Raw genomic sequence first — 72089 nt, 5'->3', positions numbered from 1 at the left:
TTTATTCTACTATGTTGGGGCTGATGGAGGTTTGCGGTACAAGGGTTGGTTAGTGGTACCTTCTACTGATGATTTGAGGAAAGATGTGATGACTGAGACTCATCACTCCGAGTTTTCTGTTCATCCAGGAGGCAACAAGATGTATCAAGATATGAAGCGGTAGTTTTGGTGGGCAGGTATGAAAAGGGACATTGCTCTTTTTGTCTCACGATGTAGTACTTGTCAGATGGTTAAAATTGATCATCAAAGGCCGCCAGGAGCTCTACAGCCACTACCGATACCAGAGTGAAAATGAGAGAGCATTTCTATGGATTTTGTGGAAAGGTTGCCAAATTCTTTCAAGGGGCATAATTCCATATGGGTTATTATGGATAGGTTGACCAAGTCAGCTTATTTCTTGCCTATTTGCACTGACTACACTTCGGAGCAGTTGGCGAGGCTTTATATTTCAGAGATTGTGAAGCTGCATGGCATTCCATTGTCTATTATATCAGACAGGGATTCAAGCTTTGTATCTGGATTTTGGAAGAGCTTTCAGCAGGCTTTGGGTACGGAGTTACATCTTAGTACTACTTATCATCCTCAGACTGACGGACAGACTAAGAGGGTAAATCAGATTATGGAAGATATGCTTCTGTCATGTGTTCTTGATTTCAAGGGCCATTGGGAGGATTACTTGCCACTTGTGGAGTTTACATATAACAGTAGTTTTCAGAAGACTATTGGTATGGCACCATTTGAGGCATTGTATGGTCGACCATGTCGATCACCTATTTGTTGGATAGAGGTTGGAGAGAATCGATTCTTGGGTCCTGAGTTCATCAAGGATACCTCTGAAAAGATTGCTCTTATTAAGGATCGCATACGTACTACTCAAAGTAGGCAGAAGAGTTATGCTGTTCGGCGTACTCGTGCTTTGGAGTTTATAGTTGGAGATCAGGTTCTCCTCAAAGTGTCACCTATGAAAGGTGTTATGCGCTTTGGGAAGAAAGGGAAGTTGGCACCTCGGTTTGTCGGTCCATTCATGATTACGGATCGTGTTGGAGCTGTTGCTTATTGGTTGGCACTTCCAGATACTTTGGATCGCGTCCACAACGTGTTTCATGTTTTCATGTTGCGGAAATTTCTGCGCGATGAGGATCGGTATCAGCATATCGATGTTGGGGAGATTGAGTTACAGCCGGATGCAACTTATTTGGAGCCGCCGTGTCGTATTGTAGACCGACGGGATCAGATTCTTCGTACCAAGGTTATTCCTTTGGTACGTGTTCAGTGGAGTCATCACAATGAGGCTGAGTCCACTTGGGAACGAGAGGATGTCATTCGCTCGCAATTTCCTGAATTATGGGAAGAAGGTAAAAGCGAATTCCGAGGACGGAATTCCTTTTGTTAGGGGGGGAGAATGTAATACCCCTAATTTTAAAAAGGATAGTCCTGGCATTTATTTTAATGATGTATGTGTGTTTTTACTAAATTTATTGTTTAAATTGTATTTTGTTTGTTTAAATAAATTGTTTGCTGGATTAATTGCATTACTTGAATTAAATTGTTTTAAATATTTGGTTAATAAATTATTTGCTTGATTATTTGCATTTCGTGAATTAATTGTTTAAATAAAACAGTTTTAGGTTAATTGGTTATTTAATTATGTTTCTTAAGTTTTCTTAATTACGTGCTTTTGTAAAATTAACTGTTTTATAATTTAGGGTTTAGTTTATTTAGTCGACACAGGTTTTAATTATGTTCTATGGGCCGGTTAAGATTTAGTTAGGGCTTAAATTAATTTAGGGTTTGGTATAACTCTATAAATATATGGGTATACGTCTGCCTAGGGTTTTTGATAAACTCTACTCACCACCTTCAATAATAGAGTCACGTAACAGAGTCATACAGAGAGTTGTAAGGGCAGAGAAACAGAGAGGGAGCTTGTGTGGTTTACCGAGAGAAACTTTAGGAGATTAAGGGAGGGATTCAAGGAGGAGTTCTGGTCCTAACTAGGAGTGGCAGAGGTTGATAACAATAAGTTGACGTTGCCGGAATTTATAGAGACGGTGGATTATAGTTTCAAATCTGAAACTGCAAGCAAGTCTCTGTTCTTCTCTCTCCCGTTAATTCATGTTCTGTGCATGCCTAGTTAGACTCCAAGAATTAATCAAACATTAAAACAGATTAAACGAATGTTATAATTCATCTTGTATGCATGTTGAATCAGTATTTTGTTTCTATTGAGTTAATCAGTTTGATGTTGTTTAAAAGTTTTAACAGAAATCTTGTTGCCGATTAATTTAGCACTTGTGTTAAATTCCTGTTGTGATTGGATATCTATGTTTTAGTATTAGTTTGAGATGTTTAAATGAACCCTAGAATAAGTTCTTAAAACAGTAATGAAGATCACCAAATAAATCTGTTGTGGGTTGCTTAAAGTTTCAGACTAAGGTTTTGTAATTGTTGCTTATAAACCTATGTTTTATGCATGCTATCATTGAATATCAGTGGTTTAATATGTACCTAGGACTGAGATTGAACCTAGAATGAGAATTAAAACATGTTACAGAGGCTCTGGTAATCACCGGAATTGGAGAAGACGAAGCTGGAACGGACAACGGCGGCTAGGGGAAAAGAAAGCAGGCTCTCAAATACCTTAGAGCCGGCTCGAAACTTATTTGGAGGTGGCTCCAAGTGTCTTTGAGCCGGCTCTAAGTGGTTTAGAGCTGGCTCCAAGAGAAAAATTGAGCAAGCTCCAAATTTTAGAGCCTGCTCCATTTTGAAACGCACAGAATCGAATTTTTAAGGACTTTTTGGCTGAAATTGGATTTTCTAAAATTATTTAAAGGCTACTGGATGTTGTAATTTAATGTTTAAGACTTGTAAAAATGTTGGGAAGCATGATTACAAGTAGGAACTAAGAATGGGATTAATTTAAGATTAAATAGTGAACCCGTGGGTGGATGATTTGAAATTTAATTTCTATTGTCTACTATTTTTGGAATTTTATTTCTCTGCATGACTTGGATTTATAAATCATGTTTTGCAGCTGTGTTATAAGCATACTATTGTATAGTTATATGTATGCTTAGTTGGGATCAACTGGTGTTAAAATCTGTTTTGCATTGCATCAGTTATGGTACTGTTTGGAGAGGTAGATTGTGTAATTCTACTTAATAAATTTAACGGACTGTAATTGGGATTCTAGATCTTATATCGAATGCATAAGTTGGTTATATACATGTTAAACTATATTTATGATAATTCTGGAGTATGGTTGATAAATACTTATTCCTGTTTTTGTCAACTTCGTTAATTGGAGGATTGTATGTACCGGTATGGGACAGTGACATACTAGGTATGGATTAGTTCAAGCACTAAATCCTACCTAATTTGGAATGAGTTGGACTAACCATAAAAAGGTTAAGTCCTACTTATATGGATATATATATATGAACCGGTATGGGACGGTGTCATATTAGGGATGGCTTGGTTCAAAACACTAAGACCTACCTATATTGGGAATGGATTAGTTTAAAACACTAAGTCCTATCAAATTTAGATTAAGGTATGGATTAACAATAAAGGTTAAGTCCATCACCTACTTGTGTCATGTCAAACAAATAAATTGAATGACCTATTGTGGTTTCAGGATGGATTGGTTATACATATATCAGACCACTATACAGATGGATGATATTTTGTATTAGGAGTACGGACTTTATATATTTATTTTATGTGACATGGTAGAAGCTTGAGTCTCAGGACCATGGTTAGGGCGCGTATATCGCCTAGGATGGATAACTGGACATAGGTGTTATTCCCTGGTAGGTCTAGGTACTCATGCTCACATTCGGGTGCGTATTCGCATGTTGCCTTTTATTCAAGCTGAGACAGACCTATTGGACTAGCAAGCGTCCTATAATGTGTACTATATACATATATGGACGACTCTAGATATTGTTGAGTCTTCTTAGGATGTATCTGGGTATCGGATTACTGTTTGGATTGTAGTAGATCAGGACTTACATGTGGGCCTGACCCACTTCTTTATTTTTTCAGGTGTTCGTCAGTTCCAGGGTTAGAGTTTGGACGTGCAGAGCAGATACAGCTATTCATTCCTCCGATTATGTAGGAATCTTCTCTATGATAGCTTTGGATTTTATTTTTATTATTTCAGTATCTTTTGGAGACTTTTAATAAGGGGTCCAACGGATGGATTCCCGAGTTGTAAACTTATGGAGTTTTGGATTATCAGGTTTTAAGTATTTAATTATAAAGGATTTTATTTCTAAATTCTTTCAGCTTATTATTTTTATTTCTTATGTTATCTTGTATTCTGTGTTCGGTTACATATTAATTCTTTGATATCCCTCGGGTTTGGGCCTGGGCCTGATCAACCCGTGTCTCGGATCTGAGGGGTATCACATTCACCACAGTAGTCTTCGCTTGTGGCACCGGGAGGACTGGTGAAGGTTGCTACTCCATCAACGCCTTCTCGCTTACCAAAGAAGCTTGTTCTGTCTCATGTGTCTCTAAAGGCGAGGCTTGGGGGTCTCGCTTAGAGGCCTCGCCCCTTTCGGAAGAGACGTACTCTCCCATCTGTTCATCTCTCGGTTGTGGGGGTTCTCGCATCTCCATGGGCGAACTCGAAATTGTATCTGTATCACCTCGCAGGGCCACCTCTACATTTTCGCCCCTAGGTGACCCAGCTGCAGCATCGCCTGAACGACTTATCACCTTAGGGTTTAGAGATTCTGACCCATTCTCAACCCTCACTTAGGCATCGTCTCAAGACATATCCTCCCCTCTTGGGGAAGTACTGTGTCCTCGGCAATGGCAGCGCTCGCTTGAGGTGGCACTGTAGCACTTACATACCCTCGCATCATTTCTGCCACCTCAGCGGCATGCGTGCGCACAGGTACGTCTCGAATGGTGATGAGAGGTGAGACATCCAGCACGAGCTTTTCCATTTTTTCCTCTTTCATCCTCGTTGAAGAGTCCTCCTAACCATAACAATACAGGGCACTCTCACCTAAGGCTTTCATAAAATCAAAAGTAGGTAAATTTGGAAATTCACTGTTAGAAGCTAGTACCTCGCCAAAGCTTATATCATGGACAGTGGCGTCAATTCCACCATCTCGCACCCGGTGAAGCCTGCGCGACCCCCCTTGCCCTGGCCCAAAGGCTGCAGCCATCGAACCATGCTCTCTAACAAGAGGCTGTTCGCCATCATCTTCAAAAGTAGTCGTATCCTCATTCTCAGTTGGTTCGTAGGATTCTGCTTACGGAGGCCATGGGTTGAGATGTACTTGGCGCTGGAGGCCTTACCCTCTCCTCCCTCACGCTAGCAATTGCTGGCTCTGCAGCACTTACAGTCGCGCGTTTGCTGGGGGGGGCAAGGTTTGCGCGTGAAATTGCCCTCGTCTTGCCCCTACGGACAGGCACTGGGGCTGCCTCAACGGCAGGATTAGTGGTTGCCGCGACGGGTTGAGAGGATTCCCCTTGTTACGTTGCAGTGGGTGCAAGGTCAAGCGCGAAGCTGCAGAGGTCCCCCCTGTCAAATTCTATTGGAGGCCTTAGTGAATGGTCCCCAAAATAGATCACTAATGCCTTTGCACAATGGGCAGGACTCTAACAGAAATCTTTCCAGCTCGCTAACTCTATTGCCCATAGTGAACGAGCCGTCTTTGTACATCTCGAGACCCTGCCTCTTCCTGGCAGGAAGACACCACCAATTCCTTCGCGGAGTAGCCCAATGTGAGCCGCTACAAATCTCGCAAAGCTACTTTCGTAAGAGTCCTCGCCCTCCACAAAGATGTATTATGAGGGCACCCCCCTATCGTAGCCAAATTGCAGAGGGACTCTGTGAGGGTTATATGTGATACCCCTCGATTCTAGAGCCACGGGTGATCAAGTCCGAGCATAGATACGAGGGATATCAGACAATTAATATGTAACCAAGCAAGAATAAAACTGAACTAAGAATAAAATAATAATGCACTGAAAGAAACTAAAATGAAAATCCTCGAACCTTAAATAATAAATTAATAACATTTAAATCCGTCAAATCTGTACAACTCGGGAATCCATCTAGTGGACCCCTAATAATTCCAACTGGTAAAACATTTACAGAATTAAAATCCAAAACCAAAATAAGAAAGAATATCCTATGTAGTCGGAAGAGTGAGTGACTGTATCTGCATCACCACGATCAAACCCTAAGCCTGGTACTCATGAACACCTGAAAAATAGGACTGGGTCAGGCCCACATGCAAGTTCCAATCTACTACAATCCGTACATAAACCCGATACGCAGATACATCCTAGATAGCTCGACAATATCTACAATAGTCCATATATATATACACACTATAGGATGTTCACTAGCCTATAACATGGTTCAGCCTGAGTAGAAGGTGACCTATAAAACACGCTTTTCAGCGGCCAAGTACCTAGACCTACCAGGGAACATTAGTTATATCCAGCTACTCAACCTTTGCGATATACGCGCCCTAACCGTGATCAGGAGACTCAAGCTCGTATCACGGTACTATAAATATATATATTCCTTCCTAGTGCAGAAAGATAAAACAAATATTCATTATGTCGTTCAACTATTTTAGTTGACAGGACATGCATCCATATAGGATTTAACTGTTTTAGTTAATCCATTCCTTATGTATGAAGGGGTAGGACTTAGCTTTTTGATCTAATCTATCCCTAATATGTCACCGTCCCATACCGGTACATATAATGCAAATGATCCTTGAATGATGTAACATTTTAAGCAGTTCATCAAATCATATCCACGTAATCCAAATAGTTGATATACATAATTTAAACAATTCATCAACTAGCAATCCAGAATCCATCCACGTAACTAATCAAGACAAGGTTTAATAGTTCACCAAGTTAAAATCCAGCACCCATTTATGTAATTGACAGAAAATATATATATCTAGTTATTTCTTCGATTAATTCCAGGCCAACATCCAATTAAATTAACAGAATCCAAATATTAGTTCAGAAATTTAAGTCCAAACTATAACCCAAGTAATTGTAGAATAGTGCTTAATATCACAACAATTACTATCCAAGCTTAAATCCATATATCGCAGAAAAAGAATTTGTATTTCATTAATTAATATCCAAGGTATGCATAGATCAACCATGATATATAAATGATCCTAGCATGCTACCATAATAAAATTTATAAAGATAAAAACATTAATTTATCAAGTGTGGCTCCAATATAGCCCAATATCATGTTTAAAGTCCATGCTACCATCCGTTAAATTTTTAAAACAAGACTTAGCAACTTAGTCCTTCCGATCCGTTAGCAGCGTACAAAGTCGCTTATTTTTACACTGTTTATTCCATTTACCCTATGAACCAAATCATACACTTAGATGGTTTAACATCCCTTGAAATTACTTTTAGAATTTTCATTCCAGTCCCTGAAACCATTTAAAATCCCAAACATGGCCCAAAAGTGCCCAGACAAATTCCAGAATGCACCCAAACAAGACCCAACCAAAGGAGCCTACTCTAAAAATCAAGAGTGGGCTCTTTTTACCTTAGAGCCGGCTCCCTAACCCCTTGGAGCCGGCTCTATGAAGGGGGGGAGCCGGCTCCCACCTTCTGGAGCCGTCTCTCTCCTCCTTTGAGCCTTCTCCTCTGCTCCAGCTTCTTTTCTGCTTCGTCCGGTTACCTTCTGTGTTTCCGGCGACGTCCAATATCCTATTCCAGACTTCTTAAGATTATTAGAGGTCAATTAAAGTTCTTAAACCCCTAGAGACTCCTCTTATTCCAGTGTGAACCGATTGACAAAAAACTTAAACTACACACAACAGTTTATGCAAGAAAAACCAAATTCAGTTTAACTAAGCATACGAACAGTTTAAAGTCTGAAACATATATCAACAATTCGTTTTAAAGTTTTCAGTGTTAAATTGTAGTCCAAACCATCCTAGAAACTCCTTACGAATAAATTTACAGAAGTTTAAAACCATACTCAACACAGTTTTATGCAAAAACCAAATTTCAGTGATCTAAACCATAAACAGATTACAGTCTGATACATTATGCGTCAATCATGAATTTTTAAAAGTTTAATTAGTCCCTGGAGACTATAAAGAATGCACAGAACACAAGTTTACAGGAAGGAGAGAATGAAACTTGCCTCTAGGTTTCAGTTTGAAACCTTCAACCTTCATCTGCAAATTCCGGCAAACCTAATACATTCCCTTCCTCCTTTGGTCACTGCCCCTTTTTCCTCTGCTTTGCCTTCTCAAAACTAATACGTGCATAGGGTTTTCTAACCCTAACAGACTTATTTTGTTCAATATATATAGGCCTTCATTCTATATTTAACCTACTTTTAATTTCGACTAATTTAAAAGTCGGCTAAATACTCCCCATAAAAGAAAACCCTAACCCTAATCTATATCCACGACCATTTAAAAAAATTAAATAAACAATTGACAAATAAATTATATAAACTAACCAACAATACACGTCAATTAAATCATACAAATAAAATAATTAAATTAAATCACACACAAACAATTCAACTATTAAATTAAATACACATAAATAGTAATTAAGCAATTAAGCAATTACACATAAAATAAATTCCCCAAATAAAACAATCAATTCAAACAACTAAGTCATATAATCAAATAAAAATGAAATAAAAACCAAAATGCAAAATTAAATTCCCATTTTGTCCTTTTGAAAACTAGGGGTATTACATTATATGTCTTTGCTTTTTGGCCCCCTTCCCATATTGCGGGCAAGTAGCCAGGGGTGCTCATCAACAAGAACACCAACACTTCGCTCGTATTCAAACGATGAGCACCCGCTGGAATGTGCTCATTATCATCAAAATACATAGGCAGAGTTTTAGCCGCAGGCAGGTCCACCACATAAGGACGACTAATGAATTGGAAGCTTTGGTCCAAGGCATATCCTAGCCGTCCTCGTGGCGACCGACCATGCCATCTCATGCCTCGCACCACCTCCTCGTCCACAGCCAAGTCTACTGGGATGGGAGCATAAGATTGGAACCTCTCGTACAGGAACATTTGTAGAAATATGGTAGACGCGTACGAGCAATGAACATAGCGCCCCACAGACTGTCACATGTCTTCCCACACCATATCGAGTCGGTGGTATAATGTTCCCAAAAAGAGAGGTGCGAGGGCCACTTTCACCTCTAGATCCACAAGTCGTGGCTGCGGAGCATCCTCCGGAGTCCCCTCGAACAGGTATCTCGATAGTTAACATAGTAAGTAGGCCGCGAGACTGGAAACATGATCAGCCCAGGGACCTGGAATCCCTTTTCTTCCCTCCTCTGAGAGATTCTTTTTTGTCATGGGGAAGTCCTTAAAATAGTATCACACTAACGCCCTAAGAGTGGCTTTGCGTGTACCCTTGCCTCGCTTAGCATGGCGAACACCCTGTGCGCCCCACAACGACCTAAAATTTTTGGTTTTCTCCAATGCCGTCTTGAGATCATGAGCCAAAGTCTCTTCAGCTTGCACGAACTCCCAAGAGCCAGGATTTTCTACCCCTTGAAAAGGTAGGCCTAACAACTGGCTCACATCCTCAATCGTGGGAGTGAACTCTCCCCACGCAGTAATGAAAGTGTGTGAGCTTAAGCTCTATCGCGAGGTTAATTCCCATAAACCTACAATGTCATGAGGAATGTGTATTTGGCGAAACAGCTTAATACACGGTGTTAAACTCGCTGCGTCCAAGATTGCCTCGTACTCTGGGTTTGCAAGGATCGCGTCCGTCCATTTTTCCCAACTATGGGTTGGACTTATATGATTATTGAAGTTCACATAGGACCATGGATATTGCCCTTGCTCGACCCCAAATCGCAGGATCGTATCCGCAGGGATGCGAGGAGCTAGGTTCATTTCAACTTCCTCCTCCATCAATTCAACCACTTTAAGTGGTTCGCCGGCGACCACAACCTTACTCGCCCAGTACCAAAACAGGTCACTTTTTCCAAAAAATGGTGCCCGTCACCATTCTGACCACAGCCTTGCTCGCCCGTCACCTTTGGCGGAGGGCAATCCTTCTTGCATAACTCTTGTTTCTTGCTAACCATGGTAGCAGTCCCTTCCACTAATCAAACAATGAACCAAAGAACTTTAAACTTTCGTGAGATCTCTTCTCCGACGACGATGGAAGTTCAGGTAATCTCCGTACTTTCTAAGTCCTTTACAAGTAACCCTTTATTCCGTCACTGTTTCGTTTTAATAGCCCTCTTACCTCGGGAACCCCCAAAAATCAAATCGGCAACAGACGGCGCATTAATAACTGGAGGCGACCTTTCATGCTCGCGTCTCTTTAGCCTCTTCGAAACAATAAATGACCTAGAAACCTAATCTTGCATGCGCAATAATTCATTTTGAATCGTCGCACGTGCAGGGGGCAAAATGTGGGTGTCAATTATCAGACGCTGATGTGGCACGTTGACAAGTCAATACAACCCTAGCTAAATCCTCCGTGGCAAGTTAAAAAATCAAAAGTCTCGAAAGATCAAATCTTGAGCACTCTAAGCCCTGGCATCGCTCCAGGCCCTCAAGCTTTGAAAGATCAAATCTCGAGCACTTTAAACCCTGGCATCGCTCCAGGCCCTCGAGCCTCGAAATATCAAATCTCGAGCACTTTAAGCCCTGGCATCGCCCTAGACCCTCAAGCCTCGAAAGATCAAATCTCAAGCACTCTGAGTCCTGGCATCGATCCAGGCCCTCAAGCCTCGAAAGATCAAATCTCGAACACTCTAAGCCCTAGCATTAATCTAGGCCCTTAAGCCTCGAAAGATCAAATCTCGAGCACTTTAAGCCTTAGCATCGCTCTAGGCCCTCGAGCCACGAAATATCAAATCTCGAGCACTTTAAGCCCTGGCATCGCCCCAGGCCCTCAAGCCTCGAAAGATCAAATCTCGAGCACTCTAAGCCCTGGCATTGATACAGGCCCTCAAGCCTCGAAAGATCAAATCTCGAGCACTCTAAACCGTGGCATCGATCCAGACCCTTAAGCCTCGAAAGATCAAATCTCGAGCATTTTAAGCCCTGGCATCGCTCCAAGCCCTCAAGCCTCGAAAGATCAAATCTCGAGCACTTTAAGCCCTGGCATCGCTCCAGGCCCTCAAGCCTCGAAGATCAAATCTCGAGCACAACCTTGGCATTGCTCCAGGCCCATCAAGCCTCGAAAGATCAAATCCCGAGCAGTTTAAGCCCTGGCATCGCCCCAGGCCCAATAAGCCTCGAAAAGCTGATCTTCAAGCATTCCAAGTCTTGGCGCCACACCAGGCCCATCAAGTCTCAAGAGACCGACTCTCGAATATCCCGAATCCTGGTGTTACGCCAAACGATGTTGTCTTGAAAGATCGGAGCTCCTTAGCACGAGATGAAGGTAGGATCTTCGTGTTATAGGAATCCATGTTTGGGAAACTTAGAAGGATCTTGGATTGGTGGATGAGAAGTCAAGAGGTGTCTTCGCTCTCGGCAAGGCCCAATTAACAAGATGATGGGATTATACACGTCGTGACAGCAAACCTTAAAATCACAATTAATGTTGTGTCAGGCTTGACCAACCGATGACCAAGCAACATTTAATGCCCTTGATTAGAGGAGAAGTGACATAGCAACATGGGACAAGGCTCGAGGAAAGGATTAAACCCTTCAGACCCCTAAATCTTTGGGATTACTTACGTAATCCGGATTTGGGGTGATGCATGCGAGGAACCATGCATAAGAGGGACCATTGGATAATGACCAGTGGAATCTAGATCTATAAATGGCACTGTCCTATGAAGAAAGAACCAACCTCCCGAACTGAAGAAAAGTTGTCATGAAATACTGTATACTCGCCCTACCACCATCTTGATCTTGATAGTTGGTCTTCTTCTCCTCCTCCTACACTGAGAATCTCCTCTATTTTCCTTCATATTTGTATTCCTGATATCTCTATTTTATTGTTATTTTATTACCTAGTAAAAAAGAACCCCTACATAATGTATGGTCAATTTTATAACAGATCAAAAAAAATATGTACAATACAAGGCTACCTACTAATTAGTAATTACTATGCCCCAGTATGCTTTTGTTTGGCTCAAAGTGTGCCCTAAGATATATTTGTAATTTTATGATTTACACGGTGTCAGGAACGTTTGGTCTAAATTTGTGGCTTAGCTCACTATGGTTAAGCTAACGAGAACCGAACAAATATTCTTGATCAACAAGTGAATTATTTATCCAACTTTGCTATTGTGGAAATTAGAAATGACCATTTCACTACTTCATCCTTTTAATCCTAACTAAAAGATTATTTTACTATTACTATTTTTTTTTTTTATAAGTCTAACTTAAAAGATTATGTTAAGTAAGTTTGTAAAAATTATGTGGGGTCCAGGCATGACATTGAACAATCGTTAGAGCTAAAACTAAATAATTCAATCTATTATGACACATTAGATTTACACAAAAAAAAAATATATACAAAATGGTTGGAGATGCTCTCGCGACACTTAATAGTACTATTGTTTATTGTAATTAATGAAAATTTGAAATTATTCAACTATTTGATGCTTAAGTACTATATCTCAAGTGTTATAAGGGGTATTTGTCTCACATAAGATCCGAACGGAAAGATAAATGGGTGGATATGCAACGCTACCCAATAACTTTAAGTTTTTTGGTGAATGGACAATCGTTCAGCCGTTATATTTGGTATCAGAGCCAAACTTAGTTCTTGATCCAGAGTGCCACACCAAGCACCCGAACCGAAAGGAGTCCGGGTGAGCCACCCGGGTAGACAGGGTGGCTCGACCGTAACGAATGTGTTGCGAGTTCGGATGGAGGAGAATGTTATAAGGGGTATTTATCCCACATCAAATCCGGATAAAAAATAAAAGGAATATAAATGGGTGAATATGTAACACTACTCAATAATTTAAGCTTTTAAATAAATGAACAAGCGCTCGGCTACATTTTAGTGACGACTCGTTTTATGCCGCCACCTAAAACCTATTTTTAATGTATTCCCTTGTTAAAATGTGCTCCAGTGACTTCCTTATTATTTTTTTTCAACCAACCCTTTATTTTCTATCCCTTTGTCAAATGTGTTCATCCCTCTCTCTCATCCCACCGTCACTAGCTGACACCATTTCACTTCGTCTCTTTCTCTCTCTATCTATGGATCCTTCCTTCTGTGAGTTAGGGTTTCATAAAGCATCTTCTGTATTTCATCTTTCACCCACACACTTTTTTTCATATTAATCTTCGAACCCACCTAATCCATATGTACATTAAGTTGGGGCTTATCTCTGTGTTGTTGGATTGAGTTTGTGAAGATCTTATAATTGATCGGTTTGGTTTTGGAGCTGAGAGAGACAAAGGAGTGATTGTGAAAATTTTATTTTCTCTCTCTATTTTTTTGTTTGGCTGTCCAGAAATTTTAGAAAATGTGTTGAAAGTATCTTCCATGTTTCTCTGTCATATGAGTTAGGGCTCATGCTCATTCTTTCGATTTTAAAGGTCGAGATTGCTTTGAACCAGGGCGTGCATAGATTCATTTGCTCAAGTTGAGAAGCAAAATTCAGTGTACATCTTCCTAAAATTTAAATGACATCTTAAAATCGCATACAAATGGTAAATAGAGATCCATATATATATATGTGATATTTATGTAGAGTTTGTACAAAAAAATGTATAATTGTCCTACATATTAACAAATTTATTTACATTAGACCACATTTGGACTGTTATTGACGGATGGTGGATAATCTCTCTGCAAAGAGATCAAAAGTATTATCCTCATCCACCATGCTAATTCTTACGTGCTTCGTACTAACCCCAAACTTCTCCCCTCCTCTAGTTAGTATCTTGTGGCTCCGAAGGAAGCTTTCGCAATCCTCTATTTGTCCCTCACATTTCAACCATGCAAATGCTGCAAAAGAAGAAAAGACTATGATTACGTAACAAGAAAAAAAAAACATCATTTCACGAAATTATCTCGAGCAAGGGCAAAAAATATTCCAAATATTATAATACTACGTGCATCTGATATTACCTGGTTGTGGTTCAAAAGTGCGACCGCTAAAACTGCACAACCCTGGAGAATAGTTAGGTAAACTAAAAATAGGGTTCTGTTTCACTACTGTCCTCAATTTCTTCCACCTTTCTGCCATAAGGTTAAAACCGAACTCAAATAAGGTTTCACCTTCTTCAGGGATGCTAGTATGGTCGTAACTATCAATCACAGCTTGCAGAATCTTTGTGGCTCGAAGCTGTGAATCTTTTGACACGCCTATACTATTGAGCTCGATGTATTTCACCATTTTTTTGGCAACTTCTTCATCCTTAACAAGAGCCCAACTGCAAAATATAAAAACACCAATACTTAAAAAATACTATATCGACCAAAATATTCCTAATTTTGATAATTTTTGAATTTATAACGTATATTATATAATTCTCACCCTATGCGCATCCCGGCATGGCCTGTGGCTTTGGAGACAGTGAACATCACGAGTTCATGGTCTACCGGAGAAGAAATTGGAGTATATTGTGGCCAGTAGTAAGCAAGGTCATGAACCACTCTTCCATTTTCATGATTTACCACTGGTTTCCTTATAAAACCATCTGGGTTGTTTGGGGATGTCACAACTTCAATATATGGCTTGGTCTTATTGAATTTGTGTGCATCACCATCCCATTTATGAAGCCCAGACTTTAATAAATCAGTCATTGATGGGTAAGACTGCAAGCAATAAACACATATAATGGTAAAGCACTACAAATGAATTAAATGTTCAACAAATTAAATGCTTGTAGTGAAATAAAATCCAGTGGAGTAACAATAGGTTAGTGAACATTTTTGCTGTTTTTTTATGAAAATTTTAAGCTTATCGAAAGAAAAGAACTATCAATTACAATTTGGTAGTAATATTATTGTCACGTTCAATGTCAATCGCCGATTTTAGACATTGTTGATGGAAATATATGCTGTTCAAAATAAATTTAAAATGTATAAATAGACATGTTAACAACGTGCAATGCCCCTCGTAAATTTTTTTTACTGGACGCCACCAAAAAATGTATTGATGGTAGCAAACATAAATTCGATTTTAGTATTTAACTTTGACATTTCACCAGCATTAAAAGAAATATATATATATAAGTATAAATAATCATTAAATAAATTTCAAAAAGTATCTATGATTTTTTAAAGGTAAAAAATTAAGTATCTATGGGAAATTCATTTTTTCTATTGGGAAATTAATTAATGTGTATATTATTGATTTCAATAATAAAAATATTAAAAAAGAGTAATGATACTCATGAGCCGACCCAATTAATCTGCCCGAATGAATGATAGTCCGAATCAAACATGGCATAGCCACGTCAGACCAGGGTTACCCAACTCTTTCTCTCTCTTCAATTCTCTCTCATCCTCTACGATCTATCACATAATTATCTCATTCAATTCTAGGAAATTTATCTCTATCCATCTATTATCTTCCCCACGTTGAGCTACAGAAACCTCTTTTTCTGAAAAACCCTATTTGGAATAATCAGAGAGATAATAAAGTCAGTTATTGGGAAATTAATAAATGTGTATATTATTGATTACAATAACAAAAATATCAAAGAGGACGCATTACATGATCAAACTCATCAAATAAAATTTCCATAAAAAAAAAAAAAATTAAATAAATAAAGACAACTCACCGAGTAGTATGGTGCAGCTGCAACCACGCTCATCGGCTCTGAAGCATCGAGCGAAGAGAGAGCATACAGTGCAGCATGATAGAGCTGCGAGGAACCGGTTCCCACCACAATGTGGCGATCGTCGACGACCGCATTCCCCACTAATTGGTGCAATCTGGTGATTGCACTCTCAAGCTTAGGTTCCAAAAACCAGCAAAGGTTTTTCACGTTGGATATGTAACTCAAGTGCTGGTCTCCGGATAAAACGACTGTAGTCTTGTTCCCCATTTCCCGCCAGAATCTTGTATACATTGTGGGGTCGCCACTGCATTGAATTACATATAAAATTAAAACTTAGTATTAGTAAATTTAGCTATAACAAATATTATACAGTACCATAATGCTAAATTCTGACAAAAATACTAAATTAATTCCACATGTTTTTAAAACAAAAGGCGATGAGCTTAAAGTTTCATATTTCAGTTCTCTGCCCTAGTGTATGTCAGTGTGTGTGTCTATATATATATATATATAGAGAGAGAGAGAGAGAGAGAGAGAGATTACACTTGAAGACTGATAAACTCTTGAGGTTGGACTTCATCAACTGAAATTAACCCCGTTGTAAATGAAGAAGACCTTATTACATTGGTCTTTCTTCGAACGTTTGCGTCCGATCCATTTCCTTCGTTGGTAAACCTCCATAGAAGCCCAACATTGATGGCCAAAGAGACGAGGAGAACATGTCTCAGGGACACAAACTTGTACATCTTCACACAGTGTTCACGCAGTGGGACTTTGTTTCAGGGGAGTACGCGAGTGATAGATACACACAGTGATATATACACACAGTGGGACTCTGTTTCAGGGTAGAAGAAGAATCAGAAGATGCAAAAAATATATAGCTCCGATCACAGAGAAATCCACGACAACTGGAGGAAGGAGCGAAATATGCGGGGGGACAGGTGTGGACTGCAAACGGAAATGCGCGCCAACACGGATGCATGCATGCATGCATGGAGGGAGGGATTTCAGGTAGAGATGCAAGAAGAATTAATGCATACAACCACCCTCCTCAGTTTCGACAAATCACTCTAACTGAGTTTTTTGTTTCAATACTAGACAATATATATATATATATATATGCAAAATCATTTTGAATGATACTGCAGTAACTACAACTTAGAGAAAAAATAAATAAATAAATAAAAGAAAAAAAATTAAAGGCTCGAATTGCTTATAACATTGTGGAATTATTGATTTTTTTTAAAGAAAAAATCACCCATGGGTTAACCTTAAAACATTAGCGCGCAAGCACAAGAAAATCGACTTTTAAAATTGAGTGGAGCACGTTATAAATTTTAATAATTACGATGTACAAAGTATAAGAAAAATCATCCATGAGTCAACCTTAAAACACCACCAGTTTAAAAATATTCTTGTAGCGCACATTAGGGCTACAACTTGAGTAGGTTGGACGGATTTGAGGTATAATTTGAATCCAACTCACTGTATAAATGTTAAACCCAAGTCCAACCCTAATCCTTACCCTTTCCTCAACCCGAGTCCAACCCATCCTTCTAATTTTACATTCCAGCTTAGATTCCGAATTTAAATATAGTATATAATGTACTTAAAAGTAAATATATATATATAAATAATATTAGAATTCGGGTTCGGTTGACTCAGATTGCCAATACTTCAACGCAAGCCCAACCTTAATTAAATTTGAGTTAAAGATTTTTCAACCTAAATCCAATCTTAATTGTAAAAATGATTGCCCAAATTCATAAAAAATTAAGTTAGACTCAAGTTAGATTCGAATTAACCCAACTTAAGTTACACTCCTACCACAAATGGTGCAAGCAATAAATATCTAACCCTAAAAAATTAACTTATCTACCTTTAGACATGTCGGGGACTCAACTTTATCACTCAAAACGAGAGCATTGCTTTATTTTTATTATTATTTTTTTTTAATTTTTGTACCTTAATAAAGTGCAAGGATAACTCTAACAAGAGATGGCGAGCTTGGCCTATACTCAAAATTATTTTAAATAGAATTTAATGCATTGATCTTATGTTTTGAGCTGCAAATAGCAACCCTATGTTAATAAGTCCTAAAGCAACCTGAATCTTAAAAATATTTTGAATCAAAATAAGCTTAAACTTTAGATCATTAACTACAGTATTAACTATCTCAAAACAGAGAGGGAAAAAATAAATAAATAAAAGAAAGAAAAAAAAGGAAAAAATAAAATAAAAAAGAAAAAAGAACAAGAAGAAGAGGCCAACATGCATGCAGCGAGGGATTTCCGGAAAAAAAAAAAGTATACTTTATTGTGGTGTTTGACTATAACACCCTTCCTTCTCTACGGTTTGCCACAGGTTCCCTTGTAAAACCATCAGGGTTGTTTGGGGATGCCACAACTTCAATGTATGTGCATCACCATCCCATTTGTGAAGCCCAGACTTTAGGAAACCAGTCATTCCTAGATAAGACTGCAAGCAATGAACACAAATAAATGGTAAAGCACTAAAAATTAATTAAATGTCCAACAAAATATACTTGTGGTGAAATAAAATCCAGTGGAGTAACAATAGGTTGCGAACATTTTTTATATTATTTTATGACATTTTTATGCTTATCATGTTGTCCTGATCAACTACTTTAGGACCAAAAAAAAAAAAAAAAAACACCATAATCAAGACCAGCATTTATACCATCTACTTTAAATTCAATATTAACTAGTTCTTGAGATTAGTCTTAAGTATCTACTTCATTAGAGAATGCTGATCAATAACTCGTGTGTGTGTGTGTGTGTGTGTGTGTGTGTGTGTGTGAGAGAGAGAGAGAGAGAGAAAGAAGAAGAATCAAGGGACAAAAACTTAATTAGTTGCCAAAGGCCATATAAAGAAAATAAAAAAACAAAACATAAATATATACAACATTAAAAGTAATTAGAAAGCTAACTACTAGTTAGTGTACTAAATGTCTTCTTTCTAATAAGATAAAAATTTTATAGATCAAAATTGTACGAAATGACTTACAGATAAAGAAAAATGATTTTGCAATCTTTAAGATCAGCTGACATTGCATAAATGTTCCGTTATCTACTTCTTTATTACTTTTTCTTCCCTTTTTCGGTTGGGAAATAAATGTGTATATTATTAATTTCAATAAATAGAGATATCAAAGAGGACAAAACCAAAAATAAGCATGGCTGCTACATTACATGATCCAACCGACAAAGTAACGATTTCACTTTATTTAATTATCGAGGAGTAAGTGGATCAGCAAGTTCAAGAATGACAGCTCCTTAAAGAGATAATAAGATTTCTATAAGAATATATTGAACTCATAAAAATAAAACTCACTGAGTAGTATGGGGCAGCTGCAATCGCGCTCATTGCCTCAAAAGCATCGAACGGAGAGAAAGCCAGTAGTGTAGTTTGATAGAGTTGCGAGGAACCGGTTCCCACCATAATGTGTCAATTTTCGACTTTTCCTACTATTTGATGAAATCTAGTGATTGCACTTGCAAGTTTACGTTCCAAAAACCAGCAAAGGTTATTGATGTTAGAAAAATATCTTTAAGTGCTGGTCTCCAGATATAAGAATTGTAGTTTTGTTCCCCATTTGCTGCCAGAATCTTTTATACTTTGTGGGTCGCCACTGCACTGAATTACATATCAAATTATAACTTAGAATTAGTAACTTTAGCTACAACAAATACAATACCATAACGCTAGATTCAGATAAAATATTAAACTAATTGCACACACATATATATATATTGAGAAAAGGAAAGAAGCAATAAAAAATATCAAAAATCTCATAAGTCTCATATTTTTCTAAGTATGATGTGACTATTGGTTTTGAGATCAAACAGAGCAATCAATCAACTTCTCTAATAATTTAAAAGTCCTATTTTAGAGATTAAAATACGATAGTACAAAATTACTTAAATAGCCTTGTGAGGAATTGGACGGAATTTATCCTTGGTTGATAGGTACAACTGAAATTTACTTGCACATTGAATACATACCCTATTCCTGTCTTAAGGCTCACACTAAAAACACCAATCTTCCATGAACTTTAATATCAAAATTGAACAAGCCCCCTATATGTGTGTGTTTGTATGTGTGTGACTATATATACATGCATATGTGTGTGTGTGTGTGTGTGTGTGTGTGTGTGTGTCCTTCAACATTCAAAAAGGATTTCTGGAGTGCAAAATAATCAAAAACATAAAAATCCACCTATTCTCCTCCCTTTTCCCCTCCCTCCTCAGTAATCCTACTAAATATATCACCATTAAATTAAATGGGTCATTTTAACTAGAAAAAATGAGAATCCTGACTAAATTGAAACAATAAAAGAAGTTAAAACTACATGAACATAAGGGCAATATTATATCGAGAATGAGAGCTTACAAATCAAGATTGCTAATTACTTACCCTAAATCTTGAGGTTTCACTTCATCAACTGAAATCAGGCTCGTTGACGGTGACGACTTTATCACATTGGTCCTCCTTTGAACGTTTGCCTGCAGCTTTGGGAACCATAATCTTTGGAATTTGTAAACCTCTGTAGTAGTAACCCCACGTTGATGGCGAAAGAGACTATCAAAACATGCCTGGTTCACAGAAACTTCAACATCCTTCTCTCTTAAGCAAGAAATCAACACATAAAATGAAAGTGTGTGTGTGTGTGTGTGTGTGTGTGTGTGTGTGTGTGAGTGAGTGAGTGAGAGAGAGAGAGAGAGAGAGAGAGAGAGAGCACGATGTTGACACAAAAGGGAAGATGTTTACAGCATTTATATATAGCAAAGCAGAAGAGTTTGCAAGCCTAATCTTTTCGACACAAAAAGAAAGACTCTTGACAACTGGATATGAGATGCCAACACGTAGCAGAATTTTTAGCTTTACCGGTTCAGAATTTGTATAATGAAGACACGAGTAAATGCATGTAGCATAGTTTTGACAGGTCACTAACACTAGTTTTTTTGTTTCCCGGCACTATATATTGATACAAAATATTTTTGAAAGATGGCGACGGCAACTTAGAAAAAGACAATTAAAGGATCATTAGTTGCAATCAAACAGTACTAATGTAGCTTTAAACCGACCCCTTAAGAGCACTATTATTAAAGCAGAATTCTTCTTGGGGAACTGGTTAAGCTAGATTTAATAGTATTTGATTGGGTGGTCATACCAATGACCTGGTAAGCCCGGCTCACCCAATATCTTCTCATAAAACTGTGGGATTATTGATTTTTTTTTTTTTTAAAAAAAAAGTGAAATATTGAGAAAAAGTGAGAAAGAAAAGAAAGGAAAAGCAAAAGGAACAAGAAGAAGCAAGAAAGAAAAGAACCCATGTACATTTGTTAGATGATGTGATTTTTCCTGTTAGAGGCAATATTGTGGGTGTGCGCGCGCCTGCGCTTTTGCTTGAACTTTTGAAAATATATATATCTCTGCCGCAAAGAAAAATATACCCAAGTTTCTTTTTCGAAATCTAAGAGATGCCAACGTGTATGCAGCAAGGGATTTCAGGAAAAAGTGTTCGGAAAGTTTTCACTCTTTATAATTTTTGTGGTTTTTAGTGTTAATGTGGGGGTTGACCGTAATACTTCTTTCAGATTTTGTAAAAACATTCTGTAAACACATCTTCAGAACTTATAGAATGAAGGATACAAAAGAGTACATGCACGAAACACCCTGCTTAGTTTTGACAAGTCACTAACCAGAGTTTTGTATCTCAAGAGCAAACAATAATCCTAAGGCAATATGTAAGGTGAAAATTTGTAAAAGTATATAGCTTACAAACTAACCCCTTAAGAACATTCATTATTAAGGCAGAATGCTTTTTTTGGGAATTGGTTAAGCTAGATTTAATAGTTTTTATTGGGTGGAAATCCCAATGGCGTGGTATGCCCGGCTCACCCAGTATCTTCTCATAAGACTGGAATTATTGATTTCTTTTAATGAAGTGCAATTAGAATACTCAAAATTATTTAAAATTGAATTTAATTCATCAATGTAATGTTATTAGTTGCCAATAGCAACCCTGTATTAATTCTGAAATCCTAAACCTTCGAATGATATTAAACCTAAATATCTTAAACTTCAGATCCATAGCTACAGTATTTTCTATCTCAAACAGGAGGGGGGAAACAAGAGAGTGAGAACCAACGGGCATTAGTTAGATGGTATGATCTTTCTTGCTAAGGTCAATATTGTGGGTATGTTCGCATTTGCTTAAACCTTCAGGGTCAGGGGGGGGGGAGGGTTATATTATCTGCCGCAAAGAAAAATAAAACCCTAAAAAAGAAAATTAAAGTCATAAACTTATGCCCGCAAAGAAAAATAAAACCCTAAAAAAGAAAATTAAAATCATAAACTTATGCCCGCAAACACAAAACCTTATATTTTTATTTATTTTGTTTAAATTTTGCAAACCCCGAAAACTTTGATTGGAGAAGTGCAAACTCTTAAGTCTTTGGAAAAAATTTAATAAAATAAAATGGCAAAGTAATAAGTTCGACATCTAGGATATTTAAAAGTCATTAATAATGGGAAAAATGCGATTAAAACACAATTCTTACTCAATTGTACAATAGAGTATGGTTGTGCTAAAAAATAATTTTTTATATTATCTGCCGCAAAGAAAAATAAAACCCTAAAAAAGAAAATTAAAGTCATAAACTTATGCCCGCAAAGAAAAATAAAACCCTAAAAAAGAAAATTAAAATCATAAACTTATGCCCGCAAACACAAAACCTTATATTTTTATTTATTTTGTTTAAATTTTGCAAACCCCGAAAACTTTGATTGGAGAAGTGCAAACTCTTAAGTCTTTGGAAAAAATTTAATAAAATAAAATGGCAAAGTAATAAGTTCGACATCTAGGATATTTAAAAGTCATTAATAATGGGAAAAATGCGATTAAAACACAATTCTTACTCAATTGTACAATAGAGTATGGTTGTGCTAAAAAATAATTTTTTACAATGTTCCATGCCCCACATTGAGTAAATATCATGTCGTAAATACTAATTTTGTGGCAGTAATCATGATGTTGTTCTTGAAAATTACTTAATCACATTGTCAAATATCAATTAAACAGCCAAATAAGTGAGCATGACACTCTAGATTTACAACACAGAACAATGCTCTAGAAGGTCATTAATATTCACTAACCAGTTGATTCTTTATTTAAAACTCAAGCCCATTGCAATTAGATAAAAATATTTTTTTATTTTTTATTATTATTATTTTGGTGGTGTGTCGGGAAGGGGGGGGGGGGGGGGGGGTGTGGGGTAATATTAGTGTGAAGACACGTGGGAAGTGTGATGAGACTTGAATAGTTCCTCTGATCAACAGAGAGATGGTTTTACCTAAAAAAAGAAAAGAAAAATACAGAGAGATAAGTTCTTTTTCCACAAATTTGGAAGCTTAGATGTTAAGATTGTGATTTCCTTGCAATGAACAATCTGATGGTTTTCAAGCCATATTATAGCCTTTTGTTCACATTGGGGGTAATTTATACAATGAGAGAGGAAAGAGAAAAACGGAGAAGAGATAGAACTTGGTGAAAAATTTGCCATGATTGCTTACCACCCAAAATAGAATTTTGTGGGCACTGGACAACCACATAGGTTCAGCTAAAAGAAATTGGTTAGAATTATTGGTGTAAGTATCATTTTTCCTCACATAAATACTATTCACTTTCGGAAACTTCACATTTGAGGTGGAACTCCAACTCTGTACTAAATGTAACAAAAATGTTTAAACTTCACGTTTAATAACAATATACTATCCTTATCCTTATCCATACCTATATCTATATCTATATTCTTTACTACTTAAAAAAGTCTAACCACTTTTGATTATTTCTTTACATTTTTCAGTATTTTTTTTAAACAAAATATAGAATCTGAAGAGGCCACACTAAGTTATGTTACCAATTTAATATTTCAGTTTTTAATCAAATAATATTTTAAACAACAATACACACTTGCACCTTTTGAAACCCTAGCAGTTACAAACTTGCTGCTTTTGGAATTTCAACACATTTTAATATGTCATGTTCTTAAGAATGTTCACACCAAGTGATCTTTTCAATTTTATATTTCATTGTTTTTTTGGATAAGTAAAAGGGGTTTTAAGAAATATTTCAGTTTTTAATCAAATTATATTTTTAAATAACTATTACAACACATTTTAATATTCACGTCCTTAAGAATCTTACCATTTGTCTGAAGAGTTAGCCAAAATATTTAACCGTTCTTCTTCATTCTTCTCTCAGCTAAGGCGCCTTTGTTTCTGCTGTTTTTGTTTTTGGGCTGCTACAATGTCGATTTTAGCAACAAAAGCATGTTTCAACACATTTTAATATGTCATGTTCTTAAGAATGTTCACACCAAGTGATCTTTTCAATTTTATATTTCATTTTTTTTTTTGGATAAGTAAAAGGGGTTTTAAGAAATATTTCAGTTTTTAATCAAATTATATTTTTAAATAACTATTACAACACATTTTAATATTCACGTCCTTAAGAATCTTACCATTTGTCTGAAGAGTTGGCCAAAATATTTAACCGTTCTTCTTCATTCTTCTCTCAGCTAAGGCGCCTTTGTTTCTGCTGTTTTTGTTTTTGGGCTGCTACAATGTCGATTTTAGCAACAAAAGCATGTTTCAACACATTTTAATATGTCATGTTCTTAAGAATGTTCACACCAAGTGATCTTTTCAATTTTATATTTCATTTTTTTTTTTGGATAAGTAAAAGGGGTTTTAAGAAATATTTCAGTTTTTAATCAAATTATATTTTTAAATAACTATTACAACACATTTTAATATTCACGTCCTTAAGAATCTTACCATTTGTCTGAAGAGTTAGCCAAAATATTTAACCGTTCTTCTTCATTCTTCTCTCAGCTAAGGCGCCTTTGTTTCTGCTGTTTTTGTTTTTGGGCTGCTACAATGTCGATTTTAGCAACAAAAGCATGTTTCAACACATTTTAATATGTCATGTTCTTAAGAATGTTCACACCAAGTGATCTTTTCAATTTTATATTTCATTTTTTTTTTTGGATAAGTAAAAGGGGTTTTAAGAAATATTTCAGTTTTTAATCAAATTATATTTTTAAATAACTATTACAACACATTTTAATATTCACGTCCTTAAGAATCTTACCATTTGTCTGAAGAGTTAGCCAAAATATTTAACCGTTCTTCTTCATTCTTCTCTCAGCTAAGGCCCCTTTGTTTCTGCTGTTTTTGTTTTTGGGCTGCTACAATGTCGATTTTAGCAACAAAAGCATGTTTGGTGCGGCCTTGTTTTATTTTACACATTGCTAAAACACTTTGTGAATAGTGGCCCAAAACTAAAACACCAAAAAGTTGTTTTTTCTTGTTTTGACAACAGTTCATGACCAAAACCATAACAGTAGCGCAACACAGGCCAAAAACAAAACACCTAAAACATCGTTCCCAAACGTGCTTCCGATTTTTTTCCAAAACACTCCTACAGCAAAAACATTATTTCAATTTTAGCTAAAAACAAAACGCCTAAAACTAAAGTGAATGCCAAATGGGCCCTAAAATTTAGTCTGTCTTTGTCTCTCTCTCACGAACGAGATCACAATGACTTCTTCAGCAGAAACAATCTCTCTAAAGCTCTAAGCTCATGTCTTAGTATCTTACAAGAGTTAACTCTCTCTATATATACCTTTTTTCCTATTTTTTGGTGGTTAATGAAATTTTATATTAATACATTCTTTTTTTTTTTTTCCACATAATTTTGTAATAATTGATTTAGGATAGATATGGGTTCTCTCTCTTGGGGATTTTGAATGGTACTTTTAAATCTTTTCTGATATAACTGTTCCACTAATTTTAGCTTTCAAGGAAAGTTATAGACATGAGTGAATTGCGGAACTTGCATGGCACGGTAATACTAGGCAGTGCTGGGATATGACCTACAGTGTGGAAGCTGTGGAAGTTATGGAACTTTTCTACGACTTGCTGCAAAATGAGTAAAATCGAATAAAATTGTAAATTGTATCAATTTAGAGACACTTGCATATGGGCGGGGATTCAATTTTCTGAGTTAATGTGTTGCATTTAAATATATAGAGTAATGGACTACATATAACCAAATCCTATATACACATGTTGGTCCTCTTTATACAATTTCTATCTTCATATTTTGGATGTTGATTGGCAGTAATTTGCGGATTGATGTTTCACTTCAACATAGGAGAATGGTGTGTGCTTATTTGAATGTTTAGTGAATAACTTGATCAAATAAGTTTAGTCATTTATAGCTTCATTCCCAAATTGTGTAAAATGTTTGTATATGAAGGTTTGTTTACTAAGTTAACACAGTCATAATAAGCCATTGAACCCACAAAATATATACTGAACAAAAAGAAAAACAAAAAAAAAAACTCACCAAGTGGTATCAGATATCTGAGATAAAGCATCACAATTATGTTTTTTTAACCCATATGCTTGAATTGAACCTGCATTGAATACAATCAAAACATAATTCATAATTTCTTAAAACAACAGGTATATTATTGCTATATAATACCATAGTATTATTCGATTCTGATAATTATTGAATTCAAACTTGCTCAGTATATATTTATATTGTGATTATTTACTTACTTCAAACTTGCTCTCTCGGCATATGTCCACTGCATAAGGATCGAAAGAAATTCAAGGATCTTCAATGGAGAAACTCCTTCGCAGAACAGGGTCATGAACCCTATTAGGGCTAAAGCTCCAATGGAACTCTCTCATGAATCGATTTGAAGCTAGACAAGCCCTAATGTCCTGGGACATCCCTGTGTGATAATCGATTAGGGCTTAGGGCTTCACAATCAACCCTAAATCGCTGATTTTCCTTCTCTGACACTACATTTCTCTCCGGTTGTGACCGCTTGTTGTTTAACTGATGATTCCTTTCGAATAATTTCATGATTGATGTACATTAGCCCAATGGCCTCCCTTGGACAGTTCTTTTTCTTTCTTATATCCAAAAACGATATAAATATAATTAAAAATTAAGGGAAAAATTTTATGTACTATTATAATCTTAAATTTGAAGATAGAATATTGAACCGCGAAATGATATTGGAAGAAATTTTTTTTAAAAAATAATAATTAAAAAAATCGACCATATACATTCTTGGTATAAATTAAGTCAAGATGATAGGCGTAACAAGTTAGATGCTCTACAATTCAATCAAAAAGTTTAAGTTATTAGATTGAGCTCACACTTGCACCCATATACACCCATTCAATTTTTCATTTGAATTCAATGTGGAACCTTGTAACATTTTCGCATACTCAATCTCGCAACACCTTCATTACAGTCGGGCCATCATACCTACCCAGGGTGGGGACCCGAATGCCTCTGAAGTCTGGGCTGAGCACTTAGTGTAACACTAAACAAGAGACTGAATCTGATTCTGATACCAACTATAATGAATCAAGCGCTTCACGATCCAATTAAAAAACTTACGATATTAAGTGAAAATAACACTCGATTCATATATACCTACTCACTTTTTCATGGGGTGACACTTGTAACACTAAGTGTATTATTGAATAGATGCGCTCCTTCCACTTTTATATCCTTGCCTTGATGCACCTACCAAACCAAACTATGAATGTCGGAGGGATTTCACCAAAAAATAATAATAATAATAATTGTATGGCAAAATAATCATCAAATTCAAATCACAAGTTACAAAAGCATAATGATTTCTTGCAGATAGTCAAAGCCTCCCTCCAAGTGCAAGAAAATGTGGTGGGCTGGTAGCTCCATTTCTGGGATTTGCCACCATTTCCCAGAGTCAATTTAGCTAATTTAGTTCTCATGTCCTGTTCTTCCATTTTGTGGACCTCACAGTCCACTGTCTCTCTTTATGTTGCAAACTCTATCTTAAACGTTTTTTCTTCTTACATTCTTACCAAAAGTACTTGAGAAATAGAGCACTAACACAATATCAGTGTCGAATGTTGCAAGCAAAGATTTAAACACCTGTAAACTTCAAACTCAACAGTCTGTCCATTTCCAATATTGTATGGACAATAAGAGCTTAATTTGGCTGAGAAATGAATGCGCAAGGGAATATAAGAGCATCGACAAAATGAGTTTATCTTACATAGAAGAGACAAGTGTCGGAACAAACAGTTTACCAAACAGTAACATTTTCACTTGTCAACAACCTAAAGCAGACAACTGAGTCTCCATTTGAATCATAGAGAGAAACAAGAGGAAAGGAAACTCCTTATAAAGATCTTTCCTTCCCCTGCTTCTTATAAAGATCACAGCACCCAAATTAAAGCATGCCCAGAATGTAGAAAAACATGGGAATAGGAAGATACACAAAATTTATTCATAACCACGTACTATACGACAAGATATAGATACCATTTACAAATTATGTGCGTTGAGTATTTAACAACCAAAAAGAGCAGCACATGGAAGGACTAGATCACATTATGTACAGAAATCATCATCAATTCAAACCAATATGAGAGGCAACAACCGTATCACCTGCCAAACCGACCATCCTGATGATGCACATTCCCATTGCTCATCATCTTATCAAGAACAACATTGAGGTCCACTGAATTTCCATTCTCCATTAGTTTCTTCACCGTTGCTTTTACATGATCCCTCCGGAAACCCATTGCCGTAACCTTCTCGATAATATCATCACTTGGAACCTTCTCTCCACTCTCACCAGAACCAGATTCGCTACCGATGCTAGAGGCAGTTGGCAGTGCATGTGGTAATATCTGGGCTTTTGGGAGTCGGGCGTAATTGCTTCCGTCAGTCAGGTTACAATGGGGAGGAGGCACTTTTGATTTTTCCATTGTTGAGTTGCCATAATGGGACGAAGATCCAACATAAGGATGCATATCCCCGAAATTAGCTGGCCCAGGTGTCTGGGAATACCCCATAGGGAAATCCAAGTTAGGCCCTGGCCTCCTAAAGGGTTGACCATGCATTTGTTGAGTGGAATCCACAAAGAACTGCTGGCTGGGGAACCCACCTGGCGGCTGAGATGGCATGTAATGTGTTTCTTCAAAATGATGGTCCAATGGAGGATGGTTTCGAGGATTAAATGCAAGAGGAGGATGAGGTTGAGACAACTGTTGTGGTTGTGACACTTGAGGATGTTGAGGGGCTGGTTGATAAAATTGATGATATGTGGATTCTAAAGTTTGTCTCAGTGGTTGGTAGTATGATTCAGCCAGAGTGGAAGGAATTGAGTTCTGCGGTATTTGACTAGTAACCTGTGCTGCTATAGGTGCTGCAGCTGGTGGTGGATTTTGATAGGTTAGGATCGGAGCACTGGGAGACGGGGTAGGATGAGCTAGTGAAGGAGCACCAGAAAAAGCAATTGGCTGGTTCATCTGCTGAACTGAGTCAGTTTGAACAACACAGTTTCGTTCTTCTGATTGTCGGTTATGAATCAAACCTTGAAGTTTTGAAAGTCGAAGCTGAGTTTCTGTTATTTCTTGTTTATCCTTTAAAAAGAGTATACCATCTTCAACCTGCAAGAAGTTATTTATATTGCTCATAAGCAGTATCCAATATGTATGTATATATATACTGTTACAATTGTGAAGAAAGAAATTAGCGCAGGAGAGTAGAAGAAGAACACACATAAACACGAAAAAGAGAGGGGCTTGCCTCATTATGTATCTTATATAACGTGATAATAATTTCAATATGGCCCCAAAACTTATTATACCGATTCCCAACACTGCCCCTCAAGCTGGAGCAAATAGATATTTATCAAGCCCAGCTCATTACATGGTTCGGAGAAATGAGTCTTCCCAATGCCTTAGTAAAAAGATCCCCCAATTGAGTCTAGACTGTACATAAGAAATGAACGTCTCTTTACTCATCACCAGACTCATCACCAAATCTTTTGAGAATCTACCTTGATATGTTTTGTCTTCTCATAGAAATACAAGATTACTAGCAATGCACATAATAACCTGATTATTACAAATCACTTTCATGGGTTTATCACCGGAGAATCCCATCTAATGTAAAAGGGATTTTCCCCACATCATCTCACATGTATGAGCCCTTTCTCTATATTATACCTCATCACTTGATCTCACCACATGTCGTAGAAAGGGACACATGTTGCGCTCAGTTCACGAAACAGATATTGCATCTATTGGCACGTGTAAGAATGGTTACATGTATCTAGTAGTGCGCCCACCTGAAATGGGTCGGATACTGGAGAGTGGAGTTCAGTATGTGCCATATCTGATATGCTGCCTCAGCCTTTGAATACATAGTCCTAACTCTCTCCCATCTCTCACCATATCATTCTTTCCCATTTCTTTGAATGTGAACCATTTGATTTCTCTCTTTGAAGAAAACCCAAACTTACAGTGCGCAGAAAGTTCTTCAGGACTAGCTATACCTGGAATATATAGGATGCTCAGAACAAGAATGCAATGGTGGCATATTATCTGTCATAACAGAGGTGGGTTTCTTGGGATATTACCTTTCATAGGCTAGTCAACAATTGAAAAGATGAGGCAACACTGAAGCTCTTTGAAGTCTTGTATAAAGAGATTAATTTGAGAGGTGTGGATGCAATGAAGCAGAGACCCCAAAAGACAGGGGAGGTTCAAAGTTAAAATGAAATTGTTATATCTTATTGGATGCTACTACAGATGTTACTTTTCCTTCAAGTGGAATATGGGGCACAAAAAATTCTTCCAAGTTTAACTTGGTCAGCAGTTCATGGGAATATCTCAACAATTGTTAATTTAGTCACAAGATGTCAATTCTTTCTAATTGGTGTTGCATGTCCAAAGACAGAGAGGATGGAGACTGGGGATCATTTGTTCATTCACTGCATTATGGTGATGGAGGTTTGGGATTTGTTGATAAGATTTGGATGGCGTGGACATTTCTTGGTACTTTGTCCAAGCTGTGCACCAGTTGGTTGGGCGAGGGGGTTGGTATGAGGAAATGAAAAGCTTAAAATGCTACCCCTTTTAGCTAATTTTGGTGAAAAGTAATTGGACTATTTCTTTGAGAAGATATGGGCACTTCTTTACAGAAGGTGCCTAGGTTCACGCTGCATGTACTTGGGTTGTAGCCTTTCATTGGCACTCTTTACTGATAAACTTTTACTTGTAAAAGAAAAGGACTTGCACACACTTCTGGCATATTACCACAACCAATAAATTGGAGCAGCAGACTGCTCTACCCAACTACCAGCTACAAATTTTCTATCCACTACTGTTGATGCACTTTCCAATAATATCCAAGAGACTATAACTTCAACTCCAAGGTGGCTTAAAAATAATAAGTAAAGCCTCTTATCAGAAAGTCAAGGAAGGGGAAAATAACTATAATTCTACACATATTGCCCGTTGTTGGTCCCCAAGATGAAAGTTTCCATGATGAATAAAAACATCATAATATATAAAGGCATTGTTGATGTAAAACATACCTCTACTAGAATATTCTCCAGCTGCCTCAAGTTTCGATCTGTTATCCCATGATTATATTCAGCAGAGTCCTTCAGATCATCTACAGCATTCTCAACCTGGTGAGTTTTACTTTCCAGTTGAGAGAGCCTTGCACTGAGACCATCCACCGCATGTAGTAAGTCGTCAAAGTACTTCTTTATTGTCCGATCAATCTCAGTAACTAATGTCATCCCTATTTTCTCACAACCGACCTTTACAGAATCAATGTGGCCCATAGTGTTGCAGTTCTGTACCATTGAAGCAACTCAAAAAAAAAATACTAGTTTAAGAATAGAAATAAACAAAAATGCACAAAACATAACACCCACAATTTAAGGGGAAAAACATAACCAAAGAAATTGCAAGCTCCATGAACTTAATGGAATTTGTTTACTGGTTTTAGTGGTTTAGATCCATTCCTATATCATTTTATTACTTGATTAATGTAACAACTATACAAGTATACAGCTAGTGGCAAGCAACTCTATGCGGACAGTATGTACCAAAATTGTGCAAAAATCCATGATTGCACAATCAAGATGCAAGCACCTGATTTTTAATGCCATGGACAGAACTCTGCACATCTTTATTACAATAATGAATAGACAAATTGTTCTTCCAAAGTCATTAGGTGAAGAAAATGAATAATGAATAGACAAATTGTTTTTCCAAAGTCTAATGGTGAAGAAAATGAAAATGTAAAAGAGGTCTGAAATTTTGGTCTGACATCCCACAAAATGCTCCCAATTATGTCAATCCAAAATAAGAGTGTAATCAATGTAATATATTCTCTCATAAGTACCATGTAAACTACTCACGTGGTATACACAAACTAATATATGCTTCCAGTCATTTCCATACACAATGCAATAGTTGCATTAAAACTGTTGTGAAATTAATCAGAAACTCTAATACCATTTTGCCTTGAAAAAACAAAGATTAGCTTTCGAATAAAATGAAGTAGGATGCAAAGAAATGCAACAAATAAAGTACATAATACTTTAAGTTGTTTGGATTGAAATCTATGTTCACGGGCAAAGACGATCAACGAACTTCACTAGGATAAGGAAATTACAAGTGAATTTTCCTAAAGAACCCATAAAAAGAAAGGGTGTTAAACCAAAACCCTCAAAAGAATTACAGATCAAACCTAAAACATAAACACTCTTAATTAGATCTATATGACATGGACTCTTCAAAAAGTAGTTGAAGTACCCGTGTCGAACACATTGGGACATGGGTTTGGGATGTGTGCCCAACTTTTTGGTAGTGCACCTAAAAAGCATATTCGATTATTCTATTTTATTATATTATTACTTCAAAACGAGTGAAATGCTTATATTAAACACTATGTAAAATGAAATAAATATATAATTTACTCTATAAAACATAATGAAAATATTAGATAATATGAATATTTAGCAGTGTCCCTGTGTCCTCTAATTTGAGGATTTGATATGTCTGACAACTTGGATACATACTCGCACCTAACACACGTACCCTAGTTCAGGTAACATAGAATTGGATACATTAGCCAAAGCCATATGGTGGTACAGGAAGTCTGAAAAAAGATACACGTAGATTTACTCTCCAGAGCCATATAAATGAATGGCTCTTAAATTTCCAATAAGCCAACATGAGCTCCCCACAAGGGGAGGACCCCTCTCTAACTTAGCAACTCCTATTCCTACCATGAAGTCCTTTTCAATAGAGCTCTTGGACCAAATTTCTTACTGAACAAGGAATAAAAAACTAAAAATTAATTTCTTCACAAGAAAATTCCCTAAAGGAAGTTCCAAATAAAATAATAATATGAGAAAATTTCCAACAAGCACCATCCTGGATCTAATTCCATACAACTGCCAAGTCTTCTCCATCAGACTTGAAATATCCACCATAGTTGCATCATCATTGTTTTAGCAAAACCTTATGTATATGCTAACGAAAAAAGCAAAACTCGAGCCAATGATCCTCGAAAAGCAAAATTGCCAAAGGCATTACCTAGCATGTCCCGCTTAAACGGGATGCTTTAAGGGGAAGACTAGAGATAAACCTAACCTTCAACACTACTTTACACAATGTGGCTACTCCCACACTCGACTCTGCATCCTCACGCTTGTCAGCCCTAGTTGAAAACCAAAGTTGTTCTTTCCGTCAATTCTTTTCCACTACAATCTGCAAAAACGAATTTTTACCATCATCACAAACATCTGAATTCCTAGTAATTTAATGGCGCAAGAGCAAGCCTTTGAGTCTGAAACTTTACAAAATTTCAACACCCAGATACCAATGCATTGAACTTGCGAAATTATGCATACCTTTAATACCAAAAGGACCTCACAAAAAGTATCCAATGAAAAACCCCAAAAAGAATACAAAGTAAACTTGACACCTAAATTCTCTTAATTGGATGTGGTCCTCAAAGCACCAAACAGGAGATGTGTATAGTTGCTCCCAACACTCCCACAATGGAACTTGCTCCAGCACATAGAGAATACCTGCTCCTCATGAGGGAATCTACCTTTCCCTCTCCCAAATTCATACCACAAAGTCACTTTTGATAGTTAATTGTAAATAGTTCATTTCTTCCCCACGAGAGAACTAAAAAAATATATAAAAGAAAAGAAATTTGATCCCATCTCTCCAAAAAAACCTACACAATTTTCATAATATATATAAACTAGTATAACAGCAAGATTCTAAAAAATATATACAACAGACACACAATTATTCTAAAAATATAATATTATTCTAAAAAATTATATATATATATATACACACACACACAATTACACACAGAATAAATCATCCTATGCTGGAAAGTGGAAACCCATAATGTTCTCTAAAACCCATCACGCCTAACAATACTTTCCCAAATCAACAAAATGTAAAACGTATATGATATATACACACAACGCTATCAATCAAATCAAAAATTACTTCAGTTATTCGAAAGTTCACCCACTCTCTAAATTGTGTGTATTTGTGTGTTTGTGTATAGAGAGAGAATCATACTCTGAGAGTAAAAGGGTATGAGTGTGAAGTCCCGAGGGGTTGAAAAGGGGGGTAATTATAGCTTCGATCGTCATCTTCTTCTTCTTCACTATCTTCTGGAGTGTTGGAGAAGTCGAAACAGTGTTTGGTTTGGGAGATAGAATAATCCATTGATATTTGCTTGTCGTCCATGGACTGTGAATACTTCATTGATTGAAATTGAAGCTACCACCACTTTGTATTTATTCACGAATTGGAGAGATATGGGTATCGACTTTCCTTTTCTTATGTATTCACGAATTGGACCGCTGAAAAGGTATCACCCTGCAGCAGATTTTTTTGGTGGCTGTAGGTTGGTTAGAGGCTTATACCCAAATTCTCTTAACTACCAGTCCCATGGGCTCAAAATAAAAAATTATTTTATTTATTTCCTTTGGGCCACCAATTTTTCCTGTAATTACCCATACATGTGGGATGAGAAATTACATGTGTCGGAAGGTAGTGTATGTGGGACAGGAATTGCATGTGTCCAATGGATAGATCACGATTGCATGTGCCCAATGATAGATCATGGAGTAGTTTGTATATGTTGGACAGGAGATTGCAGGTGTGCGATGATAGTGTATGTTGGACGAAAATTGCATATCCCCAATGATGGATTATGGAGTGTTCTAAGATTAAGAGATCTGGCGCCAAATTTTTAACTCTTCTACAATATTGTTTCAAGCATGACTCCAACACTTAACCTTGTCTTTAGAAAGTTTTTTGAAAAAGAAAAAAAATTGCCATTAGGGCTAATATCAATTTCGGGATTAGTTAGAAAATTACAATCCAGCAAAAACTTATTTTTTTCCTGCAGGGGACAGTGTTCAAAATAAAACTCAATGTCAAGCTACCATGACTAATAAAGAGAGACCAGTCAGTACAACACTGCTTATGCTCTGTGGGTTATTTTAAAGTTAATTTTGATGCAGATTACTGTGAAAAGAATAAAAATAAAAGAGAGAGAATCTCATTATCTTTTTTTCCCATAAGTGGGCAAAAATAGAACAATGGGTCCTGCTTTCAGCAAAAAAGAGAAAATGGAACATGGTTAAGAAGCACCGACGTATGTAAGTTTTAGCAACCTTTCTCCTAGGTGACGGGGGACGTCACAATTCCCGACTTGGACCCAACATTCTCGTTGGCTTGACCCTCGTGAACTTGTCTATTCTCTTCCCATTTTTGGCTCATTAGGATTGGCAATAATACCATATATATCATATATATCTTATTATATAAATATTGTTCACTTTACACACTTTTTTATATCCACAATTTTCAAAACCCCTCCACACAAATTAGTAAGCATCAACACATCTAATAACCAGCAACCTCACTAACATGGAATATCACAATCCCCTTGTTAGGGACATGGGCTTATGCATGCTCCCCCAATTTTTGGTTGATACCATTTGTCCTTTTTGCATCTTCTTGTTCATAATTTTAAAAACAAGTCTATACATTCACATGTATAAATATTAACAACCTTTCATCTGCCCCAAATGATGTGGGACATCAACATATAATCCATGGAATATCAATTAATAATGAAACCATTTTAAATTTTAAAGAATTTAATTTCAAATTCATTTTTCATTTCATTCCCACTTTCATAAAATTATATCAAATACAATATTTGTTTCCATATATAACAGGACCAGTATTGAATTATATATTGACGGCCACGTGGTCCTTTATTGGGTAAGTTGTAAAGGAAGTTGGCCGGAATGGGAAATCTGCGATAAAATAATAATTGGCGTCTTAAGTATATAATCCCAACAAAACATGTTCTTCATGTATGTTCTTTTGCATGTATGGTTTTTGAATTCTGTCTTTAATTGCAATTCTAAAACATCATAAAACAGGCCAATTCTAGTCATATACTCATATATGATATACGTGTGTAAATAATACATTATATACACGATAAGACTTACAAAGAAGAGTCCCTAGCAGATGACAGAGAACACGGAACCAGATTTTCAAGAAGTGCAGGAGGACAATTGCGGCTTCAAATGGGACGACGAATCTCAGCTATACTTCCACGCCAGGTTTCTCTCACTACCTATTATTTTGTCTTCCAAATCTGAATTAGGGTTTTCCAATTATTTTGTCTTCAAATCTGAATTAGGGTTTTCACAATTTAGATTTATAATCATGATGGGTATACTTTAATTGGTTGTTTTAGGGTTTAAGATCCCTATATTATGTTACCCTTTTAATTACCTTTCTAGTTTATGCCATCAATATTAGTAACTTTGTCAATGTCTCATTGGTTTGTGGTATTTTTTTTTTTCGAAAATTGAAGCGAACTCATTGGTTTGTGGTTGCGTGGTAATATACTTACTGTTCCATTATTGTGGTGTTTTTCAAAGAAAATTCTTTATGTTTTCCGTACTTTGTATGCCCTCAAGCTTGTTTAGAGACTAAAACTAATTGAGATATCTCAGTTTCAGACATCTGTAATATCTATTGGTTAGAGGTTGCAAGTGCTTAAAGCTTAAAATTGAGAAGCATTGGCGGTTATTGGATGCTATGGGGGCAATTTGCCTAGTGAATTTAACGATTTCTTGTTCCTTACTTTTTCTAGAAATGATCCTCATCATAAAGGCGTTGTAAATTTTTTTTCTAAATGCCAAGTTGCCAACTTCTTTTCTGGTCTTTACTCTTTGACATCTAACTCGATGCAACTCATCATGGCTAGTTATTTTGGTTATCGTTAGGAAAATCATTGCCACGTTTGTTATTGTTATCGCAATTGATGCAGAAATGGTACTTCCTCAAACCATTAGTGTTCTTCTGTTTATTGCACCTAAGTAGTGGAAACTGCTCTTATTACTTCTGTTGTAGCAACATAATGTTCCAATTGTGTTGTGAGAGAATTCTGGGTCTTTACTATTTGGTTGGTATATTTACTTTTAACTTCATTTGCTACATTCATAACCCTTGTCTGGCTTAATCTGCTGCAGTAGTGGATTTTATCATGACCCAAGTGCTGGCTGGTACTACAGCAGTAGGGATGGTCTCTATTACAAGTTTGAGAATGGGAATTATGTCCTGTTGGAATCGGAAAAGGTTAGGATTTGCCTTATTTGTTTATTTTTTGCTGTGAATTGTTTATTGTTGATGCTTGATTCTCAGATTCTGTTAAGTATATGCTGTTTCAAGTTGACTAATTCTAAATACTGTTACAACATCATGCTAGGGTGATCAACCTGAGTTGAACCAGTGTGGAGGAACTGATGAACCCACTACAGGTGAGCTAATGCACATGCCTATTGCTATCATGAAATTATATACACTATAACTATATTTCCATATACAAATTGATGACCACATGAGGGAACCACCATTCCTTTTTTTTTTCCTCTTCAAAGGTTCAAGCACACACACACACCCACTATATATTTTTGCCCCCACCAGGGCTCAAACACTCGACCTCCCCAAAGGGGGAGGAGAGCTTATACCCACTATTTTTCCATACGAAGTATGGCCTGCAAATAGCATAGAGGTTTTGCGCCTTGCTCATAGAAAATGTGCCATGTGCTTGAAGCTATGATAATTATTAAATGAACTGGATGATATAACTGTTCTTTTTCATCTCTTATGTTGAAGCTATAAGAAATATTTAGTGGATCAAATGAACTTAATTGTCTATTGCATCATATAATTGAGAGAGAAACAAGGATAATCCTTTAGCATTTGACATTTGGCTGGTTAAGATGTTTGTTCCTATTATAAGCTCTGTCACTCTTCATCTCAACTGCGATTGTCCTTGCGGCTTCTATGCCGTCTTTACTCATCATTAACACCATCTCTAACAGTGTATTGTGGACACACAATGTTGTATCATGTATGTGCCATGTTTGATGGTTACATGAAATTATATGTGTATAACTACTACGTACTTTCTACATTGGTTTATCATATTTTTTTAGAAGCCTCGGACTTGCATTTTTCTACATTGACTTTAATGTGTTAAGTATTTCTTATTTCTATATTTCATTTTTATCATTAACAGCCTGCACGGAGTGTGTTAACAGTGATCTACATGAAAATCCACCTCCTCCATCAGAATGGTATATAGAATCTACCTATTTGTTAACTTCATTCTTGATCCTTGCAGTTGTTTTTGTATGTCTATCCTAACAACTACAAACTGCTATTGTCAGGTTAGAAGATACACTTATTGATCTTTATCTATCCGGTTATTCCAATCAAGCAATCAATGCTGCGTGCGATACAAGGGTGCTTGTGGAAACAGATGGCATGGATAGCTCAAATTTGTCAGCTGATGGTTTGTCACAAATATTTTTGTACCCATTTGGAGAGAGACTGCTATGGCTAGAGCGGGACCTGAGTAGGTCTGCTTTGTTGAGGTGCAGGAAATGATGATTCTTATGAACTAGAAGAAGGTGAATGGATTCCGGATGACAGTCATGGTGCAACTGATTCAAGTGGAAATGTCTTAGATGAGGGTTTGTGTTATTTATAATTGAATTCTTTAGTGTCATCATCATGTTAAAGTAACCAATTTTGGGTTTCACCTGTTTTTTCTGCCTTGGGGAATGTGTACCTTGCCAGCTTTTCCTACTATAAACCCCTTGGCTTTTCTTATAAAGAGACACTTACAGGAGAATTGTGTGCCTGAGAAAGTACTATAAACCCAATGGTCCAATTAACACTCTGTCTTTGGAGTTTACTGGTCTGGTTCTCATTCAGTTCTTCTTGCTACCATGGCTTTTCTTTTCTTTTCCTTTTTTTTTTTTTTTTGTTTTTTTTGGGTTACGTAAATACTCACACACCCCAACATATGCCCACCATGGGACTTGTCCTCATCTCCCCTTTGGGGAGGAGAGGTTATACCACCTAAGCCAATGGCCAAGTGGTATTTTCATTCCATCTTTTGTTATTTGGAATGTGATCAAGATCCATATGATTCTTATTTCATTCACTTAAAATCATTTACATGATCGCCTATCATTTGAAGAGTTGTGTTGAAGGACATGAGCATTTTTTTCTCACAGTTGCTTCTTGGGATGAAGAAAACTGGAGAGCTCAGTATGGTCAAGTCATTCAATCTGGTGAAGAGTCAGTGCCAGATTTATCAGCAGTCGATTTATGGGATTGGACAATAATTGCGGGGACCAGAAAGGATGGAAAAGGTCAGGTGGCTAGGCTGGTTGGGAGACTGGTAAAACCGTCCACTAAGCTTCATCCCTCAATGCCATCCCGCGGTGGTGTACTAAAAACTGCTCCAATACGTGAAGTGCGTCTTGACTTGGTACGAGTTACGTCAGGTTGGCCATTTGCCTCTATTTATCTTACAATTAATGTAATCCTTATGCAGTTTTTAAAAGCTCATTTGCTTTTGGTTTTATTTTTTTCTTTAATCTGTTTTCTCAATGCTCCATGTGGTTGTAGTTAATGGTAAAAGAGGATGTGAAACTTGAACCGTACCATCTATTTCCTTGGGATAATTCTTATAATATAGATTCTATGCTTTTTCCTAGAGATGCAACTTGTGCCCGCACCCCAATCCGTTTTTCACTAGATAGTGTTTTTGTGAGTCAGGCATGGGTTGAAAGTTTCAACCCAAATTGTATTTGGGTTGGGTTAAGATTGTGGTGTTGGTTGATTCGAACTGAACCCCAACCTAGACTAAATTGAGTAACTCGAGTTTAACTTGACTTCTAACCCGTGTTTATCTATTTGTATATGTAATTATATGTATAATGCAATAACGATACATTTTTTGGCAAGTGTAGAAACAATAACACTATATGGATTGGATATATACGCACACACATACCATGTGCTTTAGGAAGCACTATATAATTTTTAAAGAAGAGCCCAGAACTTTCAAGTAGATATCCTAATATTAGATTACAATATGATATTCTTATCTTACCATCCAAGATGACTGTGTCACAACATCCTCCAGGCTCCTCGTCTCTTACCTCCTTAACATCAGGCAGCCGCACTTGATTTTTTGAATTGCAATTTGACTTTTTAAGGGCAGGATTGGTTTACTTCAGAACACAAAAGGAAACCCTAAATATTTATTAATATTTATAGAGTTCGGTTATGACAGATCATCAATATCTTGTGATTTTGTAGCACGAACTCCACTTTCCATACCAAATCTGTAGATATTATTTGTTGTTTTTTCTTTTTCTATTTGAGATTGATGTTCAGAGATCTCATTATCATGTTGCTAGACTCCTAACCTGTGTTTATCTATTTATATATATCATGATATATATAATGTAACAATAATACATAGATTGCATACACACACACACACACACATATATATCGTTTGTTGGAAAGCATTATATAATTCTAAGGAAGAGCCTAAAACTTTCAACTTTCCAGTAGAAATTTTAATATAAGACTACGATATGATAATTCTTATCTCACCTTGCAAGACAACTGTGTCTTTACATCCTCCAAGCTCTTTGTCCCTTACCTTGTCACACATCAAGGAGCTCCACTTGATTTCTTGAATTGCAATTTTTTTCTTTTGAAAAATTGAGATTAAGGTTCAAAGATCTTATTTTCATGTTCCTAGATACTTTTACAATTACTTTTATGATTATATTTTTGATATTTTTTTTTAAAACATTTTTGAGTGAGCCATTTCCCCTTTTACAATTACGCCATTTCCCCCTTAAAAAATTACAGCCCAACCAATCACAGTTTAAATTGTCCCCTCCCACATCACTTGACCCTCCCCTTGTGCCTTCAATTCCTTGCTCCTCGTGTTAGACCAGCTGTACCACACTTCTCAGAGGAGTCTGAAGCTCGCTGGCCATGTGCCCCTCCATCCCTCCTCACCCTTCCACATGCCCTAGGCACGTGTTTAACATTTCGTCCCTTACCTCCCAATGCCCTCCCTCTACAACTTGATTTGCAACCCCCTCTCAACATCAACCCTAGTTCCAACCAGTGGCGGAGCCAGAAATTTACTTCAAAGGGTCAACCATTAACAATAATATGATAAGAATTTTCTAACCAAAATAATAAATAGCAAAGGAGGTATCTTTTTTGAATTTCGATTCTTAAAATTTTGTGGGACCCGCTAGAGGAGAAAAGAACGTAGGTCTTTTATTTGAAAATTATATTGGGCCAATGAGAGTGAAAATGAGGGGCCTTTTAAAATTTGGATGTTTTTCTGAAGGTTTTTGTATTTTCTTAGGGGTTTCGTGGGGGCATTTCTATAAATTTAAAACTTATGTATAGAAAATAAAAATAAGTAATGTGGCTCCGCCACTGGTTCCAAGCCCACTGAGCTCCTTATCCTTCCTTGTCCAACATTCCTCCTCTGGAATCAACAAGCTTTCATCTCTGCTAGAAAGATAATCTAATGTAGACACAAATGTCAGTGTTTTTCCTCCACCAAAGCCACTTGATAACATAGCCTGTCATCTTTTTCACCGTGATCTCCACCTTCTTGGCATCTGTACACAAGTCAGCCTCTATGTTCATGAACCCCACAAACTCATCTCCTACAGCTTCGAATAGGGACTGGCACCAGACATGCAACGACAACCCATAAAGGAGGATTTGCATCTCCTTCCTCTTCCTCTAAATGTCAGTGCAGCACCCTAAACACCCAACCATCTAACGTCAAGCGAAAGTCACCTCACCCATCCCCAAGTTCTCTTCCCCTCCATCTAACCTCTAACCTCATGCAAAGGTAGACGGAGATACCACAACACCACCAGCCACCTTCCAAACCCTTGCTGTCCAAGCCCCAATTTGATCCTGAGAACCCACCTCTCTATCGAACTTACCCACAAAGCAAGACTGGAGAAACTCCCTATGCTTCCATACCCTATCTTCAACCTTGAAACAAGCCCCTCCTGTTGTTGGCAGCACTCTATCTTCCCCTTCAAATGGAAGATGAGGGAGCTTTGCCACTTCCAGAAATGATTTAGCCCATTGCCCTAGTGTTACCCTTTCCATCCCCACTTGGTTCTAAGCTTTTTTTAGTTCCCTGAACACTACATCACAAACAGTTTATCTAGTTGCATGTTGCTTTCTCATTTCTATCCCTTCTTTTCTGAATATGTAAAGATTCATAAACTTTTATTTGTTAGCACTTAACCCTGAGTTTGCATTAGCAATATTACTAGTGGTTTTATCAGTCTTTTCCAAGCTTGATGTATAGTCTCCAACCAGTTTTAATTCTTTCTTCTTCTTCTTCTTTTTAAAGTCAAATCAATCAATATAGAACATGCATTTGTATCAAAATATGTTCAGACATTTCAAGTAGGCAACATATTAAAAATAAAAAAAACTAAAAAACAAAAGTTAGCTCATTCACGTGAAATGTTAATGTTTGAAGCAAAATGTTTTGAGGAAAAAATAAGAGAAAGTAAAGAAATAAGAAATTTGGAAATATCAAAAGAAATTTGAAAGAAATAACTATAAGAGTAATTTAGAATTATCTAATAATTAATAAACTAAAAAAAATGAGATCTCTGAACCTCAATCCAATATGATTGCAATATAAAAAGCCAGCAGATAATATCTTCAAATTTGGTATTTATAGTTAATCTTGTGTTGCAAATTACAAGATCTTGATGATTTGTCATGACCTATCCTTGGGAATGTTAAAGATCAACTTGTGCTTTAATTTGTGTTTTGAATTAACCATCATAGAACATCAATCCCAACTGCAGTTCGAGATGGAGAGATCAAGAAATTTAGAAAGAGAGAATAGAATGTCTATTAGAACACTTAAGCCAAAGACTAACCAGATTCGTGACAGTCGCCCAAGTGATGCTGCTTGCTATTGAGACGTTGAAAGTTGGAGAGGCTTGAGGTTTTTGTGATATTCGTGACAGTCACCTATATGGTGAGATTGTGAGATGCTAGGAGTCAAAGAAAGAGTGTTACTAGAGGCTTGAGAATTGAGACAGCCATAGTTTGAGAATGAGACTGTTAGGGAATGAAGATCATATTGTGATCTTGTGTTAGGGTTACTGTTTTAAAGTTATGCACACTTCTTCAGAAACTGTATGGTGCTTTGTGGAGCAACTAATATACATACAGCGAAATTTTTTTTACTCCCTCCGTCCCCAAATAATGTCCCCTTTTCCATTTCTGGATTTCCCATTTGGAAAGTTAATGTAGGAAATTTTATATTTTAAAAAATAGCACTGGCCTTTGAAAACTTTCTTAAACTAACAATATGAATTTTAAAACTTTAAATGGGTAGTTTTGGACTTTCAAAAGAGATAACGCATGTTTTTTAAAAAGTTGGAATCCTGAAAGGAACAAAAAAAATTAGATGGAGGAAGTACTAAATTAGATATATATGATATTTATATAATTATAAATATATGAATTTGAGTTGGGAGTTGGATTAGGTTAGGTGACAATCGTTAAGGTAGAACGACACCTCAACTCGAGCTCGAGCTGAATTAAATTTGGTTCAGGTCTTCCATCCCAAGCTTAATCCAAGTTATAGAAACCACTGTCCAAGCCCATGAAAATTCATGATGGGTTCAAGTTGCAGCCCTAACTCTGATATGTATATTATCCCTTTTCCTGTATCATTTTATTCTCACTTCTATAGGTGTTGAGCTCTGATTTTTAATTTTTTCTAGTATGCTCTCTCTCAATAACCCACACATTCACTTTACCCTATGGGGACTCAAACCCCCAACCTTCAACTTGGGAGGCAAAGGAGATACCATAGGGCTACAACCATTGGTGGTTCTCTATCTCAATAATCTGATGTTAATTGATACAGATCATTTGAATTTCCTTTGTTCAGGGCAAATATATAAATTGAGGAGTCCTAGCGCACGATACTTGGGTTCCTTGCCAACATATGATTCCTCCAACCCAACAAAAGATTGGGGCTTCCCAGAACTGTCAATGGATAAGCAAATGAGGACCATGCCTAAATCCAGTGGAAAATGTGAATCCGAAATGACAGAGGAAGTTCCTTCCAACAGGGATTTATCTTTGCTGCCAGACGGTCTCTCTGCATCAAGAAAGGTAGTTTCTTATACTGTTCCTTCTTTTGTAGAAAGTCTGTCTGGTTTTTAAAGGCATATATAATATTAGAGAAATGTTTTGAAGATACTAATAAATAAAGAAAGAGAGTCAATTCATAGATAGAAAGAAGACTGCTTCCAAGTAAACTTGCTTTAAATATCTCCCTGTTCTTTCTTATGTTTCATAAGCTGCCCCTTGTAATATAATGCTTCAACTGTGCTAAGTAGCTCCCTTCATGATCATTAGGAGTTTAGGATAGTGGATTTAGTAATAATACACTCCCAATCACCATGCTATAAGCATTATTCTGACAACTGTTTATCTAATATTTACTTCTCATCTTGTGTTGTGGCGGTTTTTGAAGTCAGCAGACTACAGATGGGCCAGTCTTTCAGTTTCCTATTGCCAGAAGATCTCATCAGCAGAATATCTAGCTATGTATTAGCATCCTAGAGGACCTAGACACTAGTTAGGATCATGGACATATTCTGTCATCAATTGGATGCAGTTTTTTTTTTCCCCAAGTAATTAGATGCAGTTGATTCTAAATAGTTCAGATTATTGAAATATTTCAGTAATTGATAAGATGCAGTTGATGTAGTTTATTGGGATTATGGATTCAGTATTTTCTTTTGATGGATTGTTATTTGGGGGTAGGGATTGATTTTTGCATCTAAAGAGATTCCAGCAGAGGCAGTAATGAGTTTAGTCTAGCTTATTTTAGTATGGTTGAAGTCTTTTAAGAAAGTTGGGCAGGTTCAAAACTACCAAACCACCCAACCTGATAACTTTTCCATAACATCATGTCAGCAACTGTTGAAAGTGCAAAAGATTTGTTCCAGGGTTGATAATTGGTGCAGATATGGGTCCGTCGGGTTCTTAAACAATAATCCAATCTATTTAAAAATTGAATAAGTTTGCGAAATTTGGGAAGTTTAGTTTACATGTCAGCTTACTTGTAGGGTGAAACACATTTATTCAATTGTGAATTAGGGTTTTTTTTTTTTGTTTTTTTGATAAGTTCAATTGTGAATTAGGTATTGAACGTGTTGCCGTCAGGAAATTAACATGTTGTCGATGCTTGAAAGACTTATCCATTACTTTCATCTACTTGTGTCATAATTAAAATATTTATCATACATTTCCACAGGTGGTACTGTATCTTTACATTTTATTCCCAACTGGTCCTGATCCCTTGTAATTTATCTTTATCGAATTTTCATTTTCATTTTATTTCTTTTTTAGCATAAAAGCCATGGGTATAGGGATAGAGCTGCTGAGAGAAGAGCCTTGCATGGTGGTTATGGTGTAAGTCCAGGACAGAAGAAATCATCATTTGATGTGGATTTTGCCCCGTCTTCTTCTGTTTCTGCTTCTCCAGAGGAGGCTGCAGTGGTGTCCTTGAACATGTCATTTGGAGCTGGTAGCTATGCCAGAAAAATTCCAGAAAGCAAGGGCTGGAAGGAGGTAAATTTCTAGATTCATGGTGTGGTTTTTCGAAGAAAATTTAGTTTAGAGGTAACTGAAGCACATTTTCCTCTGAAAATTATGGTATAGACCTCTTTAATTTTCTAGTTTAAAGTGGAACACATTTATGCAATTGTGAGTTAGGTACTGAACGTTGCCTTCAGGAAATTAACATGTTGTCAATGCTTGAAAGACTAATCCATAACTGTCATCTACTTGTGCCATAATTAAAATTTTATCATATATTTCCACAGGTGGTACTGTATATTTACATTTTATTCCCAATTGGTCCTGATCCCTTGTAATATATCTTTATCGAATTTTCATTTTTGTTTTATTTCTTTTTTAGCATAAAAGCCATGGGTATAGGGATAGAGCTTCTGAGAGAAGAGCCTTGCATGGTGGTTATGGTGTGAGCCCAGGACAGAAGAAGTCATCATTTGATGTGGATTTTGCCCCGACTTATTCTGTTTCTGCTTCTCCAGAGGAGGCTGCAGCAGAGTCCTTGAACATGTCATTTGGAGCTGGTAGCTATGCCAGAAAAATTCTAGAAAACATGGGCTGGAAGGAGGTAAATTTCTAGACACATGGTGTGGTTTTTGGAAGAAAATTTAGTTTAGAGGCAACGGAAGCGGATTTTCCTCTGAAAAATTAGGGTATAGACCTCTTTAATTTTCTAGTTTAAAGTGGAACCGTCTCCAGGCTTTGGCTGATGTCATTTAATGAATTGATGTTGACTTTCGGCTCTCCAGAAGAGCCTCTTAAAATATCGGATTTAAGGTCATCCTCTTTGATCCACATTTTTAGAATTTCCCATTTTAAAGAAATTTAAACAAATAGAACAATGGTTTATTAGTCTTCGAAAATAAAATTTATTTGAGGCATAAAAACAAAATCACATGATAAAAAGATATGAAGCTTCTGAAAGCAGGAAATTAAGAGATGAGTGGTACCACTGTAGCAGCCCAGCAATGCATCATTCTTGCCCTTGGGCAACCATTGACCATTGAAGAGTTTGGATTGACAAGATGGTGTTGTGGAATTTGAATTCCATGTATGTGCAGCCATTTTTAAAAATTTCTCAACTGATGTTTCTCTCAATATTGTGCGCAGGGAGAGGCTCTTGGCAATAGCACAAAGGGTTTGACGGAGCCATTACAAGCGGTTGGAAACAAAGGAAATGCAGGGTTAGGGTGGGATCAAAGCAGAAGAAAGTACAATTGAGTTCATGAGTTTGTCTTTCTGTTAATTTTAAATGAAAATAGGTCGTCTTTTTGGTTCCCAAGGTAGATCTCTTATGTTTTAGCGTGTCCAGTTTGGGTGTGTTCCAAGTTTATTTCTGAGCATATAAAATATGTTTTTCTTCTTTTCTTCCCTTTTAATTTTCCAATCAAGGCATTGTTGATTATGTCTTGCCCGCCACTGATAAAACAACAGCTAAATGATGGTTCTCAATCCATTGGCAAATACTAACGAGTATACTAAGGCATGGAAGCCATCTTTGCCTACTTTTAGGAAACAATAGGAAGAGCGTGTGCTGCTTATGCTTGCATGCTGTGCTGTTGGAGGATGCGTCTTCTAGGTTGCGAGATTTTGGTCGGTGACTGATCTCTGGGATTGAATGGTCCCCGGCTTGCCTACTGCCTCATCCATCACCTAGACTGAGGTGATAGTTTCTAATTTATGCCTTCTCATTGCACATCTTTATTTACTGGGTCTGTTTCTTCTTCTGTACATTTGAGGGGTTCTTCATAGCGTTAGAATTTTGGGTGAATTACACATACCTCCCTTGAGATTTGGGCAAATTACACATGGGTAGACTGTTCAGCTTTTGTTACTTTGACCCCCTAAAACCGGTTGCTGGAAAGAGACTTTGAGTTAAGAATTCAGTAGCGTCCTTCTATTATAATAATATATTAAATTGCATTTGATACAAGGGAAGGACAAAGTTATCATTTTATAAAATTTGGTCAAAAAAGAAAACATTAGGGGTGTCATGTCATTAAGCATATGTGTCAAATCTTAAGGGAGGTCAAAGTAGTAAATGCTGAAAGATCTATCAATGTGCAAATTGACCAATTCTCGAGGAGGTCAGAGTAATTTTCACTCCGCTCACTCATACAAGGCTTCAGCCTCACTTCCAAGATGACGTCGTAGACCCAAGGCATGGCATTGCCTTTTCGCTCGATGCTTTGCTTGGCTAAAGCCTTTTTATTGGCTACAGAAACTACTTGGCCTTTATTCGCGACTGCAACGCGACTTGGTTTTGCAACCGAAGGGGGATACGACGGGAGTCTTCAACTTTCTTGTAGATGGCTCTCCTTAGTAGCAGGATAATCGAGTGGCTAACGCTATACAGAGGTATTAAGGCCATAAGTTGGTAAAAAAAATTATGACAAACATTAGCATCAAAAGGATTGATGTTCATATAGACCTGATGGAAGATTGCGATCTACATTGTAGTCCTACCTAGCACAACCCTATTTTTTCCTAACCGCGTAAAAATAATGCAGCAAGTATGAAAGGCTGAGTTGAAAAAAAGGCGTCCTTGAGTTGAGTTGTATTCGATTATATTATTGGAGATTGATTTAAGCTCATTCGCTTCTATCAATAGATTTTGTTGAGGGTTCTTATCTCTAGGATTATCCCTTAATATCCTCATTTTTTTTCCCCTCAAGTGTATATATATATATATACATATAAGTTTTCTCAAACCAATCTGGCAGAAAGATTGAGAGAGAGAATGTGAAACTGATGCTGGATAATAATATCAGTGTACAGAAACAATGCTAGGAAATTCTCACAGAAGTTGGAGTTTTCTAAAGAGAAAGTTGAGATGACTTTTGCTAAAAATTACTTGGGTAATCTTCTAATTTTACATTTGATTGGTCAAATGTTTAATAGGGGCCAACCAAAGTTAATTGGGTGATAATTTAAGTAATCTGTAGGTTAAATGTTGATGAAACCTATTAAAATTTTAGGCCTGCACCTGGCTGTGACCCCAATTGTACCATTGGAAAGTATAGTTTTCATTCATTCGTGAAAACTGATTAATGTGTTGAAACTCATAAGTTTGCAGCTCTAGTTGAGCGTCTATATAATGTGTTAATTCCTCTCCATAAACTTTTTTAGGGAGGTGAAAATTAGTTTGGCTACACACATTATTTAAAGAGTAATGATAGGGGGAACCAAAAAGATATCTCCGAATTAACACCGAATTTGACTTAATTAGCTATATTTATCACGTGTTAAACAATTATTTTTTAAAAACTATTTAAGTAGATGAGATGGACAAAAACACGTCAGATTCGGGACTTATTCAACAAAATCATTCGATGACCCTATTATTTTCCTTATTTAAATTCACCTGCAACAACATCATTTAAATTTAATACCATCTAAGTTTACGGTTAGTAGGTGAACAATTTTTTTTTTTTTCCATTTATTGCCAGTGTCATTTTCTATTGACACAATTGCTGTTAGAGAAAATGGTCAATACAGCAGCACAAACAGGCATTTAAGGAAGAATAATCGATGTTTCTTCTGCAATCCACAACTGGATGAAAAGGGATTAAAGAAGTAGCATATTATACCTATATACATGTAATACTAAAACAAATATTATCCTCTCCAAAAATAAATAAATAATAAAGTTCGAAACAGCTATAATAGTACTCGGAAGATGCTTTTCCTGTGTCATTTTCTCCCCTGCCACGTCCTATGTCATTACATTGCTTAAGCAACTATATTATATGAAAGGTTGGTTGTAATACACCCAACACAAATAACTTATTAAACATAGTAACTTCGAGTAAAGCCATCTCCACAGAGGTAAATGATGAAGCCTAAATGTTTCTAGAAGCAGGTGATGAAGCATCTCGTAAAGCACCCTAATAAACTCATTCTTGACAGCCATCATCGCATTAAATAATCCAGAATTGGAATACAAGACCACATTACAGGATTTGAATTCCATAAACTAAAAAAATTGTGATAACATAGACATTGCATATGAGAACTAATCTTATCTAAATAGCAGCCTAAATGAAATAAATTTGTTGACAGGCATCAGTTGCATATTACAACAAACGATCATATACTTAAGGGGAACCGTACAGCACAAAATCAAATCAAATGATACGACTAATACGAGATAAAACTAGCATTAAATAATTTAAAACAACAGAGTATCACCCTTACAGTTCATCAAAAGGTTCTCAGTTTGAATGTGAGAAGTACAAGTTCAGGTCATTGCGCTCAATGAATTGCATTTCTCGTGGAGCTCTCTCAATCTTCTTGAAAGAACTTTTGTAACCATAAGCGAATGAGGTTCTTTCGCCTTTCATCTCAATCATCACTTTTTTTGAGTCATGGGTATTGAGTCTATTGACAGGTTAATTTATGTCACGAGCGGTTAATCAGATCCAACATATCACATAATAGCCTTCACTCCACCTTCATTTCCTAACCTGCCATAAATCCAATGTCTTCCTTCAAAAACTGTGCACCAATCAAATTTCCAGTATTAACATAAAAAAATTAAAAAACCAACTCAAATTATGCCAAACAAACAAAAGAGTGCAACCTATGAGCAAATTAAAAAAATGAAGCTAAAAGAATATAAACATGAAATTAGTAATGCTGCATTTGATAACATGGAATATGTGTCTTAGAATTTAATTTGGAGGAAATTTTATTTAAATATTGAACTAACATGGTCTTCAATTCCAATTCAAAAGCACAAATTACATGATATGAAACATAGCATAATAAGTAGGGTGCTCCTTGGTCCTTTCCACCAAAGAGATTAATGAGGTAACCCACCTGTGAAGATTTTAAACATGAAATGAACCTATATTTTCAGGGGAACACAAATGACATAGAAAATGGGATATATAGGGACAACTAATCCAGCCAAGCTAATAATTTTCATCTAGGCTGATGCAATTCAATAGGGTCGAACATTTTGCAAGCAAAAAGTAACTGGTTGGGCAGTTTCACAACCAATAACCTCCCACAGGGAGAATAAAAAACCCCCCAATTTGTCGTAAGCTTCACTTTACAGTAGGAAGTGAACCCACCCTTCTGCATTAATGTCCTTCGTATTCTTGAAGCTAAATGAATATTCTGTTGATCAATCAAATATGAGCCGTAATTTTCCCTTCTTTATTATTTTTTCAATTACAAGGGGTCAGCTCAAAAAAAATTCCCCTTTTTTTCGGTTAGTGCAGGCTGTTCATTTTAACACAATTTGCTAATCTCCTGGACCAGGGGCAGTTAATATTAAGTCTAAACATGAAACTAGTTTTCTCTTAACAAAAACACCAAATAGAATTTCCAACTCTATCATGTCAAATCCAATCTTTTATGTGATTTGTGATTATGTTCTCTACATACTTTCTGCAAACAAAATGTAGGATGCAGGCCGAAAGCATGTTGTCAATTTGATAATACCTTGAAACGGGGGGATCGACGAAGAGATGAAGCAGAAACAGGAGATAGAATTGATTTTCTACCCACTCTGCCATGGTTAACTTTCTTGGAATATCTATTGGTCTCTCCAGGTTGAAGCTCTTTATGCTTGGATGGAGATTCACATCTACTGTCAGTTGAAACTGAAGAAACTGGGGCAGACACAGAGATTATGGAAGAATCTTGATCAAGAGATTCGACTAGAGGAAACATTCCTGGTGTGTGACAAATGACATGGAACTGTTAGAAACAATGCCATAATTAGCAGCAATATGGAAATGGAGAGAGCAAGTCAGCAATATTTTCCTCACAGTTATACAAATTGAATTCTGCGTGAGAGTACAATATGCATATGGGTCATGTCAGGCCCCTTTTTTGGTTTGAGTTCTTCCACTATTTACCAAAGACTGATCCAAGTGCTTTTACTGGAGAGGAACCAACCCTTCTCATTTATAAAGCTCAAAAATGTAGTATACAAAGGAAAATATTGCAAGACATGGTGTCATACCACGTGCTGCTGCTTCTTGAAACTTCTCTCTCATAGTTCTGACAAATTCAAACAAACCATTGCTTTTATTCAACTCATGGACCAACTCTTTGATGTCACTCAAATGTGGATCACAATCGAGCACTGATTGTCAAGAAAACAACATTAAAAGTAGAATGTCATCAATAGAACATTTAACATTAATATTTGACTAAAAAAAAGAGTACATTCCTTACAAGTGTATATATCTTTTTCATGGCGAATGGTAAAGGAGTACTCCTCGTTTGGATTCTTCAAATTAATGTCAGTGAATATAAATTTTACCCCTAGAGAAACCAAAAACTTGTTACAAAAATCCCTCAGGTAAAGATGATAAATGTTCCACAAGTTAGAGGATATATATATACCATGTCCACATTCAATTCGAAAACCAAGGACCCTATTGTACCATGAGAAAGCCTCTTCTATTGCTCCTGAATGTTCACTGACCTCACTACACTTTTCTTCAGATGCCGCTAGAGCTTTTGATGGCACCAATAAGAGTGAAAAAGGTGAGCATAGATCAAGTATCAAAAAAGAAATCATGTGCTTAATGGTACAGCATTGCAGATTCTTTAAAACATTACAGTGTATCGATAAACTAAGACAAGCATGGAATCAACATCCAAAAATAACATCCAAAATAAAAGAGAAAGAAAGATACTACACGTGACAATATAGTTGGGATAAAAGAGTAGTTACTTTGTAGCTTCAAAAATGTTGCCACAAAGATTACAAGAGATGCAATAACACAGAATTTATACAAAAACTCAAACAACAGCTAACCTCTTTCTTCCAAATATTTCTTATCAAACCAGGGATAAGAATCAACAGAAGGTCATACTTATCATGAATTTATAATGGTAACCAGTATTTGTCACTCATGGAAAAACACTAAGAATATAGGTGTTAAGTTTACATCCAACCTTATCATACTTCAATTCTATGCAGTAATGGTTGTGCTGACAGCGCCCAACACACATGCATGATTACTTATATTAATATGGCAAATGAAAAGGCTTGAAGAGCACTTTCCTAACATATGAACAATATTATCAGGAAAAAACAGTTCCGCCGTTCAAAGCCTGATGCGTCTGATACAGCATATTCCGAATACAGTTAAAGGTGTGATACTACATGGAAAAAGGGCCAAGACATGAGTCTTTAAGCAGATTGGCTGCACGGCACCAGATGGCAATAAAATCATTTTAAACTACAGTTCTTAAAATTACCTTCAAGCTTATTCGGTTTTGAAGATTAAGGCATGCAAGATAAAGAAACTTGAGAGGAACCCTTGTTAACCTTCAGCAGCACAAATCTCCCTCAATATAGTCAATAAAATTTCAGTTAATTATGGTTATATTCGAACACTTTTTGTTGCAAAAAAAAAAAAAAAAGACGCCGCAGCAAAGTGCAGGTATGTATAACTGCATACAGACCTAAATTAACTTTGCTTTTGCACTAAGTGGCTGCTCTCGGACTAGAAGTAGCTTATCCAGGATTGGTAAACCAAGCTTTTACCATTGCACCAAGCAATGGTCCTATCTATTACAAAAAATATATAAGAAATAAATGTGTGCTACTAATCAATGAGAACAAAGTGGTTGTCCAAGCATAAGTACAAAGAACATGCAAAAACTCGTGCAATGAAGAGAATGGCATACAACTACTATTTCCATAGAACGTGGTTGTAGTTCTTTTTCTTTTCTTTTTCACATCTCGCAAGTAGAACCAAAACCTATATTGATCAAAATGAGAGTGTGACCAATCCTTGCAAGCCTGTTCGGGTTTGGAGTCTATATGTACTTCATCCCTCGGACAGGGTTCTACGTCTGGTATCTTACTTAGCAAAGAAAAAACCAGAGTGCAAAACATATTTCCAGGAAAACTTGATGATATCTTTTAGGTTGTCGGTTCTCACCTATTACATTGCAAAAATATATTTTGACACTGGTTTTTAGAAGTGGCTTATATTATTAACAGTGTTACATAATGGAATCAGATGGTTCTGAACCTGTTATAAACCTAATAATCCTGCTAAAATTCACAGGGGTAATTGCATTAGACCCATAACGAAGCGATAATAGCTCATTATAAAGTGTATATTTAAGCTTATCTACTCATTTTTCAAATTTTTATTTAATTTTAAACTTTGGAGATTGAGGTGCTAGTGTCCTACAAAAATAGTATATAACAGTATGTCTACCTTTTTAAATAACAAACCTACAATAGAGTCTTCTCTGGATTAAAAATCTTGGATATTCCACATCAATGATAAGTTTCAAACTTGTTTTGCATTTTTTGAACTTTTTGGATTGATTTAGGTCAAATTAATCAAAGCTAATCTTGATCCCTTATTCGAATTTAGATGACAAAAACATGTTGATGAATCTAGTTTCTATTTACCAAATCTAAATTCGTAATTGAACTACCCTCCTTTTATGTTGTACTTAATTAATATTGAGAAACTGATGTTGTTTCAATATGCTTTAACTTCAATAACTTTTCAAATGAAGCGCCTTTATGTGGTGTTGAGGTATTGGCATTTTTTGCTACCAGCAACTTAAAAATAAATATAAAGTTTAATCAGTCATATTAAATCATTTTTATAAGCTTAACAAAATTCATTAAAAATCAATACGAAGTCCAAATTTATGGGAGTTTAGGTTAAAGCAAGTGCACTGCACAGTGTGGAGAATTTGTGCAGCAAATTTTTTGACAATTTTGGTCTTTGTGTCCATTAACGCTAGTTACCAACACAACCTTACAGTTAGAACAACAATTATCTGATTTAGAACCTTCCTTACATGACTAATGTCATTAGTACACAATGTGGATATCATTTTAAAATGAGTGATTCAGATAGATTGAACTTTAAATTGATCTTTTCAAGCAACCTTGCTAAAAAAACCAAATAGAAATGAAAAGAAAGAAAAATATTTCTTAAAACAAAAATAACAATACCTAAACCACTCAGAAACCTTGAACCCAACAAAAGATCTAACTACCAATCAACATACTCACCCTCAACACCTAAGTAATGGGTCAGAAAAGAATTTCAAATTTGAGAGACAGAGTAGAAATGATGGATAGTATGTATTGAGGATAATATTCAATCCATTTTTATTTGTTTCCTTAGTACTCACACACACATGCCTCCGCTGAGGCTCGAACCCCTGACCTCCATCTGGTAAGTAGGGGCCAGGTACCGCTAGGCCATTAGCCTGTTGGTTATTCAATCCATTTTTAACGTACAAAAGTTTAAAGATCCTATAGATCCAAAGTCACAGTACTCTTAAAGAGAGCTAGCTCTAGGTATCTAACAGGCCAAGTGATATTGCAGCATTACTAATATTGGAATTCAACTAAAGACTAGTTTCCATAATATGAAATCCTCCGAAAAAACCAAATACAAATTTTAGCCTAAGACCTTAAAATAACATCAAAAAAGAAAAACTAAGGCCACTCATGCTCCTTCAAACCTAAAAAACAGAGGATGACATTTGCCATATGCAAACAAAAGGAGAAATTTGCCAACATTGGTCCAGTTAGAGATGTTTAAAAAGGTTTAACGCTTGCTGCACTAATAATAAACCTATAAACAATATTCGTGACCTAAGTAAGAATGAACAGAAGATTATCCTCATAGAAAAACCTGGATGCCCCATAGATATATTCGTCCACTCCATTAAGGATTAACAACATAGTATGTAGAAACACCATTCAAAAAAAAAAAAAAACCATAGTATGTAGAAATTTGACAATCTCCGCTCCAAAATCTTCTCTTTTCCCTGAAACATTTTCCCCCATGCAAATTCAGTACAAATTTACATGATTATGAAACCCTTCAGATCCTTCATCCACCCTCACCCTCACCAACTTTGCCAACTTTAACATATATTCAGGCAATAAAAAAATCATCTTTTTCTCATTTTAAATGGTTGTTAGCTAAGAAGCATGGACATGGATATGGCACGACATGGACACGGATATGACACGACATGGACACGGCGGCACGGCAAATCCTAAAAAATTAGGACACAGATACGGCGGGGACACGGCGAATAATATATACATTTTTTTATATACATGTGTAGTACTTTAAAAATTAAGTGTTTAACTATTTTTCATCAACCTCACAATGAAAAAAATACACAAGTCATATAACTAATGAACTATAAGAGAACAATGTCACTAAATCATAAACCAAATAAAAAACAAGACATTAGAATGATAACTTGAATCATTTAATCATCATTGCAACGTTACTCCAAATAAAATAGCATAGTCACAACATTTGTGATTGTTTAAACATAGTTACAGCAGTCAGCAAAGAAGGCAGTAAGCACAGCAGTCAGCAAAAGAAAGAACAGCAGTCAACGACTCAGCAAAGAAAGAATGAAATAAATTCATGTGTGTTTACAAGTCAGTAAGTCACAGACTTACAGCAGCTGAATTTAAATCAAGAATTAATTCATATTTCATCACAAGTCACATGCAACAGCTGAAATTATATCAAGAATGAAGAAGAATAAAACAAATTCATCAAAAAAATAGGAAAATGAAAAAATAAAATAAAATAAAATAAAGAAGAAGAAGAAAAAGAAGACACGCGTGTCGGACACACTGCAATGGCGTGTCCGCAGAGTGTCCTCGCCCTGTCCGAAAATTAAAATATATATATTCCAGACACGGATTTTGGCATGTCCGACGTGTGTCAGACATGGATTCTTCACCATTTTAGGCGTGTCCGTGCTTCCTAGGTTGTTAGCCAATAATTCTGGGCATCAACACATTTATCATTTGATTAAATTCAAGGGCCCCAAAAATTGAGAGGGTAGCATACATATTTTCTGGTGAATCAACACTGTAATGGTCAACTAGTACACAGAAAGGAAATCACCTTCCGACTGTTGAGATAATATAGCTGCATACTCATCCTTCCTAGCCCTTTGATCTTCCACGATTCTTTTAAGTTCTTCCACTCTAGCTCTTATAACAGATGTTGAGTCCATTGTGGCCATCCGCTTCGCCTCTTTTCGGGTTTTCACTGTAAAAGCAGTACAAATTATAAATTGTTCCTTCCTTTAAGGTAGACACATTAATAATTTAGGCATTTACTGATTAATTACACCAAGAGGAATAAATGAACTTGACACTGATTGGCAACTTTCTAATGCCGTTTGGACAACACAATATTACATAAAATACCCAAATGTAAAGCTCATATAAGGACATACACGACAGATCCATCAGAGATAGATGAAGAAGACAAACAAAAAGTTCCATATTAACAATTAATACAGAACTTTGTTAATACTGGCTCAAACTTCTGGTGCACTTGTGCTCTTAAAGGCTAATTTACACCATTTTATGCACATTATTCCAACACCTCTGTTCATGACATCTCGAAAGATTACACAGCATTTGTAAAGCACCAAGCTAGAAGTGAAAAATACAGTTAAGTCATACACATGCTAAACTAGCTAGTGGCTGCATTTGTCACATTGATATTTTTCAGAAACCATGTGTAAGTCTTAAGTTAATTGGATCCAAACAAACCAAACGAAACAAATGGTAACCCTCGGTGTAATGAAAATCCATAACCCTCTCTGCCACTCCCAGTCCCACTTTCCAAGAAAAAAACAAAATAAATTGGCTCTATTGGATTGGCAGCAGGTTGGGGTGCTGGATAAAAAAGCTTGAGAATCAACTAAGCAAAGCATCATTATTTGCAAATTAGCTAAAATATATATTGCTGCAAAAGCAACTGGTAATCCTTTCGCCACTAATTTAAAAGATAGTGGTATTTTGTTCATTCTTGAGCACTTTAACCATCACACAGCCAACTCTCCACCCATTGCAACCAAAATCTTCCTTCTTCTTTTTTCTTCCTTGCCTTTTGCTTTGCTTTGGGGTGATGCCGGGTCTAGTTAACATTAGGCTTCACAATTTTTTCTTCAAGAAGTTGATCAAAGTGGCCAATATGAGGCTCATCCAACTCATATGGACCTTTGTTCCACAGTATTTTAGATTAAAAAAATTAAGACGAGTATTGGCACATAGAATAAAGCTTACCACCCTTTCCATCTTTGAAATGTAGCATTTGACAAATGTTATGTAATCTTAGTTGTGCCACAAGCAGAGGAGCCCCAATATTTGGTTTCTTCAATGCATCCATCCTTGAATGATGCCAATATAAGTACTGCCCAGGAAATTCACAGTATTTGGACTATCAAGCTGTAAAAGGACTAAGAGAATTGAGGGGAAATTCATCCCTTGTAAAGAATAAGTTGGCCGACAAGAGCATATGTAAGGACAAAGTACGTTCCAAAAGATACAAAGTTGTAAAGTAAGTATTAAAATGGGATTTAATTGCTGCTCCTAATTCTTGCACCACTATCATCATAAAATCATAATTGTCATCATCAGTCATTATCGTTGCCTTACGCCATATGAATAGGGTTGACCACATGAGTTCTCTTTTTCCATTCTTTTCTTTTACAAGCCATTTCTGCTTTTTATTTTTTTTTAATTCATTTCATATTAGTTTTGGCCAGCCCGTCTCTTACCTACTTAAAACTATTCTCCATTTTCTTACTGGTGCTCCTTATTCTTTATCTTGCTCAACTTTTTTGCAATAGGTTAGCTAGCTAAAAAAAATATATTGAATTTCAAAAATAGAAGGGGAGAAAATGATCAATCACTCATGTGAAATCTCTCAAAAAGACATGCAGTGCTCAATCCCATACTCCCATTAAAGTTTCATGGATTTGGAGCAATCCTACAAACATATTTGGACTTGCTTAAATTCAGAGATAATAAGCTATTCATGCATTCATTTATACAAACAGTGTTTTGAGATTCTCAAGACTCGACCATTGAAAAGGTCGACCCAAATCCAAGGCAAAGTTATATTTTTCTCATTTTATTAATCAAAACTCTCAAAATTTATTGAGACAAAAATGACTATATCTCATACGATTCCTCAATATTTCATTAATTTTTCTTCAAAATATTGTGAATGATTTTCTATATTTTGTACATCAACCAATACCACCGTTTTCTTTACAGCCTATGTCCATGACTAATGTGGATGTTTGGATGGTTGGAGTCCCTTTAGGAGATGGAAATTACATGTAGGATGAAATCTGGGGTCTTGGGAGTGAGAATCAAGGTAGACTTAGGAGAAAGTCACAATAATTGAGAGCCAGGAGAAAGGAAGGAGAATCTCAATGTCATCATTGCCCTCTCTCCCTTCTGGAGGTGTCTAAAGAGTTCTTCCTTAGGGATCATCACCTATTTACAAGAAGGTGATGATGTAGAGCACAGCTAGTGATGACAAATGTGTATCAGAAAACATTGACTGATTATTTGTAAGCGAAGTAAAGCATGACACGTGGTAGGCATTTATCCAAGTAATCACATGGACCAAACATCAACAAACCCTATGTTTCAGCCATCAAGATACAAATCCATAGGAACCCAAATGGACTGATCAGAGATTTTGGAGACAGGAGATAGCTCCAGCTATTAGTGAGAACTAAGCACAGAGAAAACTCACTCTTGCCTCTTTTTTGAGGTCCCAAGTCGAGACGCAACTTGCACCCACATATAAATTACTAGAGCAAAATTAGATGTATTAGTGTTTCTCTGCATTAGATAAAATTTGTTAGAACCATATGAACATGAACCCTAAGAATAAAAAATTTCAGGCTGTTCTCCTCAAGTGACGTGTTGCATCAGCTTCCAGATGCTTCACAAATTTGGCAAAAAGTGCAGTATCAGCACTTAGATGTGGTAAAAAGTAGGCAAGGATTCCCATGTTTTTCTGGACGAGCAAGAGTAAAGTAGTTAATTCCTGATTGAAGACATAGGATAGGACCGATAGGTACTTGGAATATAGAAACATTGACAAGAAGGGGGGTGTGTGAGTATCAACTAGGAAAGAAACATTGACAAGTAAGAGAATGGAGTTGGTAGACACTATGATTACAAGAAGAGTAAATATAATGTCTACAAGAAACTAAATGGGTAAGAAGAAGGCTAGAGATATTAAAAACAAAGGACATAAAATTATTAAGCGAAAAAGAAAGACATAGCAATAGAGTAGGGAAAAACATTGATAAAAATTTAAAAGAACATGGTGTACTGTTATTAGAAAAGAAGATAGAACAATATTAGTAAAAATTGTATTAAGAGAAATTATAGTTAATATAGTTAGCACCTATGCACCCCAAGTAGAACTAGACAAACAAATTAAGGCACAATTTTGGGTGCACAAGTATAGATTAATTCAAGGGATACCCAAAGAAGTAAAATTATACATAGGAGACTTTAATGGTCATGGAGGAAAAGACAGTGAAGGGTATGAGATGGTACATGGTGGGCACAAATTTGGAGATAGAACTGATGCTAGGAAGCTATCTTAGACTTTGCAGTAGCATATATCTTATAAGTGGGAAACTATTTTTAAATAAAGTAGATGACCATTTAATAACCATTAAAAGTAGATCAAATATGAGTCAAATTGATTTCCTTCTAACTAAAAAGGTAGATAAATTAACAAGTCAATAATGTAAGGTTATCCCGAAGAGAATTTAACATCAACTAGATGTTCCTCAAACTTTGCAAGGTCACGATCAACAAACTCATAAATATCTTCCAAGATAAGACTACAAAAATATAATTTAACAATAAACAAAATGACAACTCCATCACATCTAACTTCTTGAACACAAATTATGTCAACCTATGACACTAAGCCCTAACAGAGCCAGAGTCTAAGCTATTAATGAAAAAAGATGATTTATTTGCATTTGTAATCACACATTGTGATGACATTTTACCTCACTTATATTCCCAGAAATGCCATATGCATTTATCCTAATTTTCCTCAACACCATGTATGGACATGCTTCTCAAGAGTATATTGTTTACAAGCACATTTTTTTAACTCTTAACAGTTTTAAACCAAACCACCAGAGAATTCCCCTTTTTCTATAAACAAAGAGTACTATGCATTAACTAGCTTATGTAATGACTTCTTTGTAAATCACTGTTTGCAGTGTGTTTGGAACATGCAAGATTGTTAAAAGCTAAAGATACATCTCTATAGAATATTAAGTATACCATAATAAGAAAGAATTAAACAGATGAAGAAAGTATTAACATTAATAATGGAAGATCTAATGAATTGTAAAACACTATTACACCAAAATGCTTGATATGAAAATTACATTTTTTTTTTTTTTTTTTTGGGGGGGGGGGGGGGGGGGGGGAAACAAGGAAAATTTTTGTCCAAATGATTGTAGGCTTGTAGCAACAAATACAAATGCATTAATTCAAACCCTGTTGTGGGCATACCAATCAAAGCCAACATAAGGCCATGACACTTCAACTTCTTTATAAGCTAAATTCAACACACATGATTCTATCAATAAAATTTGAAATCATTTACGAAAAAAAGGAACATCTACTATAATTAGACAAAGCAAGAAAAAAAATTCCAAAATATACCTGCTAGAGCTTTCACTAAATCATCTTCCACCTCTCTCAGCTGGGCTTTTAGCTTTCCTAGTTTTGCTTTAACAAAAAGAAAACAAAATCAAATAAAAATTTCAAATCCTTTCTACCCAACAAAAGAAAAAGGGGAGGCTAGGGTTCGATGAGTTTGTTATTTACCTAACCCAAAAAAAAAAAAAGGCCAATCAATACCACCACTAACAAGCCACCAAGTAATTTAATCTCTGTATAGCACTAAAATTGGCAAATGTGAACCTCTTAAATTGTACACTCAATGATAAAATTAAGTACAACTACTTTTGAATCAGTGAAGAAAACCCTAAAAACCCATCACACCGAACACACTCCTTCGCAACACAAAACCCTAATTTCAGAAGGAAAACAAGTAAAACAGTACACTTGCAAGATACAACCAATCAAGTAGTGAACGAACAGTACCTTGGTCTTGAACAGTGTCTTGTGCTTTGGTTTTCGTCGATTCAAGAGAATTCCGGAACGAGACAACTGCGGTGTCCATTTTTTGCTGCTGAATCGAAATCTCTTTGTCGCATATCAATCTTAGCTCCTTCATTTTCGACCATACAGAGTCTTCAACTGTGCTCTGCATCTGGGCTCTGAATCAACTGTTTTAGAGAGAGAAAGTGTGTCTTTGAACTTTGAATAATAGTAGCGATTGATCAAGAGTAAAATTAGCCCGCCATTATCATTTGAAGAAATACTTTGAATTTTGCAATTAGAAACGCTGGTGACTTTCAATATCGTGACACGTGCGTGATGAACGTATAAAAAAATGTTAAATCACGCTGACCTCCCCTTATATTTGCTCTAATTACACGGACCTCCCCTATTAAGCAAAACCTTGTTAGAGGACATCCCTTTTTAACATTTACCTTTAGTCGAAATGGAAATCGATGAGGCCACCCTTAACATTAATAAAATGTCAATATTGCCCTTATAAAAGGAAAATACCCTCTCTCTCTTCCAAACTTTCTATATTTTCAAATTTTCTCATGACCTATTATAATAGATTTCAACATTTAAATATTGGGTTGGTTCCATAGTTGTATTCACATGTGTGTGTGTGTATATATATATATATACACACACATCAGTTGTATTAAAAGATTAGGTTTGTACCATTGTTGTTTAAATATTGTATTTGGTTGGCGAAATTTGTGGAAACCATACAAGATCAATCAAATACCCCAATTTTTATTTCTAAACTTGGCGATATGTTGTTGAAAGCCTAATTTCAGTGAAGGGGCATAAAATCCCACTAGGCCAAGTCCAGCTTGGCCCACCAGTTAAGAAGGAAGCTTAGCAACCTCCCAGCCCATTTTTTTCTCATGCGAGGCTTGTTTTGACCTAGGTATTGGTCCTAGCGAAGGATGAGCCCGTTGAGGCCCATATTATCTTAGGATTTAGAAAGGCCCAAGAAGTTATTAGGGCAAAGGAGACTTCTATAAATAGGAAAAGGAAAGATATGTAAAGGAATTAGATTAAAGTGTAACAAATTTACTTTTTGAATATAGCTAAACTTTTTCTCTGCTCTTTGTCTACCCTTTCATTCTCTCTCTCAGTCACTCGTCCTCTTCCGATTTGCTCCTTGCTCCTTTTCATGGGAGTGGAGAAGTGACATTTCTTGCCTCCCACAGGTTAATAATTTCGACGTGTCTCAATAAGTTCGCCCTGTGGGTAGTTTTTCACATCGTTTTTTGTTTTTGTGTGACTAGATATGTTTTTATTTGGTTTGTTTCCGACTCGATAGAGTGAATCTGTTGTTTTCCTTTCGGCTAGATCTTTGATCTAGGTCGATTTTTGTTTTCCCTAACTTGATTTGATCTTATACGAGGTTGGGTGTGTGGAGGCGCCTTGTAGATGCAGATTTAGAGTTGTTGTCTTGATGATGGCCTGATCTTTGGTCACTCCAGTTGCTACTCTTCTCCCTTGGTGGTTTCCGTTCTAGAGCGGTGGCTCTTTCTCAACAAATCTGGAGTTTGTTCTTCATTTTTATTGTTTTGCTTCATGATTTGTATGTCTTAATCTGGCTTGGTTTATGCCTCTGTACTGTCATTATGGCTTGGCCTTTGTGCTTTTCAAATGATTTTTTAAAATAAAAAAAAATAAAAAAAGAATATAGAGAACAAATTATTGCACTGTCATACTGAGAATAATCATTTTGAGAGCAAGAATCAAACAAGACAGTGAAGAAGAAGAGAGTGACAAAGTCCTTATCTGACCATATTTTGACCAGTTTAGTTTTAACCCTCAAGCTCTTTGCTGACATTGTCGATTTGCATCCTCTGAGAATGATTCGTGTGAGGGTTATTTATACTTCCTTGAGCCATTGCTTCATAATTAGCTTGTGGGTTGGTATTTCAGCGATTTGGTGAAGTGGGGTGTGAATTATTTGACTCCATTATTGTTGTGCTGATAATGTTATGATCGAGGAGAGAGAATAATTTGGGAAAATCATATATATATATATATAATTAACCTTAAGTGAAATATGTGAAAAAAAATAAGATGGATGTTGTTGAAATTTCAAATAATTATTTGAGGATATTTTGGTAAAAAAAAATATATAATAGTTCTGTTAGTCCATTTGCACTAGCAGAGGAGGTTTATGTAACAAGGTTTCATTTTTAATGGAGGTTAAAGTAATTTTAAAAATTACAAGGGAGGTTCATTAATTAAGACATACATCAAGGAAGGTCAATATAATTTATACCAAAAATAATTAAACTCTTTAAAATTATGAATATTTAATTATGATTTTACTAATTTTACTATTAATTTCATAATTGGGTGACACTTACACCCACGGGGTTTAGTTACACACAGATGTATAATTTGGCAAAACTTACACTCACGTTCCTTGAAGTTTGGCGCGTGATTACAGTCAACCCCCATTGGTCATCCATCCATCTAAAGACTATTCCAACACCATGTAAAATGTCTATTTTACTCTTTATTATTTGAAAGTACATTGTTGACCTCACTGTCCACGTTGAGAAGACCATATTGCCCAAATTTACATTTTCAATTGGATGAAGCTACCTTTCCCTTTTTCATCTCTTTTAACTTTAAAAAGAGAGATAGTAATGATATGGTGAAGAACAAACTTTCTCCGTAACAATTCATTGTAATTATTCGATACAAAATTATTTTTCATTCTTTTATGTATGTGAGGAGATATAAATGAGGTCAATTGTTATGGAGAGGAATAAGACGATTTACTCCAAAATCCATGCATGTGTTATGTATACAAATAATATTATGGGCAAATTGCAAAAAATCCACCTCGACTTTCACCTGGTTGTAAAAAACTCCTCTTATGAATATCTTTAACAATTAACTCCCCTCAACTATCATGAGGGGGTCATTTTAACTAACCTCTGTTAGAGTAATTGTGTGAGAAAAAATTTCGCGACAAAATTACCCTTAACATGAAACATCCGTTTGAGTAATTGTGTGATAAAATTTTCGAACAAAATTACCTTTAAAATCAAAATAATACATTAATGTTACTAAAGTACCCACCACTCACTTTTTCTTTTCTTTTTTTACCGCATAAAACACTAAAACGAGACCTTTGATTTTGAAACGAGGCCTTTGATTTTTTCTTTCGAAATATTCTTGCATTTGGAATACATATAGTATTATGATAGTTATTCATCAAATGTCAACTTAAATTGATTTTGGTGAGAAAAAAAAATTTATACCATGATTTTTTATAAAATAAGATAAAGAAAGAGATACACACGAGAGATCCAAAAATATCTACCATGATTTTTTATAAAATTTAAAAGTAGAAATTTATCAAAATTAGGAGGAAGTGGTTTTTTCATTTATATATGTGTGTGTGCGCGCGCGCGCAGCATATCGCAATTTAATAGAAAAGTATTGGGATTAAGATTTATTTATTTATTCTTTCTCTATAAAATAAATAAATAATTGAAAATAGTTCAAACAAATATTTGTTATTCTAGTGAAATATCTTTTGACTATAAAAAAATAAAAAAATAAAAATAAGTGTGAAATATGTTTTAGGGGTGGGGGTGGGGGAGGGGGGTTTTGTTTTGATATTATGGTGGACACCATTGGATTTTTTTTGGGTATATTATATCCATAATTTTTTAGTATCTTATAAATTTCTACTTTTAAATTTTATAAAAAATCACAGTACTGATATTTTTTGATTTCTTGTATATATATCTCTTTCTTTATGGTACAAGGTTTTTTTTTTCTTCACCAAAATCAATTTAAGTTGACATTTGATAAATAACTACCATATTACTATATAAATTCCAAATGCAAGAATATTTCGAAAGAAAAAATCAAAGACCTCGTTTCATAATAAGAGGTCTCGTTTTAGTGTTTAGTGTTTTATGCATTTAATAAAAAATAAAAATAAAGTGAGTGGTGGGTACTTTAGTAATACTAATGTATTGTTTTGATTTTAAGGGTAATTTTATCTGAAAATTTTATCACACAATCACTCTAACAGAGGTTAGTTAAAATGACCCCCTAATGATAGTTGAGGGGGTTTAATTACTAAAGATATTTATAAGGGGTTTTTTTTACAAACGGGTAAAAGTCGAGAGGGGATTTTTTGCAATTCGCCCTAATATTAATTTGTTTATATACACATCTATATGTACAAGGCTAATATATATATATTTTTTTACCTAATTGGTTTTTTTATTTGTAAAAAAGGGAAAGAGTACAGAATGGAGAAATGAGAATATACCCTCGTATTACAAAGAAAGAATGGAGAAACTCCACTTTCAAAAAAAAAAAAAAAAAACTCAGCAAAGCAAAAACGAGGGAAGGCCTAAAATCAACGCCAATTAGAAATAGTGGAACCCATGCACCATGGTCTAGCCCACACAATTTATCCAGCTGCCGGATACTAGAGCTAGTAAAAGGAATTTAGGGGTGAGGAAAAGATTAGATAGGAAATAAGCCGGAAAAATACTTATATCACACCACCACCCTTGCAAAACTGTTGGTATCTTTATTATGTTCTATTATAGATGATTAAGGAATAACTCTCTAAGAGTCGAGACCAAATAATAAGGTTGGGTCACGGGTTCGAAATAAGGAAATAACTTTTCTACATATGTAAGTAAGATTGCGTACATTTGACCCTTCCTCAAACTCTACAGTGACGGGAGTCTCGTACATTAAATTTGCCTTTTTTTCGATAGATGATACCTTATAGAAATTGATTCATTGAGGAAAAGTCACAATATGATATTTTTAAAAAATATATATAAATAAATAATTATAATCTAAAATCTGTAATTGTTTCATATATCTGTAACATTTCCGGCAAAACCAATTTTCAAACAAAATTTCAAAGTTGTGAATTTTTTCATTTTTTTTTTTTTAATTATGATTTCTATTAATTACTTGTATCAATTGAATGGAGTAAAAGAAAACATATTTTAAACACAAAACATATATACATCTACATGACCCAACAATTCCCTGCTTGGTAGGATATAATCTAGATTAACAGCAATTGTAATACAAAAACCACGTCATTGTGAACAATGTAGAACCACTTCAATATTCCAAAACTTTATATAATGTGCTTAACAAAACACAAGCGACCATATTACCCTTAACAAAACAGCAAGACCCATGAGTTAGTGAACAAGTACTAAAGTATATATGATCAACGTTATCACCAAGTTAAACACCAATTGACTAGATTAACCTTAACAAAACATAAGGTTAGCATAGCCGACAATATCATGCTATGTGGTAGAATGGATCGTTACACCATCCCTCGTCCCCGAGTTTACACTAAATACAAACACCCCCAATAGTTCAACACCGCCTGGCAGCAATTATCACCATTGTCAAAAGATGGAGACCCAATACCTATTTGTTACCAGCCCAAATCCTAACTTGTTCAGTCTAAAATTGGATTTGGGCTTGACAGTAGGGTACCAATAGTTCAGCTTGAGGCCTCACTTTCCCAAACTATATATTACTTTTTTATGCCGAACTGAACACATTTTAATTTATCAAATTTTTTATTTTTTATTTTTTATTTTTTTTTAAAAGTGCATGTACTTATAATCATTTAAAAAAAAAATTATTGTACCAAACAATATGATTCTCAAAGACTTTTATCTTCAAATATTTGTGCTTCATTTTACAATAATGAAATTAATATTGTGCTTCATTTTTAGCCATGCACATAATTTGGGCTTGGGCTTTAGCCATTCACAGAATTTGGGCCCAACACTTCTACTTTCGCTTCTATCCTTGTCATGAACGGTAATAGTTGCAAACTTTTGCAATACACCTTCCAAAACACACACACACATATAGTTGCAATATTTCGATTAGCAGCGGAATAGGGGGCTAAAAAGGACAGAGTAAAACAAAAGCCAAAAACAGTGGTGTCAAAAGCCAAAAGCGACTTTTTTAAAGCCGGCCAAACAGAGCCGAAGTCTTTAAAGCACATTGGTGTCCTAATTTTCATAAGGTTGACATATAAACAATGTGAAGTCCAATTTCCACCACATTAGCTTCAACAAACCCCAATAATTGTTTACAATTTGGTGTGAATCTCCAAGCCTTTTATTTTGGGGTCGAAATGTAACTAAAATTTTCAACAAACCCCAATAATTGTTTACAATTTGGTGTGAATATCCAAGCCTTTTATTTTGGGGTCGAAATGTAACTAAAATTTTAAAAATTTAAAATTTAATTTTGATTTAATTTTCTTTATAGTATTACTATTAGTCCTAGTGTGTGATTATATATAGAGAAAAATACAATTCAAAAATTAAAAAAAATGCAACCTAAATAAATAGACATGGAAAACTAAATGATAAGCAAGAGGTGGAAATAGAAGAGGTAAAGAAAAAACATTGCTAGAGAATCAGTTTTTCTTCAAATATAATTGTATTAATTTTTCAAAACGGTCATGGTATATTCGGTTGCATAGAATTGAAGTTCTGGAATTGAAATGTGTGGAATTTAAAAAAAAAAATAATTAAGAAAATTGAACCAACAAATTTTTAAATTCCACAAATTTCAATTCCAATGCTTTAATTTCATGCAGCCGAGCACACCCCGAATTCAATTTGAGTACTTTGATTTCATTTTAGAAAAGATGGATCATTATTACCTTGATGAACGATTAATAAAAATATTTTTGATACCAAAGGGCATCTAACTCAATGTTATAACTTCCCATCCTTAAAGGGAAGGGAGGAGTTCGAGCCGAGTGTGGGCAAAGAGTAGGTGTGTATATGTTTCTTGTCAATGTAATATTAATTGACTAAACAAAATTTCAAAAGTTTTACAAAAAAACAATTGTCAAGAAGAAAATTAAAAAAAAAAAATTATTAACTTATACAAGGAGTAGTTATTGAATTTATCATCATTATTATTGCAGGCATTCTTGTCATCTTAGTATCGCAATAATTATGCTCTTTATCTTTCATTGGTGAATGCTCTCAAGATTCACTAATTAAGATTAGTATATAATTATTTTTCTTGCAAATACTATCTTAAGAAAATGTTTGACGAGAAAGGTTCATATATTTTTATTAAACATGAAAACACATTAACATTTCACTCTCTCTTTTAAATTCATATAATAGATACTAGTATTATACATGTGTATATATAATTAAAGTAGCCATATGTTTTTTTTTTTTCGATAAATAAAGTAACGATATATTGTGGTAAGGACTGCAACAATTAACTTACAATTTTTTATTTATTTTTTATTTTTTAAAAACTTATGGCTAAAAGGGTTCAATATGAATTTTTCTGCATGTTTTAAGTATTAAAAGTTAAATTTATTTTCAAACTCTTTAGTGGCTAATAATTTAGTATTTTGAAAAAAATAATGGATGGGCCAATTGAAAATTCTAAAGAATTTTGGAGATTACAAGTTATTGTTATGACAAACGCAACAAACCAAAATTGAACCAAGAATTACGACAGAAAAGTAAACACGATACACAAAGAATACAAAGATTTATACGTAATTCGGCAACAACCTACGTCCATAGTTAAGATCCAGCGAAAGTTTTCACTATGTGTAAAATAAAAAATTACAAGTTTTTAGCCTCTCACTCTATTTTTGTACGAATTTTAGAGCCTTTCTCTTACCTCACTCCAAACCCTAAGCGCTCTTATATATCAGGCTACAAGAGACAAATTAGAATCCACGACCCATGAACAAAAAACGGGTCAAAAATGTTCCTCAGGACCTGAACTTTTGCCCACACAAAACTCATACAACGGGTCGTTACATCCCGTCACCAAATTCGGGCCACAACACCACAATTATAAATATGTTTTATTTATTTATCAAAATAATTATTTTTGGAGGGCCACAAATAAGAATTTTGATTTTGATACACACATATATATATATATATATATATATATATATATATATATAGGTGGGGTTTTGTCCCCCCAGCCCCCCCTCTAGCTTCCTCGGACCCTCCCTTCTGCCTGCCACTAGAAAGTCCATTTGTTCCTTGCTACAGGGACCAAGGACAATGAGGAGGTTCTTACAGTGTTCTTCTTGGGATTTACACAACAAACCAACTTTCACTCCCTACTCCTATTTTGGGACTCTCATTATTATTCAACTAACACCTTCATGCCTGCAAATAGTGGACCAATGTTCTAGTGTAGGGTAGAGAAAAGCATTATCGATCTCATTTCAACTCTCTTTGTTGTTGGCATATCACTTAACTAAACTCATATTTACAAAGCTAATTAGCTTCCAATGGGGGAAAATTTACATTTCTCCTTCAAATTTTTTATGTCCCATTACTAAAGATATTTAATGGTACATCACCAACTGTAAAGTCGTCGTCGGTACCATCAAGTGGGACCCATCACCTTCAAATGAGTGAGACTCATTATGTGGTGATGCCAATCATTATTATTGATTGGTGTATTGAACATTTCCGGTATCGATTGAGAATTTTTTAAATGATTCCGAAATCAATAGTCCTGATGATCGACAATTGGATACGTAAGCAAAAAGTTAAATAAAAATTACACATTTTTGACCTAATTACTTAATGTTTTCAATAGTGATTGATCTGATATCATATAAATGTGGTGATTTAAAGAATTTAGTCACTTAATATCTTTACCTATGTGTGAGCGCACGTGAACAATAATGCATTTAAAAGTTTAACAAGATAATAAATCAATTCACTAATTTGATTTCAAGTTTGACACAAGTTCAACTATTAAAAAGAGAACACAATATTAAAAGTCTTTTTATGGTGCAAAATAATATACATTAAGGCCCTCTTTAGTGCCGAAAGAAGAAAAGTTGATTAGGCCATTAACCTTGAAAGAAGGGAAGAACAATATTCCAAGAAACATGAGAGAGCAATTGGATATATTAGTCAAAATCAAAAGAGAGAGAGAACAAAACCCTCCACAATATGTATATATATATATATATATATATATAAACACAAAAGAGATACCAAACCCACACAAGAAAAGATTAGCTTTTGTTTAGTAATTAAACTAATTACATGATTACATATATATATATATATAATAGGTATAATAGATATAAAATAATAGGACTATTTTGATTAAATTATCAGCAAGGCCTATCGACCCTCCAATTGTATGGTCATCCACCCATGTTGAACAAAAAGTGCCATGACAATGAAAGAATTAAATTAGACCAGTCAAAATGATCCCACTGTTGACCAGCCATTAATGAGAGACTTTGTCCATTGGGATAGTTTCTCTCATACTTCATCAATAATTGCTCAAAAGCAACAGTACTTGATCATAAATATGCTTTAGTACTTTGTCAATTCATGCAATAATATTCATCCATTATTAATATTTTTTTTTTCACCAAAAGAAAGAAAAAGAAAAGTGTGACCACTATTACTATTTTTTTACCTTGATTTTCAAGGCATCTCTACAATCCATGCAATAATGTTGATTATATATGCTTTACCAACCTTTCAAAGGAAAATAATGCATATATAATTAGTGTTTTGATTTACTTTTAAACACCAAAATTAAACACGTTCATCTAATTTTGGAAATTGTGGTGCAAGCATAAAGCCATGATCAATGACTCGTACCATAATGATGACAGCAACAATAACAATAATAGTAGAATGATAAAAAAAAATATCGTTCGTGAATTTATTATTATCTTTCTTTTGATTCTCTGCACGTCATTATAAATTTTTTTAAAAAAATTTATTAATAAAAAATGAATTTAGATGCCGAAGCAAACATGTTGAGGAACCATATTAGAACTCAAGAACACCATTTGGAAATTGTGGTGCAAGCATAAAGCATGATCAATGACTTGTACCACAATGATGACAACAACAATAGTAGAATGAAAAAAAAAAATATCGTTCGTTAATTCATTATCTTTCTTTTGCTTCTCGGCATGTCATCGTAAGTTATCAAAAAACCCTCACCTAGTTATCAGAAAATATCAAAGTCTGTAATTTAGTGGTATTTGTTTATCTTACAAAGAAAAATGGGCATTTAAACTTCCACATTAAGTAAAATAATAATTATTATAATAATGAGAAAACAATTACAAAAGAGTTTTGAGTCGTCAATGTGGGGCACAAATAGTACAAAAATTTGACCCAATTAAATATATACAGACCAATAATTATAATGGAAAATTAATCATGAGTGGAACAGAAAAATTTCTTACTTGATATTCAAAGTGTTCATGAGACTTATATTCAAATGTTAGGATATATCATATATCATGC

General features: G+C 35.6%; 4 protein-coding genes and 1 long non-coding RNA gene across 9 annotated transcripts; 1 reads left to right on the top strand and 4 right to left on the bottom strand.

Annotated features, from left to right (window-relative positions):
* Window positions 1-13713: 13713 nt before the first annotated feature.
* On the bottom strand, window positions 13714-17133 carry LOC132305489 (tryptophan aminotransferase-related protein 2-like). Its single transcript, XM_059803124.1, has 5 exons — window positions 16284-17133; window positions 15741-16044; window positions 14489-14769; window positions 14080-14384; window positions 13714-13956 (listed from the first exon to the last, which is right to left on the bottom strand). Exons 1-5 carry the CDS (start codon window positions 16484-16486, stop codon window positions 13772-13774), a joined length of 1278 nt encoding a protein of 425 aa, XP_059659107.1. The 5' UTR covers window positions 16487-17133; the 3' UTR covers window positions 13714-13771.
* A 797-nt stretch (window positions 17134-17930) lies between these two features.
* Window positions 17931-26850, bottom strand: LOC132304331 (uncharacterized). The gene is made up of 5 exons (XR_009481568.1): window positions 26400-26850; window positions 26182-26251; window positions 20178-20356; window positions 19095-19397; window positions 17931-18218 (listed from the first exon to the last, which is right to left on the bottom strand). It is a non-coding gene; the product is annotated as an uncharacterized LOC132304331 (long non-coding RNA).
* A 1262-nt stretch (window positions 26851-28112) lies between these two features.
* LOC132304330 (uncharacterized) lies at window positions 28113-34598 on the bottom strand. 2 transcript variants are annotated; one of them, XM_059801948.1, is made up of 4 exons: window positions 34275-34410; window positions 33318-33434; window positions 31241-31507; window positions 28113-29306 (listed from the first exon to the last, which is right to left on the bottom strand). In XM_059801948.1, the coding sequence occupies exons 3-4, from the start codon at window positions 31493-31495 to the stop codon at window positions 28296-28298; spliced, it is 1266 nt and encodes a 421-aa protein (XP_059657931.1). In that variant the 5' UTR covers window positions 31496-31507; window positions 33318-33434; window positions 34275-34410; the 3' UTR covers window positions 28113-28295. The 2 variants fall into 2 exon arrangements, with proteins under 2 accessions (XP_059657931.1, XP_059657930.1); XM_059801947.1 differs by lacking the exon at window positions 33318-33434 and having other exon boundaries at window positions 34275-34598.
* Window positions 34599-36012: 1414 nt separating this feature from the next.
* Window positions 36013-47149, top strand: LOC132304329 (uncharacterized). The gene is made up of 11 exons (XM_059801945.1): window positions 36013-36346; window positions 37265-37370; window positions 37501-37552; window positions 38317-38374; window positions 38468-38592; window positions 38681-38773; window positions 39323-39595; window positions 44086-44312; window positions 45558-45779; window positions 46129-46350; window positions 46893-47149. The coding sequence occupies exons 1-11, from the start codon at window positions 36252-36254 to the stop codon at window positions 47001-47003; spliced, it is 1584 nt and encodes a 527-aa protein (XP_059657928.1). The 5' UTR covers window positions 36013-36251; the 3' UTR covers window positions 47004-47149.
* Window positions 47150-49684: 2535 nt separating this feature from the next.
* LOC132304327 (kinetochore protein SPC25 homolog) lies at window positions 49685-62039 on the bottom strand. 4 transcript variants are annotated; one of them, XM_059801941.1, is made up of 8 exons: window positions 61741-62037; window positions 61297-61362; window positions 56681-56827; window positions 52146-52259; window positions 51975-52064; window positions 51760-51882; window positions 51234-51466; window positions 49689-50279 (listed from the first exon to the last, which is right to left on the bottom strand). In XM_059801941.1, the coding sequence occupies exons 1-8, from the start codon at window positions 61907-61909 to the stop codon at window positions 50244-50246; spliced, it is 978 nt and encodes a 325-aa protein (XP_059657924.1). In that variant the 5' UTR covers window positions 61910-62037; the 3' UTR covers window positions 49689-50243. The 4 variants fall into 4 exon arrangements, with proteins under 4 accessions (XP_059657927.1, XP_059657926.1, XP_059657924.1 ...); XM_059801942.1 differs by having other exon boundaries at window positions 49689-50248; XM_059801944.1 differs by lacking the exons at window positions 61297-61362; window positions 61741-62037 and adding an exon at window positions 57856-58587 and having other exon boundaries at window positions 49685-50279.
* Between the last annotated feature and the right edge of the window lie 10050 nt (window positions 62040-72089).

Source organism: Cornus florida, unplaced genomic scaffold, assembly GCF_030987335.1.
Source record: "Cornus florida cultivar Cherokee Brave unplaced genomic scaffold, ASM3098733v1 CherokeeBrave_3.0.0_Hap2_Chr04, whole genome shotgun sequence".
In the NCBI taxonomy this organism is placed as follows: domain Eukaryota; kingdom Viridiplantae; phylum Streptophyta; class Magnoliopsida; order Cornales; family Cornaceae; genus Cornus; species Cornus florida.
Note: the sequence above shows the minus strand (reverse complement) of the source record. Positions and strands in the feature narration are given on the sequence as shown.

What these genes read in the sequence shown, in the direction of transcription:
- LOC132305489 (XM_059803124.1), bottom strand. Translation starts at nt 16,486, where the DNA reads ATGTACAAGTTTGTGTCCCTGAGACATGTTCTCCTCGTCTCTTTGGCC. An exon ending in CATGCCGGGATGCGCATAGG is followed by an intron (nt 14,385 to 14,488) that starts GTGAGAATTATA and finishes TATATTTTGCAG; the next exon opens with TTGGGCTCTTGTTAAGGATG. An exon ending in CACTTTTGAACCACAACCAG is followed by an intron (nt 13,957 to 14,079) that starts GTAATATCAGAT and finishes CTTCTTTTGCAG; the next exon opens with CATTTGCATGGTTGAAATGT.
- LOC132304330 (XM_059801947.1), bottom strand. Translation starts at nt 34,463, where the DNA reads ATGAAGTATTCACAGTCCATGGACGACAAGCAAATATCAATGGATTAT. An exon ending in CATACCCTTTTACTCTCAGA is followed by an intron (nt 31,508 to 34,274) that starts GTATGATTCTCT and finishes TCAATGGTACAG; the next exon opens with AACTGCAACACTATGGGCCA. An exon ending in TGGAGAATATTCTAGTAGAG is followed by an intron (nt 29,307 to 31,240) that starts GTATGTTTTACA and finishes AACTTCTTGCAG; the next exon opens with GTTGAAGATGGTATACTCTT.
- LOC132304329 (XM_059801945.1), top strand. Translation starts at nt 36,252, where the DNA reads ATGACAGAGAACACGGAACCAGATTTTCAAGAAGTGCAGGAGGACAAT. An exon ending in CTTGGTACGAGTTACGTCAG is followed by an intron (nt 39,596 to 44,085) that starts GTTGGCCATTTG and finishes TCCTTTGTTCAG; the next exon opens with GGCAAATATATAAATTGAGG. An exon ending in GTCTCTCTGCATCAAGAAAG is followed by an intron (nt 44,313 to 45,557) that starts GTAGTTTCTTAT and finishes TTTCTTTTTTAG; the next exon opens with CATAAAAGCCATGGGTATAG.
- LOC132304327 (XM_059801941.1), bottom strand. Translation starts at nt 61,909, where the DNA reads ATGCAGAGCACAGTTGAAGACTCTGTATGGTCGAAAATGAAGGAGCTA. An exon ending in ATTATCTCAACAGTCGGAAG is followed by an intron (nt 52,260 to 56,680) that starts GTGATTTCCTTT and finishes TGCCATCAAAAG; the next exon opens with CTCTAGCGGCATCTGAAGAA. An exon ending in TGAAAAAGATATATACACTT is followed by an intron (nt 51,883 to 51,974) that starts GTAAGGAATGTA and finishes CTTGACAATCAG; the next exon opens with TGCTCGATTGTGATCCACAT.